Source organism: Saccopteryx leptura, chromosome 7, assembly GCF_036850995.1.
Source record: "Saccopteryx leptura isolate mSacLep1 chromosome 7, mSacLep1_pri_phased_curated, whole genome shotgun sequence".
Taxonomy (NCBI): Eukaryota; Metazoa; Chordata; class Mammalia; order Chiroptera; family Emballonuridae; genus Saccopteryx; species Saccopteryx leptura.
The window spans coordinates 46,137,188-46,209,276 of record NC_089509.1 but is presented as its reverse complement, the minus strand read 5'-3'; positions in this window follow the sequence as shown (position 1 = coordinate 46,209,276).

The following is a 72,089-nucleotide window of genomic DNA, read 5'->3' as shown; positions in this document are numbered from 1 at the left end:
GCGCGTTCATGCCCACACAGACACAGAAGATATGCCTTTGGGCTCAGGCAAGATGGGGAAACTAAACCATAACACTCCATAAGAAAGCTGGGCATCCTTTCAGCGAAAAGGAATTAGAACCATTTTACCTAATAGCATAAGAAAACAGAAGAAAACTTTGGAATTCTAAAGGAGAAAAATAAAATTCTTCTATGAAAGATAAAAACTCCAAGCTTGTCCAAATTTTTGTTATTCATGGGTGTAGACGTGTCTAATCTGAGAAATTAACAATAAGATTGATCTCAGTTTGGTGAAATCCCTAGAGAAGCCAGCAAAACCAAACATAAAACTGTTCCAGGGAGCACTTCTGTTAAGGCAAGGACTCAGACAAGAGAACAAAACAAAATGTACAAAGAAGAAAACATTTTTCTGTTAGAATAGTGACAGCACTCCACACAAATGAATAACAAGCCATGGGGGAAAGTAAGCATACACAACATGTACAAGGATTGTGTAACCCCCTCACCCACAGTCAAACATGATTTAAGCAAAAAAACTAAAATAAGCTATAAAACAAAATAATTTAAAAGGAAGGAATAAAAATAAATCTCAAAGAATATGACACTATAAAAATACATGGTAGATTTTAAGAAGAAAAATATATCTTTAGAAAGGAAAAAAAATCCTTGAAATTAAAAATTCAGTTGATATAAATTAATGTTAGTCAATTTGAGAAGAATTTAATTAATTGGCAAGCAGACCTAACAAAATTACCCCAACTGCAACACAGAGGGATGAAGAAAAAGTACAAAGCAGAGGTTAAAAATACGGAAAAAAGAAGATGTAATTTCTATAGAAATAGAGTTCCAGGAGAGAAAATAGAGAATGAGGAAGAAATCACATTCAAAAATATGGTCTTTGGTAATTTCTCAGAGCTGATGAAAGATATGAATGCACAGATTTCAGAACCTCAAAGGCAATGAGAAATTCTTAGAAGCAATAAGAGAGAAAAGACATTATCTACAAAGGAAGAGTTAACCTGTTGACATACAGAAAGGAGGACAGAATTGGAATCAACAGTTGTATCTGCAAGATTTTGTTTCTTTAAAAAATGATCTGGAGCAAATATAAAAATATTAACTATCATTAAATCTGAGTGGTGAGTAAAATGGTGTCTATTATATTATTTTCTTACTTCTCTGCCTGTTTAACATATCTCAGCATTAAAATATGAAAAATTGGAAAGGAGTTCATAATATTTATTGATAAAATATCAGTTGTTTATCACAATAACCTCTTCCCCTCTATTTCCATGTGCCAACTCCCTACCCAAAGCAGTAGTTATAGGTAGAGATGAGAGAGCTTACACAACTTGAAAGAGGCATAGCAATTACCCTCATTGCTACTTCATTTAGATGAGGATAGGCAAACTACAACCCTGGGACAACTACTTGTTTTTTACAAATAAAGTTTCCTTAGAACACAGCCATGTCTACTTTTTATTTTCTTTTTTGATGGCTTTTTACCACAGTGAAGCTAAGTAGCTGCAAGTTTAAAATATTTATTATCTAACCCTTTAAGAAAAAGTTTGTTTAAATAATAATGTTTCCTGTTATTTTCTTTAGCAAATTAGCAATATATTTTTTAAATGATTCACAAATCTTACATAGATATAAAGATAATAATTAACTAAGTTTAATGGTCTTAGATTTGTACAGAGGAAAAGTGAGGTAAAAATATATATTAGAAATTCTAAAATATTTTTGAGTGTTTATTTAGTTAAATTTTCTACCCTCAAGATTCTCCATAATCAGCAGAGCTGATTTGGATAACATGAATGTTGAAATCAGTCACCTGATTCTGCAGTACAACCTAATTAACCTTTTGTGTATAGCACATTTCCTATGGTTCGCCAAAGCTGTATTCATTTTATATTAGCTTAGAAAGCAGTGGAAGAAAGCATGTGTCTGGGCTTGTTTTCTAAAAAAAAAAAAAAAAAAAAAAAATCTTTTTCCATACATCTTTCACTTTCCTATAAAAAAGGCTGGAAATACTGGCTCTTTATGTATTTAGATGCCTAAAAATTATGTCATTCTATTTAATACACATATTGATGTTTGAAGAGTCTAACTCATCACTTAGTCATGGCTGTAAAAAGTGACTGGATTTCTCACCTTGGTGTTGACCTAAACCTCGTGAAAAAAATTTTTTTTTCATTTGGAGAAAGTCAATTTTTATTAAAGACTAGAAATTGTACTGAATCACTTATATCAATAAAAACTGTAACCGTTTCTTTAAAGACACAATTATTACTTGCTGCTGATGCAGTAAGGAAAATTACCAGGTGGTCACTATCTCAAAGTCCCTTTGTCACCAGGCTCCACCTTCCTGCTCCCATAATATTTCATTCTTTGGACTTTCTCTTCTCAACCACAACCTACCCTGTCCTACCGCCTCCCCCCCCAATGCACATGCATAGTGCCATTCTTACATACATTGTTTTATTTATTTTTGTTTTTTTCTGAAGTGAGAAGCAGGGAGGCAGAGAGACAGACTCCCACATGTGCCCAACTGGGATCCACCTGGCAAAGCCTACCAGGCAGCGATGCTCTGCCCATCTTGGGGCATTGCTCAGTTGTGGCCGGAGCCATTCTAGCACCTGAGACAGAGGCCATGGAATCATCCTCGGTGCCCAGGGCCAACTTTGCTCCAGTGGAGTCTTGGATGCAGAAGGGGAAGAGAGAGAGAGAAAGGAGATGAGGAAAGGTGGAGAAGCAGATGGGTGCTTCTCCTGTGTGCCCTGTGCCCTGACCAGAAATCAAACCAGGAACTTCCACATGCTGGGTGGACACTCTATTACTGAGCCACCCAGCCAGGGCCCATTCTTATGTATCTTGATGAAGCCCAAATCCAATCCCACTATCCTCTATAGTTATTTTATAAATTAATATTGAGTTAATTGATTAATCTTTGACAAATTACGGTAACCTAGAGTGATCTTGTCCTTCTCTGAATTTCTGTAGTTCTTTTTTTTTAATTCCTGTAGTTCTTAATTTAAAAAATAAAGCAAACATAAAAAGCCCTGAGTTGTCTTCCATTTGTTATATAGAAATAAAATATTATATCTTCAGTATGATTATATACTCCTTCAAGGTCAGGGATAATGTTGTATGTGTCTTTCAAAATGGTATTAAAAAGAATCAAACAAGAAAGAAAGAAAGAAAACTTTTTCTGGGCATCTCATACAATGTGTTAAATAACCTAGTATCTACTTTAATACTTATTGGCTTGCCTTTATAGATATAGCTATAGAAACAGATATATAGCTATTTATATTATAAAGTATTATATATTCTATTATGTGTGTAAAGATATATATTTCATGTATTTGCTACTCAAAAATCAACACATTAAATATAGTGGTTAAAAAATCATAGTACATTAGTAAGATAGACTTTGAAGTACATTAGATAAATTTGTCAGGGTCAAATAACGCTTGTTTAAACATAAATCAAGCGTAGAAAGAGGAAAAAGCAAACAATGCAGTCCCCTCAGATTTCCAGTTCATTTTCCAAGGTGATTTATACTTGGACTTATCTTTTAAGGGCTTAGAGAAAAATTGAGCCTGTAAACAGACAAGAGTGTATAATTGTTCTTTTCAAGACAGAGACTATTTTTCTTTCTCTTTGAAGGTTAAAATCAGAATCAGTAATTTGTAACTTAGACTTAAGCCTCTTTCCTGTTTTCCTTCCTTCCTCTTCATTTTATCCATCAGACTTTCTGAGAATTCAGGAAGAATTCAGTGGGTAGTTAATGTGTACATTAGCCTTGAGCTAGATGTTGAAAGTGATAAAAATATGTCAGATGCCCAGCTATCCCCACAGGTGATTTCTGAGGTATGTCACACCCATCATTCCATAAGACCCAGTACCTCTGACCATCTAAAAAAATAAATCCACTTCCACTGAGCTCCTTACTTAGCAAGCAATGTCAAACGGGTAACTTCCCAAAGTTACATTGATATCCTCCAAGTCAGGGGTAGTCAACCATTTTATACCTACCGCCCACTTTTGTATCTCTGTTAGTAGTAAAATTTTCTAACCGCCCACCAGTTCCACAGTAATGGAGATTTATAAAGTAGGGAAGTAACTTTACTTTATAAAATTTACAAAGCAGAGTTACAGCAAGTTAAAGCATATAATAATAATTATTTACCAAGTACTTTATGTCGGATTTTCACTAATTTTGGCAGAATAAATCTTTATAAAACAACTTACTATAGTTAAATCTATCTTTTTATTTATACTTTGGTTGCTCTGCTACCGCCCACCATGAAAGCTGGAATGCCCACTAGTGGGCAGTAGGGACCTGGTTGACTACCACTGCTCCAAGTCAAAACAAATTAAATTATAAAATTACCTTTTTGTAGAGAAAGCTTATAGATTTTCCCAAGGCCTTCGCATTGTACTCTAAGACCATCTTCATCTGCTTTTGCTTTCTGTTCCACTTTCTCCCCCCCCCCCCCGCAATAGAGTTGTTGGCTCAATTTTGACCTGTGACCACTTTACATTGTAATAGCCATCCAGCACTGGCTGTGCTTTTCAAATAAAGAGAGCTGAATGTTTCTCAACTCTGTGTCACAAAACATCCAGAAATCCTGCTTTGCCTTTTGAACAGACTTGCAAGTGGGGAGGGAGATTGGAGGGAGCCTGGAGATGAGAAAGATGACAATAAATGTGCTTACTTTGTGGTACATATACCTACCTTCCCAGGATAAAGGGAAATATATTCAACAGCTTTCTTTGAAGAAAAAAAACCCAGGGATACAAGTCTGTCCTCAGCAGGGTAGGTTGAGTGAAGACACAGGTATTTCCCCAGAATGACTCACCAGTGGCCCACACTGAAGGAAGAGTTTTGGACAGAGAATAATGACCAAAATTCAGACTTTGACCTTTTTGAAGACAAGAAACCTATTTTTCCATCGTTGAGTCTCCAATAGGCTTGAAAATATTTGTTGAATGATTAAATGAGTTTTATTTTTCTGGATTTTTTTGAGCAACATCAATAGTAAACTCTGTGAGTGTCTGACTATATTAGAAAAGCTGTGCTAGTGTGTGTGTGTGTGTGTGTGTGTGTGTGTGTGTGTGTGTGTGTGTCCTGACTTAGGGTGGAATAGATGAATAAATAAATGAATGTGAATAGGTGTGCTTTGAAGCAGAAGCAATTTCAACCAGAGTACAGAAAATGATTATTATTGATTACTAATCTATGTGACTATCAAAAGATAGAGGGGTATATTTATTTATGCAGTCATTGGATAAAAATTCAGTGGGTAGTTAATGTGTGCCTTAGCCCTGATCTAGATGTTGTAAATGATGCAAATATAAATCAGATGTCCAGCTGTCCCCGCAGGTGATTTCTGTGATATGTCACACCCATGGTTATTTAAGACGCAGAACCTCTGATCATACACAAATAGTATCCATTCTCATTAATTTCCATAAAGGAGCAATGTCCTCAGGGAGGCAGAGAAAGAGTTAATAGTGCACCCAGCTTTATATAAACCCCATTTGTCTGCTTCTTTTCACCCCCATGCCCCCCAGGTCTTCCTTTCCATTGTTCCACAAACTCTTTGTGCCACTCACTCTCCCCTCCCCCACCTTCCCTAGAGCAAACCTTTTTTTGTGTGTGTGTCCCATGAAAGAGCAGCTCCAACTATTTTTCTAAGTCCTTGGTGCTATTAACCCACTGGCTTGGAAAACACGATTCTTATATAGCTTTTTCCATAAGTGGTTTTAGTCTGGGTCCACCGACAAGCAGGTCTTGAATTTGAAGGGTTCAGTGCTTGTCCTTTACCTGGAAAGTAAACTTAGGAAACACTGGTAAGAACGACAAGGAAAGGCAGGCAGCTGGTACAGTCTGGAGGTTTGAGTCTCCTGCCCCAAAGTCGTATGTTGAAATTCTAACCCTCAAAGACGATGGTGTGAAGAGGTAAGATCTTTGAGAGGGGCTTAGGTCATGAATGGATTTAGTGTTCTTATAAAATAGACCTCACAAAGATCATTCACCTCTTCAGACAGGAGAGGGCACAGTGAGAGGCCTCGACTATGAAAGAGAGAGAGGCCCTTGCCAGAACCTGACCGTGCTGGGCACCTTGATCTTGGGCACAGCCTTCAGAACTGAGAGATAAAGTTCTCTTTTATAAGCTGCTCAATCTGCAGTATTTTGTTATAGCAGCCTCACTGGACTAAAAGAGCAGTGAATGAGGTGTGCCACATCACGTTACCCCCAGTCATTGGAGCTTAATTGTGTTTGGATTCTGAGAACTCATAGGACATCCACCTCTAGTATCTCACCAAGGGGTAATGTACTTCCACACCAGTTCTCTGTTCCTGGTTGAGGGCTGCTCTGGGTGGTGAGTAGTATTCTCTGACACTTCTGGCTTGCCATGGGCACAGACACAGTGGGATCATGCAGAGTACACCCACCATCTAAGAAAGCCCTTAGGCAAAGAGATGAGATGTGGGGGTCTGTGTGCACACAGTGGTGCCATCTGGAGAAGCCGGAGTAGGGAGCTGGGGGTGCAGGGACAATGTCATTAGACTAAGCTGAATAAATATATTTTCCTTCTCTTAAAGAATTTCCATTCTGGTTAGGGAGACACAGCACATATATAAAGAGTTAAATTACAATGCTGGACTGTCCAAGGCAAAGTCTTAAAAGTATGCTACATGGGCACTATGTTACACCAACTGCTGTTGAGAACCAATCATGTGCTGGAAACGGGTGGATGCTGTGGATGGAGGTACAGTCTCTCCCTGTAAGGGGCCTGAGGAGAGAGGAGGAAAGTTAAGAATGACAAGAAGAGCCAACTAATTAGAATGAGGGAGAGGGAAAGAGACAGCTTTCAAAAGCATTCTAATGGAAGAGAGTAGGATTTAGTCAGAGCAGTGGTGGAGTCAGAGAAAGAAAAGAGAAGATGACCCTTCCAGGCGGGCTGCCAGCGAAGACTGGCAGGCACCAGAGAGCAGGATTCCTTTGAGACACTAACCTGACCTAGCAGAGAGATGGGTGGGGCCCAAGTTGTCTTCAAGATGGGCTCAGTATAAATGTGCTTAATAGCTCTTAAGACAGAGGATGTGCTATTCTCTACTATTCTTATCCTCCTTTGGTCTTAACCACCAGGACCCATGGGATTGTAGTAGAATTGACATCTTCCCCTACTTGACTTCCTCTTAACTGAATTCATGATGGGAGCAGATATCTCGTCTCTGTTAGCATTATTAATAATGATAATAGCAGCAAATGATATGTATTGAGCATTTACTAATTGCAAGGCACTGATAGGTGCCTTATATGCATTCACTCATTTAATCCTTTCCTAAACCCAGAGAGATAGCTATAATAATCCTTGTGGATAAGGATGCTGAGGCAATAACTTCCTTCAGCTTGTACAGGCATGGGTGTTGGGGTTGGGGTCTAAACACAGCCCCCAACATGAGCCTGGCACTAGAGACTATACTCATTCAGTGATCAGACCCATTGGCCCAGGCCTCCTGATTTTCTCAGGCGGTTTAAAGGTGGTGGGGATCAGACATGTTTGAATAGGGATGTGTTGGAAGGGGTGCTGCCCAGTGCTCCCACTGCCTTCCGAGAGTGATGCAGGGCTCAGGTTGATCCCAAGGGCATTCAGGACCTGATGTTCCTCACTCTGTACTCATGACCTGCTTGGATTTTCCCACCATAATAAAAGGAAAAAAGAAATCCTAGATAGTTACTTTGAGGAGATGGACTAGAAAAGCAGTTCTACCATTTTGCCTTGTGTTAGTAACTTTTAAGAACCTCTCTCTCCTGACACAGAGCCCAAAACACTGGGGTAAGGCTGCAATAAACTTGAAATCCCTGTATGAAATCTTAACTCCCTATGTGATGGTATTAGGAGGCGGGGCCTCTAGGGGGTAATTAAGTCATAAGAGAGTAGCCCCCATGAGTTCCATCACCCTCTTTTTCTGCCATACGAGAGTACAACGAGCAGTCAGCAGTCTACAGTTGGGTCTGCAACCCAGGGAGGGGCCCTCACCAGACCTGACCAGGCTGTCACCATGATCTGGGACTTTCAGCCTCCATAGCTATAAGTCATAAATTTCTGTTGTAACAGAGCCGCACAGTCTCTGTTACTTTATTATAACATCTTAAAATGATCAAGACAAGGGCCTTGAATGTAATCACACCTGAGAGAACTTCTTGCCCACTCTCCTCCCTGGGCATGCTTAAGACAGGGAAGAGTGTGACACCACACATTGCAAGTCTGTGAAATGTCCCCTCTCTACTCAAGAGCCGTGACTTTGAAGGAATGCCATTCTAGCCTTCCCCCACCTTCTTGCAGTATTGTTCTTCTCTTTATGCAGTAACTTCGAGAACATGCTATTCCCTGTCACTTATTTGATTGTCTCTCATTATGCCCTTCTAAAAGATAGATGAGAATGTTATTTCCACTCAAACTGATGCCTTCACCCTATCCTGGGAAACATATGATCTCCTCCTGCCTCACATGACCCTGGAACTTGACCTGCACTGATTAAAAAAAAAAAATACAAGTGAGTAAAGGCTCTTCTTTGTACTGTAAATCAAGCAAGTTATAAATTCTGCCTTAACACAGTTTTGGGGATGTAGGAAGGTTATTACAAAGAGAGGGGATAAAGAGTTCTTCAGCAGCTTTCTGATTATACATAGTAGGAATTATTTTCTCTGGATTGAGACACCTCCCTTGGACACTTCCTGTGCTTGCATGTGGACACTGATTTATTTTCCTCCGAGCAAATCTAGATAATGAGAGAGGTGCCCACTTGGCATCTCCAGGGAATAAATCCTTCTAATTATCCACTAGAGAAGAGAGACAGAAGGGCAGTCACAAAGCAAATACCTCATAAAATATTTTAGAAAAACATCTCAAGCTTGAACTATGCAGAAAACTCCTAAAAATTAGGAAATTACTCAGGCTGAGTGAGTAACTTAGGAAAATCTTGGCTATTCTACTAGTTGGTAGTAAATATGTCAGTAACTATCACAAATGATGGTGGCTGGATGGGGGCAGTTTTAAAAAGAAAGTAAATACCCACCACTTCATGTCGCTTAAGTCTCCAAAGAGACATCAGATAATTATACCAGATAGATTACATCACATCCCCCCTACTCAAGAGTTTCTCTTCCTCAATACTATTAGCAGTCAAATAAATCTTGTGTGTGTGCGTGTGTGAGCTATCCTGTGCATTGAACGATGCTTAGCAGCGTTCCTGGTCTCTACCCACTAGACGCCAGCAGTGCCTCCTCTCTTCCTCCGAGTTGTGAAAATTCAAAATGTCTTCAGCTATTGCAAGTATCTTCTGGAAGACAAAATCACCCAAATGCAAACCATGACCAGAAGAAACTTTGGATTCAAGACATGAGGCCCTGACTGTGCACACTCTGTGTTGCTGGCTGCGTCTTTAATGAAATCCGTCCATTTCTATTATTTTTAGGGTTATTTATTGCTTTCTGAATTTCTCAGCTGTATGATATACAACAACCTCTAGACGTATTTTTTTTTCAGCTTAGTATATTCAGGTTTTATTCTTTCTAAAGCCTTCAGAGTAGTCTACTATATGAATATACAGTGATACCTTCAGATATGAATTTAATTTGTTCTGTAACCGAGCTTGCAAGTCAGTCAACTTGTATATCAAACTGCTGATACTGTACCCGATGCACCAACATGCCAACTAGCAGCAGCTTCCTGAATCACGACTTGTATCTTGGAATTTTGCTTGGATCTCGAACAAAAATACAGACCAAGTCGCAGCTCATATCTTAAAAAAAAATTTGTATGTTGGTCTGTTTGTATCTCAAGGTACCACTGTACCAGATTACTTAACCAGTACCTTATTATTTCCAATATTTCAAAATTATAAATAATGGTGTAATTTATGTATTCCTAAATACAATAAAAACTTTTTTATTGTCTACCATTTCTAGCAACTGTATTAGGTATTGGTGAATAAGACAAACCAATGTGAGCCTCGACCTCATTCGGCTTGCATTTCAGTAAGGAATAAAATATGGAAATAAGTAACTAAATTGATTACAGATTGTAAGTAGATACATTTTTAAAATGATTCAGCTAATGATAAATGCCATGAAGGAAACAAAGGGGTGATGTGAGGAATACCTGAGTGGCCAGTTTAGATAGGCAGGTCTGGAAGGTTCTTCTGGGTAGAAACATTTGGGGAGAGTAAAGGCTGAGAATGAGCCAGCTATCTGTAGGGCAAGGCCATTCTGAGCAAAGAGATAAGCAATACAAAGACCCAGGAGAGAAAGAAGGATTGGGGTGCTTGAGGAACAGAAGAGAGGACAGTGAAATTGGAGTGCAGAGAACAAGGGGGAAAGTGGGTAATAAGAGCTGTATCATATAAGGAAGGAACGGGAAAAGATAGGGTTATAAGCCATTGTGGGGAAGAGTCTAGATTTCCATTTAAAAGCAATGAGAAACCGTTTAAAGTCTCAAGGAAGGAAGTGGTTTGATCTGTTTTATGATTTAAAAGAATACTCTGGCAAGAAAACAAACTACCAATAAGGAAGAATTGAATTAGAGAAACCATCTATGAGCCTCTTTAAATCACCTAATTGGTATTTAATGACTCTAATGATAGCAGTGGAGATGAAGAGAAGTGAACAGATTCAAATACAACAATCATTTTGGTGAAGGATTGAATGCACAATAAAGAAAAGGGCGTGTGTAATGGATTACTCCTAGATCTGGGTCTTAAACCACTGCAAAGATAATGGTGCCAGTTACTGAGATGGGGAAGACTGAGCAAAAAATGAGTTTGGCCATGCTAGGTATGAAGAATTTGGTTTTAAATATATTAAATCTACTATGCCTATTAGATAACCAAGTAGAAAGGGGAAGTTGGAAGTTGGATATATGAACTTAGAGCTTAGGGAAGAGATAGGGACTAGAAAAATAAAATTGGGAACATCTCGCTGGCATTTAAAGCCACTGGACAAAAAAAGGTCATTTGGGTAGAGCTTGGAAGGACATGGTGAGGGCACAGGGCAAGGCTGTGGGGCCACCAGAGGTGGAAAAGGAGGCAGCACCAGTGAAGAAGACCAAGAAGAAATGCTAGAGAGGTGGGGGAAGCTAGAGAAACACGGTGCCGTAAGAGCTGGGAAATAGCAATGGGCAGATGGAAGGGAATTCCAATGGGGCAGTGCACATATCTCTGTAACTTCGTTCAAGAATTTTAGTAGGGTAATTTCCTAAATGTGAAATTGCTGGATTGAGGGCTATACACGTGTGATATTGATTCTGATGTGGTTCTGTTGCAGGGTCAAGACAAAGGAATTTCAACTGCCCAGGCAGTTGCGGTATGATTTATTCAGGGTTGAAATAGGAGGTTGCCCACAGGTATTCAATGTCCATCTCCATCTGCCTCACCAAGGAAAGAGGCCGGTCTCGTCTTCATTAAGCCAGTATAAAAGTCAAAGTCCAGATATTCTGTGCCATGGGTTAGCCCATATCCAGGCTTAGTCTAGTCCAGAAGCTGCTTCAAAGCCTCCGCTTGGGAGACTGCCTGGCTGCCAGCCCGTGCAGGATGGGAGCAGCGTGACTAGCGCGTTCCCAGCAGGGAGGCACAGAGAAGAGAAAAGGACGAAAAGGCCTGGTTCTCTGTTAAGGCCATGTTTATAGTATATTTTTGGGTTGGGAAGACTAACTTTTCTTTAAGCCAAACAATCAGTTTCTTTAAAATTTTGGGGGTTTGTGTTGGTTCTTCCCACTAACCAATCATATCCTTCTTCTAAGCTACACCACAGGCCTGATGGTCACCATTCTGGCTTCCACTGCACGTCTTCAAGGGGAAGCAGAGTAACAATTTTCCCCCTAGTTTGGGTATGAATTGGTTTTATCCTGGGGGGCTAAAAATTGGTTCTCCCTTCCTACACAGAGAAGGGTGGTGGTGGTATTAATCTCTTTCTCCTGGGGTGTCCAAAGTTGTAAATACTATTGTTTCCTAAGAAGTGGAATGCTGTTAACTTCATACTGAAGCAGGCTTTCCAGTTTCTCATAAACATAAGGTCTAACCCCCTTTGTTCTCTTTTCCCATCAATGTTTAGGTATCTGCCTTCATTAACTAATGTATTAAAATTTTAATAAATATTGCCAAGCTTTCTTCCATAAAGCTTGAATTAAATGCAGGTAAAATAATGGCTTTTTAAATGAACTTTTTATTAAAGTATGGAATAATACAGAAATGTAAATAACACATAAATGTACAATATTGGATTTTCACAAAGTGGACATATTCATGTATCTGGCACCCAGATAAAGTAATTATTAATTCTACCGAAGTCTTTCTCATGAGCTCTCTGTCACCACCCCCATCAAACTAACCACTATCTTGATTTCTAACACTATAATTAGCTTTGCACTTTTTGAGTTTTATGTAATTGAAATAATACAGTATGTAACTCTTTTGGGGGCTGTTTTTGTTAAACATTATGTTTGTGATAAGTCTCCATATGTCACACATATTGATAATTTATTCTATGTCTGTTTATGACTCCATTTATTTTCAGATTTACACTATTACAAAAATGCTGCTAAAAATATCCTTACACCTATTTTGGTGAACATATATCCAAATTTCTTTTTGGCATATATATGCAGGGATAAAAATTGCAGCTAATAGGGTATGTTTATGTCCAAAGGTATTAGATACACCAACACTTTATGAGAGTTTCAGTTATTCGTATCTTTGTTAACACTTTCTATTATCAGTTTTTAAAATTTTAGCCATTCTAGTAGCTGTGAAGCTGTTTCTCATTGTGGTTGGGGTTTTTTTGGTTTGTTTTTGTTGTTGTTTTGCATTTTCCTCATGACTAAAGAGGTTAAATATCCTCAATATACTTATTGACTATTTGTAATTATCTTTTGAGAAGTGCCTGTGTAGATTCCTTGCTCATTTTTTATTGGGTCAGTTTGTTGTTGTTTTTTCTTATTGATTTATTGGGGTTATCTAATAAATGAGCGCTTTGTAAGTTATATACAGGAGGTCCTTGGGTTATGACCCAGTTCCATTTCTACGACAGTGACCTAACCCGAATTTTGGTGTTAGTCAAACATGTCTTAGCCTAAGTCACTTACCTATTCTAACACAATTATAAAATCATAATCTAGAACATAAAAACAGAACTAAGCCACAGAAAAAAGAAAAGACATAAATATACTGTACTGTACACTACACTGTACTATAGTAACAAAAAAATAAGTGGAAAAAAAATCCCTTACCTTTATTCCTGTGGTTGGCTTGCACACTGGAAGGGGCATTGCAAAGTGGGAGAGAGTGACCTATTGGGAGGAGGAAGCTGGAGAGGCAGGAGAACCTGCAGAAGGTGCTGGAGACACTAAGTCAGGTGAACCAGGATTGCCTAAGGAACATGTAGGAGATGCTACTTGTACTACAGTTGTTTTATGTCAAGAAGCAGCTGATATAGAGGGTACAGGATCTGTTGCAGGTCTCTCTACCTTCTTAAAGAATTGTTCTAGGCTAGTCTGAAAGGTTGATGACTTCTCTTCCAAAATCTGCCTATAGCATTTCAAGGCATCCATAAGAGCTCTGTAGACCTTACTGAATCTGTTATCACTGTATGATAATAATGCTGTAAGCCAAAACACTCAAATCTCAATTTCTTAACATTTTTATAGGAGTAAATGTAAACTCAAAATGTCATATGTCAAGACTGTAGTAACCCGAGGACCCTTGTATTTATATATTCTTTTTCAGGTAAGAGAAGGGGAGATAGTGAGACAGATTGCCTCATGCCCCTGTCCGGGATCTACCCAGCAACCTTGTCTGGAGCCAGTACTCGAGTACCCAAATATTTTTAGCACCTGAGGCTGATGCTCAGACCAACCAAGCTATCTTCACAGCCCAGGGCCATGCTCAAAACTATCGAGCCATTGGCTATGGGAGAGGATGAGGGAAAGATTTCAGTCAAGGGCATCCTTTGTGAGAAAATGATACCTGCTGATTTTGACCTTTCTGTTTTATTTTGGTTGGGTTTTAAGAGGAAAGGAATGTTTCCCAAGGCTAAACTGATCACCAGGAATGAACTCTTGCAAATTTTTGAATCAAAGTAACATGTAAAGGGCTGGTTTTTAATAAACCAGTAAAAAGTTTTAGAATTTCACCAAAATACAAATCAGAAGAACCAATCTGTAGTTGTTTCTTTCTGGCTTTGTGTTTTTCCAGATAATACTCTTTTTAATAATTAACAATAATATTTCTTATGAATCATTTCACTCTTTTAAAAATGTCTCACTGACTAATAATGTCAGCTTCCATAAAGCAATTAACTTTACACACAGTTTTAGTGTTCCTCAGATGTTCTGGAAATATGTTTTCTGTGTATATTCAGAACTCAGTGAGTCATTTAACCACCAAAGTTCATATTGAATATGCATTCCCATTACATTCACAAGAAAAACACTAAGGGATTTATCATAAGTTCAGTTTATAATTTTTTCCCATTGAATTTTATTGTACAGTATGTCTATGTTGAAATTGACCAATGGTAAACATGATTTATAACTATGTTGTTCATTGATTAAGTATTTAAACAATTATGTATAAACCCTATCATTTATAATTGGATATCATAAAAGATTTTATATACCATTTTTAAAAGGTTTTTATAGAATTTATTGGGGGGACATTGTTTAATGAAATTATACAGTTTGCAGGAGTACTGCTCTATAATACATCATCTATAAAATGCATGTGTGTTCACCTCCCCAAGTACGGTCTCCCATGATCACACTTTCCCCATATACCCTCCTCTACTTCCTACCACCCCTTTTTCCTTTGCCTTTCTTTATATATCATTTCAAAAATCAATTTACAGTGTGCTTCTATTCTAGATCCAATCTTATCTAGATAATTTACTTCAGTTACCTCAGGATAAATTCTGAAAAAGACTAAACATTTCATGTTTCTCAATCTCAGTCTTTCCATTTTCCCCCCAGATTTTCTAGGTGTGCTCTACATTTCTACTTCTTGGCTAACACTCAATATTTCTAAGAAGATAACAACAGAAATCCAAAAATTTTTGCACAAAACTTGATGCTTCTAAGATGTCCTAGGTGGATATAAATCTTTTCTCCACAGGGTTCACAAACTCAATACAAATTTAATTATCCCTCACACCATAGCCTTAAGGGTAACAAAATCGGATGAAGGTCAGATCAAAAGAGAACAAAACAATAACTATAAAACATAACCCTCAATACAAGTACATTCTCCATGTACTCCATGGTTAAAAAAAAAAGCTTTTAATTCTTGTTGGAATTAATCATTCACATTATTGTGTAGCCTAAGTAATATTTGTAGTACATACATTACAAGGCTAAATACTACCGAAGAGTTTACAGAACCATCCATAGGAAAACACCTACATTTAGAGAAATACACATTTTTAAGACACTTTAAGTAGAGCCATATACATAAATTTTTAAAAAGAAAATATAATTAATATATTCTCACAAGTACAATTTTGAAGGCAGACATATTTAATGTCTCAAGATCTTCTAATGCTCATGGGTAGTTCTAAGTTGTGTATCCAGGGCCACTGTCAATGTCTGTGAAGGTGCCTCATGAATTTTCAGTTGTGAGTTTTGGATTATTTTTCATTTGACAATGTAAGCTGAGATACTGAATGCAGCTGTTTGATCCAAGATCATCAGGTGGTCACGTGCTGTCACACTCTGGGAATACTGGTTTCCACGGGAACCAGAACCTTGTCCAACACATCCTAGGCCACTGTATTTTGTTTGTTTGTTTTCCTCTACCATAAAGAAGGTATTTTTCTAATATGGTGTAATGTGTATTTCACATATTGTCCTTGAAATTGTCTGCTTTTTGAGAAAGGGAAATTTTTTCACTCTTCTGAAAATTTAAAAAGATTATTATTATATTCTTTGATCCCAGAAGCAGAAAGGAAATACTGTCATTATTTATTTAGTATTGACAAAACTTAGTGCTTGAAATACAACTCAAAGCATTAATCACTAATCTAATGGGCTAAAAGCAACAAGCATTAAAAAGTAGGAAAAGTAGAAAATTCTCAGTCAAAAGCAATTTGGCTCATAAAAAATTTATTGAATATAAAATATAATTTTTCTTTTTTTTTTCTTTTTGTATTTTTCTTAAGTGAGAAGAGTGGAGGCAGAGAGACAGATTCTGGCCTGCTCCTAACTAGAATCACCTGGCAAGCCCAGTAGGGGGCACTGCTTTGCCCAACTGGGGCTGTTGCTGTTTCAACCTGAGCCATTTTAGCTCCTGAGCTGAGGCCATGGTGCCATTCTCAGTGCCCAGGCCAACTTAATCCAGTGGAGCCTTGGCTGCAGGAGAGGAAGAAAAAAATAAAGAGGATAGAGAGGGGGAAGGGTGGCGCTTTTCCCATGTGCCCTGACCGGAAATTGAAGCTGAGACATCCAAGTGCGGGCCAATGCTCTACCACTGAGCCAATTGGTCAGGGCCAAAAATATAATTTTTCTTGATAACCTTCTTTAATTCCTTAATTATAAACACTTTTATTTTGTAATTTTTAAAAACTTTAGGTAACGTATTTTAATAAAGATTCAGAAAATATAAAGGCATTAAAAGAACTTATAGGTCTGACCTGTGGTGGCCCAGTGGATAAAGCGTCGACCTGGAAATGCTGAGGTCGCCAGTTCAAAACCCTGGGTTTGCCTGGTCAAGGCACATTTGGGAGTTGATGCTTCCAGCTCCTCCCCCCTTCTCTCTCTCTGTCTCTCCTCTCTCCCTCTCTCTCTCTCTCTCTCCCTCTCCTCTCTAAAATGAATAAATAAAAAATAAAAAAATAATAAAAAAGAGAAGAAAAAAAAAGAGAACTTATAGGGAAAAAAAAGCTTTCAACTTTGGGACCATTGAACCATGGATGTAGAATTTAAAAGGACCTTAAATCTTTAGTCTCATTATCCTTTTTCATTTTTTTAAAAAATGAAAATAACTGAGAAGTATTAAGTGGCTAGCTCTAAGCCATGCTGTTATTTGTTAGTTAATGACAGCAATATAGATCTGCTTTATAGGTGCTTGTAAACATGATCTCAGTGCTGCTGGGAAAAGTCCCTGCCCATGGCAGCATCAGAACTCTGTTCCCCAATACCCAGTCACAGTGCCTAGTACAACTGTTCCCCAATTGTGCAGAAATAATGCCCGGCTGTTCATTTAAATAGTGCCTTCCCTAAGTCAGAAATAATGAATTCTGCTCATTTGTGTGCATTTACGTTTCAAATGTTTGTTTTTAAGTAGCTTGTTTTTTATAAAAATAAAGAGTTTTCCTATTCTCTCTTGTCTTGAGTCATTCCCTGACCATACCCATGTAAGAACGCTGGTTTCTCTTTTTACCAAACAATGCCTCTTTCTTATTTAATGCTCTGTTTAAGACTTGTCAATGACATAAAGCCTCAATAGGTTAATTCTTCCTCACTCTTCACTTTTTCTCACTCCTCGACTTCCTTCATCTACCCTTCCCTTCTGTCTGCCTCTCTAAGTAAGTGTCCTTTCTTTAATGCAATTTAAAATGACTACCATATTTTTCACTCCATAAGATGCACCTGACCATAAGATACACCTAGGGTTTTAAGGAGGAAAAAAAAAATTCTAAACCAAACGGTGTGTTAAAATATTTAATAAAACATCCCACAATAATATTTCAACAACGAAAACTCAACAGCAGTATTAACAACCATTAGCACTGTTATTAACAAATGAGAAGAGACTTTAATGTTCAAATACTCTTCTAGTTGTTCAGGAACCCCAGAAACTCATCATCGCTAGTGTCAGAATTTAAGAAGCTCAGTTGCTCACAGTTGCGGGTATCACTTTCTTTTCTATTTTCATATATAATACCATCTTCAGTGCCATCTAAGGCATTGCTAATGCCACATTTTTTGAATAACCATACCACGGTTTTATTCTTCACTGACTGCCATGATGTTTTCACCCATTCACAAATTTGACTGATAGTGGGTCTCTTCATTCATCCAGTTGGTGCCAGATCATGATTACCAGCAGACATCCATTTGTTCCACTCTTCTTCTATAAAGACTTTAAACGGTTCATTGATGGAAATGTCAAGAAGTTACAACTGGCTGGTAAGACATCCAGGAATTACAGATAGATGAATCTTCACTTCTTTAAAGTTTTTTTTGTGGTTTCGCAAATATGGTCTCTAAACTGGTCAAGCACTAATAGGGCAGCAAGTGATGTCAGCACTTCACACAGAGCTCCAGCAGCTGCAGCCCAGCCCTCCACTGCTGCAGTGCACCTCTCATGTCTGCCCTCGATGATGCCAGGTGAACACGTCCACACAACGTCGCTGGCCTTCCCTCCTGCGCTGCATGCAACTGTGGAAATCAGAACCAGAAGATCACCAGCAGATGCTGGGGGTCTGCATGCCACTATGGTGTGTATGGTTACATTCCCACTGGTGCTCATTCTACATGTTTACCAGCACATTCCCCCACAGCAACTAAAAAGAATGAACATTCACTCCATAACATGGCATTTTCCCCTACACTTTTGGGGGGAAAAAGTGTGACTTATGGAGCAAAAAATATGGTATTTCATCTATTTGTCTAAGATTTTCCTTGCTGCAATTAAAAATCAATCTAACAGTGATTTAAACCATAAAGAACTCTACTGTTTACCTAAGCAGAAGTCTGGAGGTAGGACTGTGCCTGGAAGACAGCAAATCAAATTAAACCCAAAGCTGTTTTATGGTACCTGTGGTGGCAGAAACCAATCTGATTGCTGTCAGTCTGGGCTGAGTTAGTAATTGAAAACCCCTAGCTGAAGTGGAAGATGTGTGGGCAAAAGAAACCAGCAAGCTAATCATGTCAGTATTGGGGATGACACATACCAATCACTTAATATAAGCTATTATAAAGGACTTTGCAACAGCTAAGTCCCACAGAAATAACAGGCAACAAATTTGTTTTCTATAAAAATCGGATGGAGTATTGAGGAAAAAGGGCTGTGAATTTAATGAAAAACTTTTATTTAATTTATTCTTCACACTTTGAATTATTACCTACTGTCTTCTAACCAATCTAACCTTAAGAACTCAGGATATTGATGATTAGAGACTATCCTTGTCGTCAGGTTCATACTCTGGGTGAGAAAGAACATATATAAATAATTACAATTCCATGTGATGATTTTTCTAATGGGTATATAGAAAATGGTATAAAAACCACAACAGACAGCAAATACTTCTGCCTGAGAGTATCAGGGAAGGCACCACTAAAGGGATAACTTTTAAGCAGGAAAAAAGAGGATTTCTGAAAACCAAAAAAATGCACCAGAATCATGAATACAGTGGCATGAAAGAACATAGCATTTCCAGTGAATAATGAGAGGGTTTATGCCTGTTCTGTGGTGATACAGTAAATAAAACATTGACTTGCAATGCTGAGGTCATCAGTTTGAAACCCTAGGCTTTCCCAGTCAAGCCACATATGACAAGCAACAAGCAGGGAATGAACAACTAAAGTGAAGCAACTATGAGTTGATAATTCTCACTCTAACTCCCCCTTCTCTCTTTGTAAAATAAATTTTTAATTCTTTAAAAAAAAATGAGGTTTTTGTAACTGGAATGTATTGAGCACATGGGTAAGATTGGAGGTGGGAAGCTGACTTGAAATAAGATGGTTCAGCTCATCTATATTTGAGGATTTTCAAGTGATCATGGGTTAAGAGAAGAGATGAGGATGCACGTTAACATAATTAACTGACCAATGGTGGGTATAGATATGGAAGAAAGTAACATCAAATTAGGGGAGACTCAAGGCTGCACATATTGATAAGTTCAAAAAGTAGGTTTAAGATAGTTAAGTGGGAGAGAAGTGGTTCCATAGATTTGTTTAAGGATTGGAATTCTGAAGTTTAGAATCTCAAATTTTGAGCTGGGCCAAAGGATAAAGTCCAAAACTTTAAAGACCAAATCAACTAGACTACAAGAACTCTCACATGAGCCAAGGACATTGAGGAGTTGCCCACATGGACTTTAAAATTACTCTTTTAAATTGAATTTCCCTTGAAGTAAATTCTGAGACAAGAATTTGAGTGCAAGAAGTTTATTTAGAACTCAAATAGTGAGAGAGAATAAAAGAGTAGCAGAGGAAAAGTCAAGAAGCCAGTATTAAGGTGCATTATTGAGCATGTTACTGTAAAATAAGGCTGGGCTGCCATGCCAAGGAAATTGCCTTTTATGTCTTATGCCTCAACTTTTTGGAATGTTAAAATAAGGCAAAATAACCTTTTGACTGGGCCAAGGGCAACATTGTGTCCCAAAGAACTGTTTGCAAAGATAACAAGAAAGCAGTTGTTATGACTATTGGCCTAATAACAACTGAACTAAAATTATTAAACATTATTTAGAATTAGCATCATTATGTTAGTTTATCTGCATCAACAAAAATATCTTTCTTCTATTGATGTAATTGTTGCCCTTCATCCTTCCCCTTTTCATAAATACTCACTGCCTTTGTCTTCTAATCAGAACACTATTTGGATTTCTGCCTGAATCAGTGCATTCCCAAATAGCTGTTCTTACTGATCTCAAGTTATCTTTTTGCCTCTCACATTGAAAGACCTTTCTAATTATCGGTTATCATTACTACTATGAACAGCCGGGGCTGAATCCTACTGGTCAGGGTTATCCACCTGTCTCTAGTGGTAAGAAAGCTTGGAGAGTTCTTTCTCAAACATCCTCTTGTAGTGAAACACTCTAAAGATATCAGTTAAATCCATCTGATCCAGTGTGTCAACTAAGGCCACCATTTCCTTACTGATTTTGTGTTTGGAGGATCTACTCATCGATGTCAATGGGGTGTTGAAATCCCCTACTATTACTGTCAATCTCTCCCTTTATGTCCAGCAAGACTTGCTTTACATATTTAGACACTCCTATCTTGGGTGCATAAATGTTTACAAGGGTTATATCCTTTTATTGGATTACTCCCTTTATCATTATGTAGTGTCCTTTGTCTTTTACTATAGCTCTTGTTTTAAAGTCTATTTTGTCAGATACAAGTTGCTTACTACCTGACTTTTTTTTCTTTTCCATTTGCATGAAATATCTTTTTCCATTATTTTACTTTTAGTCTGTGTAAATCTTGTTCAGAGGTGAGTCTTTTGTAGACAGCATGTATATATGGGTCTTGTTTTCTTATCTATTCAACTACCCTGTGGCTTTTGATTGGAGCCTTTAAGCCAGTGGTTCTCAAACTTTTTGAAGTTGGGGTGCATTTAAAATCCTACAAATAATTGTAGGCACACTATATACAAATTTCTGAGAAATGTGTTATAATAATTAAGTCAAATATTAAAGAAAAAATATATATATAAAGTCTAAGCATGCTTTTATGGTAATTAAATGAAATAAATATGACAAAATTAAATGTATTCTAACATTAAAAAACATTTTATGTTACATTTTTTGAGTTATGCTTTTTAGAATTCATAAAAAAGAGGGGTTAAGAAATAAAAAAAATGACAAAAAGTTATTTTTTATATATATTGATACATTCTTAGTAAGATTTATTAAATTCGGCAGGTCCTGGTGCAAATGTGTTTTTTCATTCTTATGTTTATGAGAAACATGAGCCTGATGTGTCCTAGCGATTTCTTCAATGTTTAGGTATATATTTGAAAGGCAAACTCTCATTTCTTCATCAATACATTGAAGAATTCCTCTCTTTTTACTCTTAATTGTGTTGAAGGTAGAAAATCCTAATTCAGATAAATAGGATGTTGAAAATTGTAGTAAAATGTTCAAAGCTTTTTTAGATATTGCCACATATTCTTCTTTTATAGAAATGCAGAAGGCTTCAAGAGACAATTTTTTATGTTTAATCATCAATCCATGATGAGTGGATATAGCTGCCAGTTCTTCTTCTGTTAATGTTAAACCAAAATCACTTGAAGCTTCCTTGAATGGGTTTCTAATTCAATCATATTGTTCAGTGTTAAGTGATGGAAAATGCTATAAATTAAATTCTGCCTGTCTGCCTTCAAGACTTATTTTATTTACACTTAACTTTTGCTCACTTCCAGAATCAGATTCTTCAATGTTACACTTCTTTTTGAGAAATCTATCCATTTTATTTGGGTATATTTATCTAAAAATAATATAATGATGTATTAATAATAAATATTTATATAATAATGACGTGTTAATAAAAGAGCAGCATTTCTGTAAAGAAATGGTATAATAGAGTGACTATATTTATTTTTATATCTGGGCATATGCCGTGAACCATCACAGCTAATAATTCCAGGTCCTGAGTGGGAACTGTGTGGAATTAAGAAAATACATGGAATTAAGAAAATACGGGGTCAGGAGGACCCTGTAATTGCTGCTGGAAAGAACAAAGCGCATTTCTTAATGATTAATGACGTTGAGCATTTTTTCATATGCCTATTGGCCATCTGTATATCCTCTTTGGAGAAGTGTCTATTCATTTCTTTTGCCCATTTTTTGATTGGATTGTTTGTCTTTCTGGTGTTGAGATTTACAAGTTCTTTATAAATTTTGGTTATTAACCCCTTATCAGACATACTATCAAATATGTTCTCCCATTGTGTAGTTTGTCTTTTTATTCTGTTCTTATTGTCTTTAGCTGTGCAAAAGCTTTTTAGTTTGATATAGTCCCATTTGTTTATCCTGTCTTTTATTTCCCTTGCCCGTGGAGATAAATCAGCAAATATATCGCTGTGAGAGATATCGGAGAGCTTACTGCCTATGTTTTCTTCTAAGATGCTTATGGTTTCACACCTTACATTTAAGTCTTTTATCCGTTTTGAGTTTATTTTTGTGAATGGTATAAGTTGGTGGTCTAGTTTCATTTTTTTGCAGGTTGCTGTCCAATTTTCCCAACACCATTTGTTGAAGAGGCTGTCTTTACTCCATTGTATTTTCTTACCTCCTTTGTCAAATATTAGTTGTCCACAGAGCTGTGGGTTTATTTCTGGGTTTTCTGTTCTGTTCCATTGATCTATGTGCCTGTTCTTATGCCAGTACCAGGCTGTTTTGAGTACAATGGCCTTGTAGTATAGCTTGATATCAGGAAGTGTGATACCTTCCCCTTTATTCTTCTTTTTTAAGATTGCTGAGGCTATTTGTGTTCTCTTTTGGTTCCATATAAATTTTTGGAATATGTGATCTATATCTTTAAAATATGTTAATGGTATTTTAATTGGTATTGCATTGAATTTATAAATTACTTTGGGTAATATAGACATTTTAAACAATGAGATATCACCTCACACCGGTTAGAATGGCGCTCATCAACAAAACAACACAGAATAAGCGCTGGCGAGGATGTGGAGAAAAAGGAACCCTCCTGCATTGCTGGTGGGAATGCAGACTGGTGCAGCCTCTGTGGAAAACAGTATGGAGATTCCTCAAAAAATTGAAAATCAAACTGCCTTTTGTCCCAGCCATCCCACTTTTAGGAATATACCCCAAGGACACCATAGAACGGTTCCAGAAGGAGAAATGCACCCCCATGTTTATGGCAGCATTGTTCACAATAGCGAAGATCTGGAAACAGCCCAAGTGTCCGTCAGAGGACGAGTGGATTAAAAAGCTTTGGTACATATATACTATGGAATACTACTCAGCCATAAGAAATGATGACATCGGATCATTTACAATAACATGGATGGACCTTGATAACATTATAAGGAGTGAAATAAGTAAATCAGAAAAAAACTAAGAACTATATGAATCAATGCATAGATGGGACATAAAAATGAGACTCAGAGACATGGACAAGAATGTGATGGTAACAGGGAGTGGGGTGGAGGGGTGGGGAAGGGGCGAGGAAGGAGAGGGAAGGAGTGGGGGGAGGGTAGGGGCACAAAGAAAACCAGATAGAAGGTGACGGAGGACGATTTGACTTTGAGTGGGGGTATGCAGCATAATCAAACGTCAAAATAATCTGGAGATGTTTTCTCAGAACATATGTACCCTGATTTATCAATGTCACTGCATTAAAATTAATAAAAATAAGATAAAAAAAGAGAACAAAGCACACCCAAAAACCTCATCTTGCTTTATTTATAGGGCAAAGTGGGCCATTAACAAATCAATGAGATCTTTGATCATGTTTCAAAGGCAACACAAGTATTTTATCAAGCGCAGAAAACCCCCACCATACATATCATCTTAACTTTACACCAAACAAAGGATAGAAGAAACTTGCCTCCAGTCTTTCCTGGGAACATGAAGGGTAGTGTAAACAATCCAGCACCACAGCTTAACAGCCTTTTGCAACCTAATTAGGCAAGTGAGCTGGGGGGTTGGGCAGACTGTCGGCTTACAGCCAATTCCCCACACCTCTGCCCCCCAAAAATCTAAACTCCAAAAACCCTGTTGGTGTTTTGGTCGCCAACAGGCACATATTTCTCTGGAATACCATAGGGCACACCTGGAAATCTTCTAGGGCACACCAGTGCACCCTGGTGCACACTTTGAGAACCACCGCTTTAAGCCATTTACATTTAAAGTAATTATTGACAGATATGTGTTTATTGTCATTTTATTAATTTAACTATGTTTGTCTGTCTTCTTCCTTTTCTTCTCCTCTTCCTCCTCCTCCTCCTTCTTCTTCATCTTCTTCTTCTTCTTCTTCTTAAAGCAGGTCCTTTAACATTTCTTGTAATACTGGTTTGGTGCTAATAAACTCCTTTAGTTTTTTCCTTGTCTGGGAAGCTCTTTATATCTCCTTCAATTTCAAATGATAGTCATGCTAGATCTTGATTGTCAGTTCCTGCTTTTCATCACTTCAAATATTTCATGCCAATCCCTTTTGGCTTAAAATATTTCTGTTGGGAAATCAGCTGACAGCCTTATAGGAACTCCCTTGTAGGTAACTAACTGTCTTTCTCTTGCAACTTTTAAGATTCTCTCTTTGTTTTTAATCTTTGCCATTATGATGTGTGTTGGTATGGGTCTCTTTGAATTCATCTTGTTTGCGACTCTGTACTTTCTGAACTTGTACATCTTTTTCTTTCACCAGGTTAAGAAAGGTTTTAGTCATGATTTCTTCAAATAGGTTCTTGAGCCCTTGCTCACTCTCATCTCCTTCTGGTACCCCTATGATGTGGATGTTGTTACACTTTATGTTGCCCCAAAGTTCCCTTAAATTATACTCATTTAAAAAAAATTTTTTTTTGGCTGTTGTAGTTAAGTGTATTTTACTATTTTGTCTTCCAAGTCACTGGTTTGATCCTCTGCTTCATCCAATCTACTGAGTGTTCTTTTCAGTGTTTTCTTCATTTCAGATATTGTAGTCTTCATTTCTGAGTGGTCCTTTTTTATGGTTTTTATGTCCTTTTATATGCTTTTGAACATCCTTATAAACATTACTTTGAATTTTATATCTGACAAATTTCTTGCCTCTATTTTATTTAGCTTTTTTCCTGGAGATTTCTCCTCTTGTTAACTAAAGATAGTTCCTGGCTGTAGTAACTTCCTGGCACTTCTGGCTCTATATGAGAGTCACAGGTGCTTATAATAAGCATTACCAGTGGATAATAGAGCAGTGAGTGCCATGGGACAGAATTATGGCACTGCCAGCATCTGCTATGTTTATCCCAGATCATCTTAGCAGTTGAACTAGAGAGAAACTTTAAGAATTGGGAACCAGAACACGTAGTGAAATTGGATGAATAACACAGAGTGTAGGAGATGAAGCAAGAGGCTGGAAAGAAAGTGTTATTGCAGATCATAAATTCATACACTGCTGGCAAATATGAAAAATATTTTTTGAGAGAGCTGGAGTCCCTACTAAAAATTCCACTCAGTCAAGGTTTCTGGGTATTAGGGTAACTGAGGTAGAAACCACACTTCTGGCTGATATGCATTTGTAATAGTGTGTCATGAAGTTGTATGCTCCCATTGTTTTGCTTTCAACTAATGTTAATTGATGTTAACAAGTCAATGGAGTCACCTTACTCAGAGCTATCAATAACTAGCTAGAACAAGATGGCTTGAAGATCACCATCTTCTCTGCTGAAACATGTCACCCTAGCCTTCACTATACTTCATTCTTCCCTCTCGTATCTTGGCACTCCGAGATGTCACAGAGGGGCCCTTCATTTAACTGCATACTTCTCATATGTCTATCAGACCCTTGTTGAATTAAGAAAAGACTCCAAAGCTCCTTATCTCTGTGTATGTATTTGAAGAACTGATCTTTGCTTTGGTATAAAAATCTTCCAGATCTCTGCATTTTAGTGGCCCTTTTTAAAATGTTTGTTACTCATTCTTTCTTTCCTTATCATTTGCAGTTTTTAGCCATTAATCCTGGATCATACCTTTTAATGGTCTAGTAGCATATTTTGGCAATCCCGAAGTTACAAAGAGGTTGTGTTTTCAATTTAACATAATTCTGTTTTTGAAATACTGTGTTTTTATGTGCCTATATTCCACCAAATTTAATTACCAAAAATTCCTAAGCATTACAATTTTTCTTCATATTTTAATATCACACTGTGTATATATACTTATTATTTAAATGTGGTTTATTTAATCACAATGTAAAGTACAAAACCACATACTTCATCTTTTGCTGTATTGATAAGTGTTAATGGGTATAACTTTATCATTTATTTCCAAACCCTCTGTCAACAGTAAAAGCCAATAGTTAAAAAAATTATGTCTTTATTTTTGAAATTTTATTAAATATTTCTCTATGTTAAGGACACAAAAATAAGAAACATGCTTTTAAAATACAAAGCTTAATAAATTAAAAAAAAAGACTTATTCTACATTTTTTTAAATTTTATTTTTCAGTGACAATTGACATTTGACATTTAATATTATTTATATCAGTTTCAGGTGTATAGCACAGTGGTAAGACAATTATATAATTTGCAAAGCGATCCCCCTGATAATTCTATACCCATTGGTACCATGCATAGTTATTACAATATTACTTACTATATTCCTTATGCTGTACTTTACATCCTTGTGACTATTTTGTAACTACTAATTTGTACTTCTTAAACCCTTCACCTTTTTCACCCTGTCCCCTAACTCCACTCCTATCCGACAACCCTCAGTTTCTTCTCTGTATGTTTCTGTTTTGTTTTGTTCTTTAAATTCCACATATAAACAAAATTGTATGGTATTTGTCTTTCTCAGTCGGACTTATTTCACTTAGTATAATACCATCTATGTCCAACTACACTATTGCAAATGATAAGATTTCCTTTGTTTTTTTATGGCTGAATAATATTCCTGTGTGTGTATGTGTGTGTGTGTGTGTGTGTGTGTGTGTATGTCACATTCTTCTGTGTGTTTGAATATATATATATATATATATATATATATATATATATATATATATAATCTTTTTATCTACTTTTTTTTTTAGTGAGCAAGAGAGAGACAGAGAGATAGAGAGAAACAGACAGGGAAAGACAAACAGGAAGGGAGAGAGATGATAACCATCAACTCATAGTTTCAACACTTTATTTGTTCATTGATTACTTTCTCATATGTGCCTTGCCTGGGGCGCTCCAGCTGAGCCAGTGACGCCTTGCTCAAGTCAGCAACCTTGGGCTCAAGCCAGTGACCTTTGGGCTCAAGCCAGCAACCATGGGATCATGTCTATGATCCTACCCTCAAGCTGACGACCTCTGGGTTTTGAACCTGGGTCCTCAGCATCCCAGGCTGACGCTATATCCACTGCGCCACTGTCTGATCAGTCCTGATTCTTGTCATGTCTTAAAGATACCTACCTACCTAACTATACATTTATAGATCAAATATTACATAATAATACATAACTATATAGATTTGTAGTTTGAAAATTACATTCTAATTACTAAATTATTTAATTTATTGTTCTATATCAAGTATTTAACTACATAACAACAATACTTTTTTCACTTTCTAATCCCATGAATCAAGTGAAATAATGAAATTAATCTTTTTTTCTGAAAACTGTCCAGGATACAACTCTAACAGATTAAGTAGCTAAAATGGTTACTGACCTTGCTGAGTAGTTTTTATCTACAGATCAATTAAGACAGAATTTGTTACTAAAAAACAAAAATAAAAATAAAACAAAGTCTAACTATTAGAATGTTTTCTTTAGGAAGTGAAATAAAGGAGATAATACTTAAGTTAGAAAACTGAAATCTAAACTAGTTGAAAGCCCGATCACTACTTCTAAAATACAAATCAATTTTTTTTTCTTAAGTGAGAAGTGGTTAGGCCGAACGAGACTCCCGCATGTGCCCCGACCAGAATCCACCTGGCAAGCCTACTAGGGGATGACACTCTGCCCATCTAGGGCCATTGCTCCATTGCTTGGCAACAGAACTACTTTAGCACCTGAGGTGAACTCATGGAGCCATCATCAATGCCTGGGGCCACTTGCTACAACCAAGCCATGGCTGCAGGAAAGGAAGAGAAAGAGAGAGAGAGAAGGGAGAGGGCAAAGGTTGAAGAAACAGATGGTCACTTCTGTGTGCCCTGACTCAGGACATCCACACACTGGGCCGATGCTTTACCACTGAGCCAACTGGCCAAGGCACCAATCAAATTCTTAATCAGATTTTATGACAAGCACTCTTAAATACCAACTAGCATATTTTTTACTATCAATGCTATCTTTTGACTACCTGTTGTTCTTTTTTGTGGTTCTATTTCAGTACTAAAGCTGTCCCTTTAATTACTATGTAGCACATTTTGAACTACATCTTTAAGGAAAACTTTAAAATAGCTGGTGAGAATAAATGAGAGTGCAACCATGAACAGGTGGGCATCTAGATTGTATCCTTCAGAGATACAGAGTCCAGCCTTGTTCTGAAGTCATGTTTAGCTTCCTTGACGCCATCATATCAAAGTGCAGAAAAACTTTGTCAGTAGCCTGATAGCTCTCTTAAGACCATTGCTTATCTGAGCAGCCCTTCAGAAAAATATACTCTTTCTATCTCCTAGTTTCATCTTTGGCCTAGATTCATATTTGATTTCTTGGGACTGAAGCTTACTTCACTTATTTATTCATTGATGTTAATCCTTAATAGTCAAATTGCAGCCATACCACATACCTAAAATGATAGCATAAAGTTAATCAATTAGTCATATACATTAGGGTGCCCCATTTTCCCTATCTTCAGATCTTAGAAGTGGAGAACAAAGGCTTATAGAAACTTAAAGCAGGATCTTAAACAAGTCAGCCTCATTTCCATTTTTGCATTCAACAAAGACCATATTTGGATTAATGTAATTTATCAACCTCACCACCATGGGCATTTGTGGTTAGAGAATTCTTTGCAGTGGGGGCTGTGCTGTGCATTAGAGGATGTTTGGCAAATCCCTAGTCTCAACCCTCTAGAGACCATTAGTTCCCCCAAATTTTAACATTCAAAACTGTCTCCAGACATTGCCAAATGTCCCCAAAGTGGGTGCAAAATTGCCCCTAGTTGAGAATCCCTAAGTTCATGGGAAGGTGAAGGACGCTACTCTTTTCATATATGTAATACTCACATAGAACTACTGTAGGAAATAAACTCACGCAGCACAAAACACATGGGCCTTCTTATTAGTTGTCCTCAACACCTCAGGCCATGTTCTATATTGTTTCTTGATGCTGACTGTGAAGTCCATCTTCTCAGTGAAAGAAACTAAAGGGGAAAAAAAGCCACTGAAATGATAAATGATATGGGGCCACCTGAATATCAAGTGCAAGAATATTATAAATACTACTACATCAGTTAATAATCTACAAGATGTTCAGAACAAATTTTTGTATAGGATCCAGTCAATATGCTTTGTGTTTAAAATTTTCTAAATAAATGTCTTGGTTTAAAACCTCTACTTGTTTAAAATTAAAATGATTCTTTAGTTTTGTTTTCCTAAATAAAGATGGAATAGTCCTGATCTAATGAAGTAATTCATTTTTTTTTAAGGCAGGAAATAGGCAGTGGGGTTTTCATTTCACTGAACAGTTGCTGCAGACTCAAAGGACGTGGTATCTATTATCTCTGCCTGCAACTGGGCTTGCCACTTAAGGCCACTTCAATGTGAATAGAAATGGAGGAATTCTGCTGCAGGCATTAAAAACTGTGTAATTCTGCCATGAACATTTAAAACTGTTTTCTTTCTTTTTTTACAGTCATTTCCCACCTATTTTTTCCTACCCCTCCCCACCCTACCCCCTGTATTCAAACATATGCTTAGTACTTTCAGGAAGGAAGGAAAGCTACCCAGGAGGTATAAAATGAGCATAATTCAAATGTTTTGTCAGCTGGAGTCCTAGCCAGCAACCAATTTTCACAAACTCTTGTATGTTATTCAAATTATCATAATATTATTCAAATAATCATAACACAGCATTGGGTCTCTGACCTATTAATTATCCTTTCATCCACTCCCTCCCTGCTGCCGAGTTAATTAGTCAGATGGTGGGGTCTCTGCTTTATGTGCATTATCTCAACCATAGAAAGCCACAAAGTTGTGTCAAGAACAGCAGTTAGAGTCATCTTTTTCCATCCTAATAATCATGTATGCAAATTATTTTTTAATCTTTTTTTCTTGTTAATAGCCTTACTGCTCAGAGGAGCGCAGGCTTCCTTTCATCTCTTTTCCAATGCGTTTCTGTATTATTTTTTTTTAGAAGAAAAGAGTGGTAGCCAACCACCCACTAGACCAAACTGCATTCTTGCTCACTTTCCCCCCTCTCCTTCAACAGAGGAAACCACTTTTTAGACTTGTGGAAATCTCTTTATCTTGTACTTTGTGCCTCAAAGCCATGCTTGGGTGTCTTTGATTGGCACAGGCCGTGGGACATAGTCTCGCCCTCTGCTACACCAACACCACCCGGCACATCACTCAGAAATCTAATCCCCAGCAGTTCAGAGGAGCTTCTGGAAATTTCTTTCGGGATTTCCTTTCAGGCACCAGCAGAACTCACCCTATGACATCAGTCTCAGTAAGTAAACATTAAACCACATATTTTTTGTCAGAAATACTATGAGAATGTTGAGTTTCTTAAATATACCTCTAAACAAATGGAATGGACTTTCTGTCAAACTTTTTATATTTTTAATTTTTTTTAATTTATTTTATTTATTTATTTTTTAATTTTTACAGGGACAGAGAGAGAGTCAGAGAGAAGGATAGATAGGGACAGACAGACAGGAACAGAGAGAGATGAGAAGCACCAATTATCAGTTTTTCGTTGCGACACCTTAGTTGTTCATTGATTGCTTTCTCATATGTGCCTTGACCGCAGGCCTTCAGCAGACCCAGTAACCCCTTGCTCCAGCCAGCAACCTTGGGTCCAAGCTGGTGAGCTTTTTGCTCAAGCCAGATGAGCCTGCGCTCAAGCTGGCGATCTCAGGGTCTCGAACCTGGGTCCTTCCGCATCCCAGTCCAATGCTCTATCCACTGTGCCATCACCTGGTCAGGCAAACTTTTTATTTTTTAAGCAAAAGAGATTGATAAGGAAGGTTATATTTATGAATATGAGATTGAATTTAGCTTAGCTTTATTTTCCAATCTATTGGTGAAAATTGGGTCTGGAAAACAAAACCTATTGTAGATATTTCAAATACAGAAAATTTAATATAGAGAATGGATTACACAATGATAAAAAAAAAACAACTAAGAAATCTTAATAGGCAATGGGGGCAACCCAGAGATTAGCAATAGCAGGAAGTCACAAGCAACCCTAGAGAGGAGGTGGTCATACTAGAATCCAGAAACCAGGCCTCCAGCTGAAGCTAGAACCATGGTGAAGACTGCCCAGGGTTGCTGGGACGATAGACTTCAGAAAACCACCCCATGAGGCAAAAATAGAAAGGGAGAACTACTATTGCTGCTTCTTTCTTCCTGCTGTCTGGCCACTCACCAGATCTCTACTGATGGAATCTAACTACAAGCCAGATGCAAGGAAACCAGGACCATTATTTACAGGAGAAGAGTGGAGTATAAATCTGGGACTGGTATCTGTCTTCTCTTCCACTGACAGCTGAGTGAATGCACAGCTGATTAACACCAGTTAAATGAGAGGTCCATAAGACCCACGTACAGATGCTCATAGAATTAAGCCGCACTCCTCTGGATTCATGAGAACTCACAAGAAGTTTACCCTGGTCTACATAATTATAGTGTGAGCTAAAGAAGTTAAAGGAATAAACAAAATCAGCCTTAAAAAAACCTATTTCAAGTATTTTGGTACTAGGATGTTTTGGTTGGTAGAAAAAAATGACCCTAGAGAGATGTCCAAATTCTAATCTTAAGAGCCTCTGTATATGTTATTTTACGGGACAAAAAGCACTTTGCATATGTGATCAAGGTTAGGTACCTTGAATTATGAGAGTCTCCTAAATTATCTGGTGGCTCCAATCAAGTCATATGAATCCTTAAAATTGGAGAATCTTTCCCGGTTGCAGTAAGAGAGAGAAGATGATGCGAAGAGGTGTCAGAGAGATGTGAAGGATGCTCACCTATTACTGGTTTTAAAATTGGAAGAGCCAGGAGCCATGGCACGTACATAGCCTCTAGAAGCTAGAAATGTCAAAGAAATTCTACCCATCTCACCTGCTGCCATTTAAGAATTTTTCCACTCCCTACTCAATCCATCAGTTTCATCAGCATACAAACAGGCTAGTATTTCTTCCACTTATTAAAAATAACAAAAACATAAACTTCCTTGTGACCTCAATTCTCCAGAAGTTACTATCCCATTCCTCAGCTCTTTTTTGCAGTAGGCTCTTTACAATAATGTGTCTACACTTGTTCTATTTAATTCCACATTACTCAGTAATGGCCAATTGCCAGTACTCACCTTATTCAACTTAGCAGCAGCATTCAACCTCTTAATCACCTCTCTCCTTCTTGATACATTTTTTTTTTCACTTGTCTTCTGAACACATGTTCATCCACTTTCAGTCTACCTCAGGGGTCACTCCAGAGCCTCCTTTGTTGTTTGTTGCTCTTTTTATTGACCTCTTATGCTGCTGTGCCCCGAGAAGCAGACCTTGTTATTTCCATTCATTCCTTTAATAATTTTAAGTACCTTTTCATGATTTTAAGTACCTTCTATATGCTGATGATTCCCAAATTTTATCCCTAGTCCAGAATTTTCTCCAGAACTCCAGACCCAGATATCTGTCTATCTGCCATCTCCACAAGAATGTCTAATGGGCATCTCAGCTTAACACGGCCAAATTGAGTTCTGGATCATCTCTCTAAACCTACTTTACCTCAGTCTTCCCCATCTCAGTTTATGGTAACTCCATCCTCCCATTAGCTCAGGTCAGAATCCCTAGACTCATCCTTGCTTCCCTTTTTGTACTCATAACTTCACACTCTACCTTCAAAACACACATGGGTCTCAAAATCAATGAGCATACCTTACAACTACTTACCAACTTTTCACCAAAAGGAACCAAGAATTCTAGAAGACATGGCTGCTTGGCTGAAGCCAGGAAAGTACAAGATGGGCCTGGAGCATTTCATTGTTGCAGAAGTATTAAAATGCTCATATTATGGTAGGGACATGTCATAAGGACATAAGACTTGGCTTGAAAACATTCCCACCAACCAAATCTGACATGATATGAGCATCTAAATAGATGTGAATATATTTTTTACTGTGGCAAAGAGAATTAAGGTTGCAGATGGAATTAGGGTTGCTAATTAACTGACCTTAAAATGAAGAGATTGTCCTGGATATTCTGGACAATCTAATCATATAAACGCTTAAAACAAGAAAACCTTTCTTGGCTGTGGTCAGAAAGAGATGTGACGACAAATGAAAGGTCACAGATATGTAATGTTGTTGGCTTTGAAGATGGACAAAGAAACCATAAGCCAAAAGAAACCATAAACCAAGGAATATAAAATGCTCTGAAATTTGGAAAAAGCAAGGAAATTATTCTCTCCTAGTGCCTGTGACACCTTGATTTTAAGAGTAGAAGACTTCTAACCTATAGAACTGCAATAGAAAATTTATACATTCCTAAAATGACCATGACTCCTAATTCTCTATTCTCTTCCTGCACTGTATATTTCTTCATAGCCCTGAACATTACTGACCATTTACTTGTTATTATTTGATGCCTGTCCCCAGTAAGTTACAAAAGACAGAGTTTATCTGCTTTATTCTCTGCTATATCCACTGTACCTAAAGATGCACCTGAACAGAAAAGACACTCAATAAATGTTGGTGGAAGAAATATTGAATTTGTGAATTTATATTAATAAGAGAAGCCATTTCTGCATCTGCTTTTATGCTACCAACCTGAAATAACAGATTTAAAATTTGTCATAACACTTTCAGGTTATTCTTCAGAATCTACCCTTAAACAATTTTACCTGGGTGACTTTCATTTTCCTGTGATAAAACTCACAAAACAGCAATAAATAAATGCATTCAGGGTTGACTTCTTTTTCTTTCTTTCTTTCTTTCTTTCTTTCTTTCTTTCTTTCTTTCTTTCTTTCTTTCTTTCTTTCTTTCTTTCTTTCTTCCTTTCTTTTTAAGAAAACTCCCACTGATCAGCAGGAGGAACTCCCAAACTCTCTTTAATAAATGCATAACATTTCACCAATTTCATCTACTGTTTAGAGAACCTCCTCCAGCCATAAATCAGCTCTGTGACCTAAGAACAGAGCAGGGAATTGTCAGGTCCTTCTGCTGAGTAATTCCAGAAATGCCTAAAGCTCAACAAAGGAGGGGTCTGACATTAGAAAGCTGGAATTTACAACCTAAAGAAAAGCCCCCACTGGGCAAAATAAAACATCAAGCTGAAAGCCCCAGGAGACCCACTCTTTCTTTGCTTGCAACAGTCTTCATATCTTTATAAAATACTCTTTTCAATGAAGCAAATTAATCCATTAACATCCAACCTAAGTTGTGACTATGACTGTAAATCTCTACCTTTGTCATGATTCTTTCTAAAGTTCCAGGAGATAATCATATAAACAAACTGCTGTAGGTCTGTCTGGTTGAAATGGCATTCTCCTGAGGACTTGACAGAAACCTTTGTCCGCCATTGGTAAAGAGCTCAGGTCACTTTCTGTGACCTATGAAGTGGCATGAACTGCCAGGGTAAACACCAGAGAGGTGAACACATTTTTAAACATGGCAATGTGTTTTGGGGCACAACTTTACTCAAAAAGCTATGTTGGAGTCATAAGAAGGATGTATTTTTCCAAGATAAAAACCAAGAATGATTTCCTTTCATCTACAAACACATTACTTAGATTTTTACTTTAATCAAGTGAAATAATTAAAGATTTTCATCTGTTTGTTCATTTTTTCTTTAGAGTAACATACCTTAGCATCAGAGTTCTACCTAATTAAAATCAAGGCTCTGTCAAATAATGCTGAAAATTTATATAAACTGTTTTTACCCAGCCTAATAGAGTTGCTTGTCCATATTGCACTTAAATTAGGATATATTTTTAATTGCCAGTTTGCCAAATATTTATTTATACCAATATATAGGACACTCTGTGTCTACAGGCTAAGCTCAGATGGAGGCCAGGCTCAGGTAGACTTAAACAAATAAAAGAATTTCATGGAGCTAACTCTTGATTTAATAAACCAAAATGTTGGGATATAGGTCAATGAGCAATTAAACAAGGATTTATTGATCCATTTGTTCTCACAGTCAAAATTGTTTTTTATATTAAAATACTTTCTACTGAAAAATTGTGCTCTCAGTAAACTTGGTTCTTCACATATCTACTCATAGTCTTATGGCATTGGAGAATAACATCTTATACTTGTAAAGCAGGGAGACACTGTATGTTTTAACTTTCATTAATTACATATTTGAAGAAATAGGAAACTCATTGATTTAGGTAACACAGTCACCTGGAGAAAAAGTGTAGTCCTTAATAGATGGGATTGGAATTCAAACTGACCTTGTTAAACTGTAGAAGCAGAGAGACCTAGGCAGAAAGATACTCACAATTATAAGCACAATAATTACTTTAGAGTAGAAATAGGGCAAAAAAAAGTATATCAGAAGAAATAGGCAAACCTGCTAAACAAAGGTGGGCCTTAAAGAGTCTGAAAGTTGCTGAGCTGGAGCTGATCAAATAACAAACCAAATAATAAAATAAATGAATAATTAAAGCAAGCACAATATGTTCTACAATGTTATGTCCCTATGTGGAAGAAAAGTTAAAGATTTAGAAATCTCTACAAGATTCAGAGAATAAAACTTAGCAGAATGAAAGTTTTATAAGGAGTCTGTTTTAGAAAGAGAAATATAATTTATTGAGCACTACTATACACGGGTGGGGGAAAAGAAAGTTTATAGTTGTGAGTACACAAGTTTATTCTTATATTAGTATTATTATTGCATTATTTGTCCTCTCATCATTATTATTATCATTGTAATTATTTAATATCCTTACTTATGATTTATTCTGAGATAATGATGGCTGGTGATTTAACCAACAACCAATGAAAGTGGATACTTAAACCTTCTTTTGCCTACCCCTGTATGTTAAGTAATGAAAATGAAAAATATTTCCCATTTGGTCTCAAGGACTAGTGAGTATAATAAGAGAAATATAAGTAAGCAAACAATATAATAAATGGGTGTTTTGGTAGAGGACTGATTTCAAATCTAGCAATAATTTTTATGTGTGAATGATAACAGTGAGAAAACTGAGGAATAGAGAGATAAGAATGTTGCCCAAACTGGTAAGTAGTAGGGACAGAAGTTAAGCCCAAGTAATCTAATGTAAAAGCCATGCTTTTAACCTCTCTATACACTGCCCCCATCTAAGGTCCCAAAAATTAGATTGTAGGACAGTGAGTTAGTGATGACAGGTGTCTGACATCTAAACCTCAAGCTTGGAAAGCCAATTTCTACTGGCCTCTTTATAAAAAGTTTAACCAAGCTACAACCTGGAATTAAGTAAGCCAATTCTATAGGCAACATGAGACTCCACACTTTCCCTTGGTCTCAGACACATTCTTTTTCTTGGTATGTTATTAACTTAGGAGAAGTGAGGAACAGGGAGTTACTTAAGAGAACCCAAGTAAAATAGGAGTTTATCCTAACAGTGGAAGTAGATAGAAGTGGGTACAACAAGAGTCTCCACCATTAGGTCTACTTGGAAACTCATAGAAAGATAAAAGTCCTAGCCTCACGGGAAGAACAGGAATGGTGGAGGATCAGCCTCGGGAAGATGAACAAGTGAGGAGCCCATATCTACAGAGGCTCTCTGCACCCCTCAGCAGCAGGAGCTGATGGAGCCTCTGCTGTCAGGCTGACTTCCCTAATTCCCTCACTGTCTCACAGTTTGTGCCAGCTCCTAGATTCTGCTTCCTCATGATGCCAGATATTTGTGAGCCTGCCCACCTCAAACCTTGGCTTTTTAGCATCTGCTCATTCCCTCTGTAGATCTCATTTCAATTTTTTTACCGAAACAGGAGCTGATTGGCCAAGGCGAACTCATCCTCTCTATTTGAGGAGAGCTTTTCATATCAATTGACTGTATAAACTTAGGTCAACCTATTAAATGTCTGATATCTATCTGAGTTGGCTGTGTATTTATAGTGATTTGTGAGACGTTAGGGGGTGAGGAGGGAAGTGAGGGGCAGGGTAGGCCTATGATGGTCAGAAGTTTGGACTCTTGTTCAAGGAATGGTTTAAGACTATTCACACAGATGAGAACAAGTACTTGTTGAACTTCAGAATGTGGTAAGTACATACAACCTATTTAACCTCACAACAACCATTTCCAAGTGATGAAAGTGGTTAATCCACTGTGTGTGGCAGTAGGATTTAGGTTTGAACCAGGCTAGCCAGACTTCGAGGGCCTGTTCTCCCACCACATCATGCTGCTTCTGTCATTCCCCCTCACAGGCAAGAACTAAAAGGAACACTGGAGGCACTGTAAATAATTTTGACCTTGCTCTGGAAAGAAAAATCTTGATTAAGTAAATATTCCCATATATTTAATTTCTTTGTTACACAGAGGATTTTAATAAAACAATGAGCAACTAAATCCTCTTTTTTGCCAAAATTAAATGTTGCTCAAATGCAAACACCAAACCACATATTAAAACAGGCATTTATGTAATGCTTTCTCTGGGCAAAACCCCTTATGTAATGTACATGAACTACTTTAATTCTCACAACAACTCCATGAAATAGATACTTTATTATCTCCATTTTATAGATGGGAAAAACGAGGCATTATGAGAAGTACTTGCCCAAGGTCACCAGCTGCAGGCAGCAGAGGCAGGACTTGAATCCAGCCCACGTGGCTCCATTGTCTGTGTAGTCTACGTTCATATATTATTCTATGGTCTTCTTGGGCATGTGTGGAAATACTTAGCTAGATGAATATAAAGTGGTCCCTTGTCTATCGTGGGGGTTAGGTTCCAGAACCCTCCCCCCCCCACGATTGGCGAAAATCCACGAAGTAGTGAACTTATACTTATTTTATTATTATTATTATTTTTTTACAGAGACAGAGAGAGAATCAGAGAGAAATAGACAGGGACAGACAGACAGGAATGGAGAGAGATGAGAAGCATCAATCATCAGTTTTTCATTGCGACACCTTAGTTGTTCATTGATTGCTCTCTCATATGTGCCTTGACTGTGGGCCTTCAGCAGACCCAGTAACCCCTTACTTGAGCCAGCGACCTTGGGTCCAAGCTGGTGAGCTTTGCTCAAACCAGATGAGCCCATGCTCAAGCTGGTGACCTCAGAGTCTCGAACCTGGGTCTTCCACATCCCAGTCTGACACTCTATCCACTGTGCCACCACTGGTCAGGCTTCTTTTATTATTTATATATATTTTAAGGCTTTATAAACCCTTCCCACACTCTTATAAAACTTTCCCACACTGTTATTAACCTTTCCCACACTTATTTTGCTTATTTACCGCAAAAATAATTACCATATTTTTCGCCCCATAAGACACACCTGACCATAAGACATACCTATGGTTTTAAGGAGGAAAATAAGAAGAAGAAAAAAAAATCTAAACCAAATGGTATGTTAAAATATTTAATAAAATACCATATTTTTCACGCATGGGCATTTTCCACTCCACTTTTGGAGGGAAAAAAAGTGCAACTTATGGAGCAAAAAGTATGGTAAAATAATAAATATATAAAATTACCTATACACCACAACTTAAAAATCTGCGATACAGTGAGGCCGCAAAAAGTGAATAACACAGTATGGTGAGGGGCCGCTGTATTTTAGCTGTCCTCTGAAACGATGAAAGAAATTTTACTTTTCTGGATGCAATTTTTGAAGTTTTGTTACAATAAAAAAGATGTGTAAATCTATCATGTGTAATAGCCTGTCAAGATTTTTAAAAGCAGCTCCATCTATCAATATTTGAATTATTTTTTAAGCCTCATAGAAGCACCCTTCTATCTGTTTGGGGTTGATAGGGGAAAAGCTACCAGTCACAAGGAAGTCTGTAAACAATACAGTATCAAGCATCAGTGTAATCATTTATTCTTGAAAAAACATGGTTCTTGAATATCCAAGTATTCTCATTGTTGCTACAACAACTTTAGCTTATTATTGTGATTTTCTCCATTCAAAATGAACACTTATGTTTACAGAACTAAGTTTTAGGAAGTTTAGAAATGTTACGTATCTGTAATGCATGTCACTTAGCCAATACATTTATAAAGAAAAATAATGAGATACTGACCAGGCGATGGCGCAGTGGATAGAGCCTCTGACTGGGAAGCAAAGGACCCAGGTTTGAGACCTCGAGGTTGCCAGCTTGAGCCCAAGGTCCCTGGCTTGAGCAAGGGGTTACTCGGTCTGCTGTAGCCCACCCCCGGTCAGGGCACATATGAGAAAGCAATCAATGAACAACTGAGGTGCCACAACAGGAATTGACACTTCTCATCTCTCTCCCTTCCTGTCTGTCTGTCCCTGTCTGCCCCTCTCTCTGTCTCTGTTATACACCCACATAAAAGAAGCAATTGATAGAAAGTAATGAGTGAAATTCCTCCAGAAATGAGCTCAGGAAAGTTCGGAGATAAGCACGCTCTGAATAAAGCACTGTCTTGACTGTTGCCATGAACTTTCCCAGCACCAGGACATAGGCAGCATTTGAACCAAGACTCAGTTTCTTTACACCAGTTGTAAACCCACCACTCAGAATGGCACAGCCATTCACTGAGTAAATGATAAACGAATGATGGAACCCTGCCATTCAAGGCTGCATTCGCTCTTTGGTCTCTTAGTTGAGCTCCCGTTGATATCAAGTAAAACACATGACACTTGTCTTATCTAGGAAGTCAGGTTTTTGAATTCTTGCTTTAGTCTTGATTTTCCTGCATTGAAGTAATTAAACTCTGTTTATTTACAAATAACTAAACACTACTGAACTGTTAATATTCAAGGAAACAGAGACCCGAGTTCAGGAAAAGTGGTAAATTGTTTAAATTTCAGTCATGATTGCTCCCTTCAAATATAGATGAGTCTGATCAGAAAGAATGCTAGAAGCATGTCAAAGGCACCTATAAACCACGTATATCACAACTTAGAGACATTCTTCTTGCAAAAGAGAAAAGGTGCTGTTGAAAATATTCAAAACAGCCCATACCTTCCCACACTTAGTCTGACAGTTGCTATGTCAGCAGATACATGGGTAGGGAGCAGACAACCACAAATTTCAGAGGAGGTCCTGTTCTGGATCCTTCACTAAATAGAGAGATAGAGGAGAAAGCAGGACCCCAAAGTGCAGGCAGCAAGGCCTGCCAGACCCTGTGGATATGGACGGGAAGAGCCAACCAGCATCGTTACGTCATTGTAAATCCTCCTGCCTCACACGTGCTGTGTTTGCGCGCAGGTGGTCAGGGCCATACTGTGGGGAAAGCAGGGCACCCTGTCAGCATTTCTTGTTCTTCTTCCTCTTACATCTTTTCCTCCTCTATCAGTTCCCTTACCCACCCCACTTCCTATCCAGTAAAGTAGGTAAAACTAGAGCAAATGGTTGAAAAAATAGTGTGTGTATGTGTGTATGTGTATTGCATCACATAGGGGATCTTAGTCAAATATAAAATCAGAACAGTTCAAGATGTTTGGAGGTCCTGAGAACAATACTGGAAAACAGGGGTGGACCAAAGAAATGCACTAGTCAAATGTCTTTGTGAATGTCTTAGAAGAAAAATATGGTACCTAGAAAGTTATTTTTGGAATATTTTGAACATGATTCTGAGATGCCATTAGTGTATGATGCTTCACAGATTTAATAGTAGCTTTCAGGACAAAAAAAGTCACACAAATTAATTGGGTAAGTATGCACTTTTAATAACTAACAAAAGCATTCTGTATCCATACAATTATACACTACCTTTTTTCTTCAGTGTAACAAGCAAAGTTTGAGTCAAAGGTTTGTTTGTATGTGTTGTTTAAAGAATCTTTGGATTCACTTTCTTCACTGACAGATATGGTTGACATCATGGTGACAAGCTGTTTCTTACAACCAGTGTTCATCATTCTGGTTTCTTTAATTCTGGAAGATTGACAATATAATTATAAAAAATATTAACGTTTCTTCTTCATTTTCTATTTGGCTAAACTAATAGTTTCATATTTTTTCTTCATTAAAATACATATCACTGGAAGTTAAACAGCTTTTCTTGAAAGTCAGCCTGAAGCATTTGACAGATGTGTTACTCATAAAAGTTGAGCTTCGTCACAACCCATCTTGTCAAGGTGTCACCTTCAAGGGAAAAACCAATCTTAATGTCCAGGAATAATGAAAAAACAATTTAAATCTTTAATGCAATCTTTTTTACATGCCAGAAAAGAAGTTAATTTATATCACATACACACACACACACACACACAAAAAAACATATTCAAATATTTTTCCTACATCTCTCTCAGTCACTCTACCCACTCTGCTCCCCACCAAACAGAAAAAAACAAACAGCTCCTAAAACTCTGTCCAGAGCCCATCCTTTATGAGCTGTTCTCTTCTCTTTTTTCTTCCCTCTTGCTTTCTCGATCTCTCTGTTTTTCACAAGAAACGCTTTGTCTTTCTCAGTGTTAATTAGCCAAGCTGGCTATTTGCCTCTCATCTGTGACCCAATTGTCCCCACAAAAAGCCGAGAGACCAGGGAGTTCAGAGACTTCTCCATGTCAGGAAGAAATAGTCAAAGGCTTAGACTGTCTTGTCAAATGTAGATATTCAGTGCTTGAGTAATGATTCTTCAAATACTTAAGTTGATTATTCCCAAAATCTCCTAAGTTTTAAGATATCTTGTTTATTCAGGATTTGGCAATTTCTTTTGCCTTAAATTGAATTGCCTGCCAGGTATCAGTCAATCTTCTGTGTACAAAATAACATGAGAGCATTTGAAGCAACAATCAAGAAGTCTAAGTGTAAGTATGTTTAATAGTAATTACTCAATGGTTAAATTTGTATGTTTTACACATTTTCAGATAATAACTACATCAAAATTTATTAATCTGCATGCAACTGGAAATTTTCTCATTGCTGGTTATAAGAAACATCTTAATTTCAGAATGATTACTTAGTTAAGGAAAAATGCTATCTGGGGTCCCTAGAGGCCTCTGTGGGTTATATATAATATTAAAAGTAAGTTGATGATTTAGGAACTTGAGTTCACTTTTTTTACATCTTCCCTAAAAATCACAAGTTAGTAAATTTCCAATTAGGTTAATAAAGCACTTAATTCTAAACAACTTTTGTGTTTCCAACCCCATTAAAAATTTTTTTCTGGGCCCTGGCCGGTTGGCTCAGCGGTAGAGCGTCGGCCTGGCATGTGGGGGACCTGGGTTCGATTCCCGGCCAGGGCACATAAGAGAAGCGCCCATCTGCTTCTCCACCCCTCCCCCTCTCCTTCCTCTCTGTCTCTCTCTTCCCCTCCCGCAGCCAAGGCTCCATTGGAGCAAAGATGGCCCGAGCGCTGGGGATGGCTCCTTGGCCTCTGCCCCAGGCGCTAGAGTGGCTCTGGTCGCGGCAGAGCGACGCCCCGGAGGGGCAGAGCATCGCCCCCTGGTGGGCAGAGCGTCGCCCCTGGTGGGCGTGCCGGGTGGATCCCGGTCGGGCGCATGCGGGAGTCTGTCTGACTGTCTCTCCCCGCTTCCAGCTTCAGAAAAAATACAAAAAAAAAAAAATTTTCTGGCCAAATATTTCGATTGGTGGGATCACTGTCCCAATTCAAAAACGTTGTAGGTTTTATCCCTAATCAGGGCACACACACAAAAAAATTAAGGTATAGAGGACAGTTTGATTTTGAGTGATGGGTATACAACATAATCAAATGTCAAAATGATCTGGAGATGTTTTCTTTGAATTTATGTACTCTAATTGATCAGTTGCACCCCATTACAATTGTCTAAATAAAATTTTTTTAAAAAATAAAAAATTAAGGTAAAATTTACATGCATATTATTCACTTATTTAGTGTATAATCCTGCAATCTTCGATAAGCACATACAGCATATAACCACACCCTCAGTCAAAATATGAAACAGTCCTTATAATTTGCCTTTTCAACAGTGTCATATAAATGGAATCACACACTATGATTTTTAAGTATGGCTCTCTTCACTTACCATTGGGCATCTGCATTGCATCCACGCTGTTAAGTATATCAGCAATGCCGTTTATTACTGAGTAGTAAGATCCCATTGCAATGAACCACCATTTGTTTCTCAGATCCCCAAATGAAAGACATTTGGGTTGAGCAACATTGTGTTGTGTGTTCTGAGATAATTGAAGTCTATGTTACCTAGATCATAACTTTCAGACCCTAGTTCTGAGTCCAAATGTCCCCATATAGATCTTAACTGGTCTAATATAATTATTTTATTAGTAGCTTTTTTAAAGAGACAGAGAGAGGAAGAGAGAGAGAAAGAAAGAAACATTCATTTGTTGCTCCACTGAGTAGTGCATTCGTTGATTGGTTCCCATATGGGTCCAGACCAGAAATCAAACCCACAACCTTAGAGTTTCAGGAAAACCTTCTAACCAACTGAGCTAACCAGACAGGGCTTGGGCTAATATAATTTTAAATAATTACTTTCCATATTTCTCATTTGTTCACTAGCTTTCAATGACTATTATTTTTGAGAAGTGAAGTGGAACAAAGTAAATAAAGAAAAGTATGGAATGTAGAAATTAAACAAGCTGACTTTAAATTTAATATTGAGCAGGTTATTTAATCTCTCTCCCTCAGTTTCCTGGTTGTAAAAATGAGATAAGAACATTCATTCACAGTCTTGTGGTGATGAAATGAGATGATGCATCAGGAGGAATCAAGCAATTTGCCCAGAACCTAAAAAATACTCGATAACATTAGCTTCCATTCACACCTATGCTCCCCACCTGATTGTGTTGTATTTTGAGATATTTGCTTGTGTATATTTCATTTTGTTTTTTGTTTGTTTGGGGTTTTTCTCTCCTTCTTTGTCAGTTTCTCTTCTCCTTTCTCTCTTGCAAGCATGAAGTTGTCTGTAAAGTAGGAAGTGTCAGAGCAGAACATTAACACTACCCTGTCAATTTTTCTCACATTTGTTTTACTAAAAGGTACAAACTGAGTTTCTTGGGCAGAAATTATGTAAAGAAGGATCTTCCCTCTGCTAGATAGACATCTCTTTGGCAGTGGGAGAGTAAAAGGAGGAGTGAAAGATAGTGTAGAAGAGGCTGGGATGAAGAGAGAAATGCATCCCAACAAGGTCACCACAGTGATGGCAAAATCCCACAGAAGATCCTAGACAGGAGAGGGAGCAGAATGCACATCTCAAAAAACGGGACTCTAAACAACCTTACCCAAAAATACCTGTGCTTCAAGCATAAACTAGGTGCCATCTGGACCTGATGAGGCCATAGTAATACATGAGCTGCATGTCAGCAGCATCCTGAGAGTATGAATGACAAGAATAAGGTAAGTTGTACCCTTGTCATCAAATTTGAATACTGTGTAAGTTCCCAGAAACTCAGCAAAACCCCAGGAACCGAGTGTTGGTGGGAGGGATTCCAGCAAAGATCTGGAGTCGTCTTTTCCTTTTCAGCCAATCTAATAGAAAAGAATCTCAGAGCCAGAAATTGAGTATGAGACTATAAAGAAAACTTTATATTAGGTAAACCTGAGCTTGTAAACTTAGTATAGTTTGTAATTATGAGGACAGAGCACAAACATGATTTCCTCTTTGTATTGTTTCACAAGTTTGTCAAAACTATATAAATGAGGGAACAAAATGGTTATGAGGTGCATCGGTACTATCATCAAGCAAGATGGTCATAACCCAAGCCAATATTTATAAAAAATGATGAAATCCTTATAATCCTAAATTAGCATCTCTAATAGTAATTCTTTAATGAAATGCATTACTTAGTCTATTGAAAAAGGAGCACATCGGAGAAACATAGTATTTTTTATAACATTCTCTGTTTAGCCCAGGCAAATGCATTGTAAGTAAGACATTTTACCATGCATATAATTAATTGCTACCCTGAATATCTGCTGTCATTTTTTATTCACTATTTATTCATTCACTCATTTGTTTGTTCACTCACTCACCAAGTGTCTAGCATGTTCCAGACACTATGGTCAACACATTAACATCATCTGGACATGTGCAAAGTCTTTAAGTACTCTAATCTGACCCTTCCTTTATTCTTGACATGTATCTGACCTCCATTTTCTGAGGATAAAAATCAGACCCCAAGAACATGCCTAAGTCCCTGACAGAGTTCAAGGGTTCACCCTCCTTTCATTAGGAGAAAAGAATTCTAAATGGTGGGAGCCCCACTGTTAACCTACATTGAATTCCCAGAATCCTACTAAAGCCAATTTAAAAAATAGAGTTTCTGCAAAAATGGACAGACATACTAATACTGTCATTCAACTTATATTGTGAGGAGCCCCTGTAATAGCACAGGCTGACAAATCTGTTTAGATAAATTAAAAACTACCTTGAAATAAAAGTGGCAATTAACCACTTGAAAAGAAAAATGCTGCAAATTTGGTGATTGTTTTCTCTAAATTAAAGACATTATTTATTTAGAGACATCATGGATGATTAGAATAAGAAATTTAAAATACCTAAAGAAGAATTCTTATTTTGTACCTTAAATTATACAGTATTTAGAAGGACAGTTGAGCTTTGCACAATTCCAATCTTCATTTGTTTTAATTTCAAAAAATTTTAAGCAAATTAAACTAACTCTGAAGTTCTTAGGCTTTTGTCAATAACTCTGTCTAAAAGAGGCAGGTCTGAAATGTCTGTTGTTCATTGTCAGTTTTTAGTCATTTATATAATAAATCTCTTAGCCATAAGATAATGTACCCAGAAATGTACTAAGAAAGAGAATACTAATTTTACAAAAAATAAACTACCTAAGTATTGGCAAATATAATTTGGAGATTTTAATTCAAGAGTAAAAGTTGTAAGATCTGAAAATTAACACAAGAATGTTGAGAAGTAGCTGGAAAAGAGCTTAGACACATGAAGCACACCAAGGTTGAGACACCTTATTTATTATAGTATCCCCTGCCCCAAACCCCTAGCACAAAAAGCAATTTTTCTCTCTGCTCATGCCACTCACAGGCATTAATCTAAGTAGCTGCTGGGATGGAGCTTAGTGGTAAAACAATCACAGAAACCATATAATGATGTAATTTACTTCATTATGCCGAAAGGACAAGAAAAATGGGATCTGGTGAATGGAAATTGACTCATGTAGCTCTTAGTCTCAGGTTCCTCATCTGTGAATTGAGAGTGTTGAACTTGATCTCATCTAAACTCTATACTTATACTTAATCTTACCATTGTTATATTAGGGCATAATTACTGATAATGTAATGATCCTGTCTAAATTTTTTTAAAAGTTTTCTGAAATGCAAGATTCTTCTCTTCAATAGTTTTATTCTTCTGGACTCTTCTGACCCTTCAGCCCATAATGTTCAATACTTTATAGGTGTTCCTAGAGTAAATGACTTTAGGAAATGACTATTGTGACTGAGAAAATCCAAAGAAACTTGGTTTATAAAAATTTTCTCTTATGTTACATATAGTTTGATGATTACATGTATTTCAGGAAGAAAAGAAAAGAACCCTAGCTTCACTGGGGAGAAATGCCAGGAAAACAAATTAGCTGTACTAAGTTACACAGATAGAAAGTTATAAATGTATTAATAATACAGATAGTCATATCAATACATTGAAAATATATAGTGTATATACTCTCATAATAAACCCACTTTAAATGTAAAGACATACATTAAAAGTAAAAAGATAGAACCAGATATACATGTTTAACACTAATCTTAAAACCAGAAACACTAATCTAAAAAAAAAAAACTAGAATAGGTACATTTATTTCTGTCAAAGTAGATTTCAGAACAAGGAAGACTATCAGGAATGAATATGTATATTCCAAAATGATAAAGGAAATAAGTGTTCAAAAAGACATGAAAATCTGAAATGTATATTGACCTAACAACAAACTTTTATGATACATGAAGCAAAGGCTTAATATATCTTAAAGAAGAAATAGACAAATTTACAATTATAGTCGGAGATTAATATTCCTTTCCTTTCTTTGGAATTAGACAGAACAATTAGGCAGATGCAGATAATCAGTAAGAATATACATAACATGAGCAGCACAGTCAACAAACTTGATATAAGTGATATTTGTAGAGCATTCTACCTGACAGTAGCAGCATACTTATCCTTCTCAAGTATACATAGAATATTCACTAAGGTGTACTCTATTCTGGACTATAGCTAAACCTTAATACATTTAAAATAATTGAAATTATACAAACTATGTTCTTAGACCCTAAAAAAATTTAACAAGAAAGTTAAACTAGAAAACAGCACTAGAAGGTACCAGGAAATATTTGGAAATTAAAGAACATACTTTTAAATAACATTTGGATCAAAGAGAAACCTCAAGGGAAATTTAAAAACATTTGAAATAAGTGAAAAGACAAATATCAAAATTTGTGGGATGCAACTAAGCAGTTGTTAGAGGCAAATTTGTAGCATTAAATACCTATATTATAAAGCAAAAAAGAAAATCTAAAATAGCTAACCTGAGTTTCCAACTTAAGAAAGTACAAAGAAGAGCAAATTAAACCTAAAGCAAACAGAAAGAAGACTATAATAAATATCACAGTATAAATCAATGACTTCTCCTGAAGATCAGGAATAAGTCCAGGGCGTTTACTCTCACTACTTCTACTTAACTCATATTGAGGTGATGATAGGACAAGTAAGCAAGGAAACAAAACAAAGACATCTAGATTGAAAGGAAAAAATACAATTATATCTATTAGCAGATGACATGATATTGAATAAAAGAAATGTTAAGTAATCCACTAAAAGAAAACACTAGAACTAATAAACATGTTCATCAAAGTTGCAGGATACAAAACCAATATATAAAAATCAATTGCATTTCTATGCACTGGAAAAGACAAATCCAAAAATGAAATTAAGTAAACAATTGCATATTTTATAGTGGCATCAAATAGGATGAAACACTTAGGAAAAATTTAACAAAGAAGTGTAAACTTTATACTGTACTCTAAAAACTACAAAATATTGTTAAGAGATATCAAAGATCTAAGTTAATAGAAAAAAATCTCAAGTTTATGGATTTGAAGAATAAATATTGTTAAGATGGCAATACTTTCCAAATAGACCTATAGATTCAGTGCAATTTATATCAAAATTCCAGATGGGTTTTTCCAGATATGGAAAAGCCAATCTTAAAATCCTCATGGAAACTTGAGGACCTGAAATAGCCAAAACAACTTAGAAATGAATGAAAAAGTTGGATAGTACAGATTTCAAAATTTCAATTTTTTTTTTTTTCTGAAGCTGGAAACGGGGAGAGACAGTCAGACAGACTCCCCGCATGCACCTGACCAGGATCCACCCGGCACGCCCACCAGGGGGCGATGCTCTGCCCCTCCGGGGCGTCGCTCTGTTATGACCAGAGCCACTCTAGCGCCTGGGGCAGAGGCCAAGGAGCCATCCCCAGCGCCCGGGCCATCTTTGCTCCAATGGAGCCTCTCTGTGGGAGGGGAAGAGAGAGACAGAGAGGAAGGAGAGGGGGAGAGGTGGAGAGGCAGATGGGCACCTCTCCTGTGTGCCCTGGCTGGGAATCAAACCCAAGACTTCTGCACGCCAGGTCGACGCTCTACCACTGAGCCAACCGGCCAGGGCTTAAAATTTGAAATTTTAATGCCAGTCTACCATAACCAAGATTACAGCTCTATCAGAGTGACAGCCAATCATTATTCAATAGTGGCACCAACACAATTCAATGATGGAAGAATAGCCTTTTCAACAAATGATCCTGAGACAACTGGGTAGTCATATACAATAGAATAAAGTTAAACCCCTTTTTTACATCATGTATATAAACTTAAAATTGATCATATACCTAAATGTAAGACCTAAAACCAAAGAAAAATATGGGAGTAAATTTTCATGACTGTTAAGACAAGTCACCTTAGATGTGACACTAAACACATACACAAACACAAAAGAAAAACACCAAAAACAAATTACACTTTATCAAAATTTAAATTTTTTCTTTAAAATTTTTTTTTAATTATTTTAATTTATTGTGTTTACATGGATTCAAGTGTCCCTCTAAATATAATTCCTTTACCCCCCACCCCTGTGTCCCTTTTTATACCCCCTTGTCCCCCTCCCCCTAAATTCCTCCTCCTTTCCCTCTAGGATTTGCTGTTCTCTTATCTATATCTCTGTGTTATATACACTGTATATAGTTTCATAATCCCCATAATACTTTCTCTGATCCCATCCCCTCATCCCCCTTCCCTCTGACTATTATCCCTCTGAAAACTTTTGTGCTTTTGTGCATTAAAGGACATTATCAATAAACTGAAATAATCCATAGAATACAAAAAATAATAGCAAATCATATATCTGATCAGTAGTCTAGTATCCAGCATATGTAAAGAAAACTTACAACTCAATAATAAAATGACAAATACCCAATTAAAAACTGAGTAAGGGCCTGACCAGGCAGTGGCACAGTGGATAGAGCATCAGACAGGGATGTGGATGACCCAGGTTCAAAACACTGAAGTCACCAGCTTGAGGGAAGGCTCATCCAGCTTGAGCACAAGTTCATCAGCTTGAGCACGGGGTCACTAACTTGAGCCCAAAGGTCACTGGGTTAAAGCCCAAGGCCACTGACTTGAGCCCAAGGTCACTGGTTTGAAAAAGGGGTCTCTCTGACTCTTTCTCTTTGTCAAAAAAAAAAGCAAAGGACTTGAATCAACATTTTTCCAAAGGAGATATACCAATGACCCAATAAACACAGGAAAAAAATGTTCAACATCATTGGTTATTAAGGAAACACAAATTAAAACAAGAATGCAATACTGTTCACATGCACTATGATGGCTTTAATCAAAAGTGAATGAAGTACTGAAACATGCTACAACTTGAATGAACTTTAAAAACTTCAATAAACACCTCTTTGTATGACATTCTATACAATTCCTTTATTGTGATATATTCAAAATAGACAAATTCATAGAGGCAAAAGTAGGTTCAAGTTAACCGAGGGTTAGAAGGAAGAAGAAATTAGGAGTGAAACCTAATGAGTATGGGCGTTATATGGGGTGATAAAAAATGTTTTGAGCCTGACCGGGTGGTGGCGCAGTGGATAGAGCATCAGACTGGGATGAAGAGGACCCAGGTTCAAGACCCCAAGGTTGCCAGCTTGAGCTTGGGCTCATCTGGTTTGAGCAAAGCTCACCAGCTTGGACCCAAGGTTGCTGGCTCGAGCAAGGGATTACTCAGTCTGCTGAAGGCCTGCGGTCAAGGCATGTATGAGAAGGCAATCAATGAACAACTATGGTGTAGCAATGCGCAACAAAAAAGAAAAAAATGTTTTGAAACTACAGAAACTGGTTGTTGCACAACATTGTTAAAACACTAACTACCACTGAATTGTTCTATTAGAACTGTTAGTTGGGTCCTGGATGGTCAGCTCAGTTGGTTAAGAGCATCATCCAGAAACAACAAGGTTGCAGGTTCAATCCTCAGTCAGGGCACACAAGGGAAGCAACCAAAAAATGCACAACTGAGTGGGACTACAAATGTCTCCTTTCTCCCCCACTCTCTCCTTCCTCTCTCCGTCTTACTAAAAATCAGTGTCAAGCCCTGGCCGGATAGGCTGGTTGTCCTGGAGCGTGAGGTTGCTGGTTCGATTCCCCCGTCAGGGCACATACAGGAGCAGCTCAATGTTCCTGTCTCTCCCTCTCCCTGACTCTCTCAAAATATTAATTTAAAAAATAAAAACTGTTCATTGTATGTTATGTGAATTTTACCTTAATTAAAAAAAAAATTAAGAGAAGTGCAGTGAGACACATATAGAATGAAACCACCGAACACTCAAACTAAATAGAAATTGCTTAGGGATACATAAATGTTTGGTAAAAACATAAATATACAAAAAAGAAAAACTACAAAATGAAGGTAGGGTTACCCGAATATGGGAAGAGGGAATGCACTCAGGTAATGATGCACAGGGTCTTTGTGACATTTTATTTCTTAAACTGGGTAGTGGATATATAGTTATTTGTATTTGTTGCATTATTTTTAATATCTTATTGTAAGTCTAAAATATTTCAAAATGAATATAGTTTAAGTAAATCAACTTTTTAATTTAAGTATTATACAGGCCAAAAATAATTTGTATAAGGTTTGATAACTTTTCCCAAACTCAATACAACCAGCAACTTGATCAAGAAACATAATACCACCAGTAGCCCCTTGCAAGGGTTAAGCACTGTACTGACTTCCAGCATTACCAAAATGAAGGTATTTTAAATAATGAACACCTTTATAGTGTCAGACAAGAGTGAGGATTTGGTATCAAATTTTTTTGACTTTTCATTTTACACCTTTTTTATATTGTTTAAATTTTTGCCTTATCTATTTTTTCATAACTCTGTATGGATAAACCTTAATACCTTGATTTGAAAATTTTCTATTTGTTGATTTTTTTATTTTTACGTCTATTCCACTCTTGCTTCCCGTTGTCCGGACTACACCCTAGAATTTGTCATCACAAAACACTATACTATTTGAAATCTGAGGTGTTTTATTTAGGATCGCATCATGACCAATACTTACTCTGTTGTAACCTGCATCTTCCGAGCCTCTAATCCCTTCTTTTCCAGTCCATCAGTCTCTCCTGACCCCATGCACACCAAGAAATGATGTTAGTTATTATTTTTCTGATGACAAATAGACCAAGAAAGAGACAAATATAACAAATATTCTAACAAAGGTGTGTCAGTCAGTGACCAGGGTAGGCTTCCTGGAGTAAATTTCTCCCCTGGGGCAGGGAATGTGCTTCACCCTCTCTCCAAAATCAACAGAACCAGATCATAGAAAAAACACAGATTATACTTCCAGGTTCCTTTCAGCAACAGATGGCCTTGCCCAATCCCTCAAATAAAATCATGATGCCATGTTCAGAGATCTAAAGCATTTTATTTCTGCTAACTGTGTCTCCTTTGCTCCCTCACCCGTCCTGGTTAACCCCTTGTTTCATGGACTCCACCCCTCCCCTCCAGTTTCTTCTTCATCCTGGTTGGCAATGCATGCTGGCTTTTCTGGGTAAAATATTCTTTTAGTAGTTCTTATTTCTCCGTGTTTTCTTCTCTTCATAGAAACTGCTCAGATGATTTTCCCATGCCTGCTTTCTGGACCACTGATACTTATCAGCAATGAAAACCTGCCCTGATGTGATAAATACCACTCTCATCTGCTTGGCAGTGGGTTACACACAGGCAAGTGCTGGGAGAGCTGCTAAAAGGCACATATTGCACCAGCTTACTAGGTTAACAAGCGATGATGGGAGAACAAAAGATAATGCAAATTGGATAAATGTATCCAGGAAAAGAAAGAAAAGGCTTAATGTGGATAAACTGTAAAAGATGTAGGTTTTGAAAATACAGATTTATTTAAATGAAGAACATAACAAATTGCTTAAACTTAGTAACCAGCATCTCTTAAAAAAAAACACAAAAAAACAAAAACATTTCTTGAACTTCCTTAAAAAGCTTAAATTATAACAGTATTACTTCATTGATCTCTACCTTAAAAACTGGCATAAAATGTTTTACCTTGAAAGACCCCATTCAAATAAGTCAAAAAAGATAGATGAATATTGTATAATCTCACTTAGTTGTGAAATTTGAAAAAACTGAACTCACCGAAACATAGTATATTGGTGGGGAAAGGGCTAGGAATGGGTAAAGGTTATCAAAGGGTACAAAACAAACTTCCAGTCATAAGATGAATGAGATCTGGACATTAAGGTATAGCATGATGACTTTAGTTAACAAAACTGTACTGTATACTTGAAATTTGCTATGATAGTAGGTTTTAAAAAGTTTTTAATACACACACACACACATAATAGATGTGTTCACTAACCTTGCAGTAATTATTTTTCTCTTTATATGTATATCAAATCCTCATATTGTACAGTAGGCCCTCTTCTTCATAGTTTCCCTTTCTGTGGTTTCAGTTACCTGCAGTCAATTGCAGTCCAAAAATATTAAATAGAAACTTCCAGCAATAAACAGTTTATAAATTTTAAACTGTGCGTGGCTCCTCCCTGTCCCACCTGGAACGTGAGTCATCCCTTTGTCCAGCATATCCGTGCTATGTACACTCTTGGCCGGTGAGTCAATTTGTAGCCTTCTCAGTTATCAGATTGACTGTCACAGTATCACAGTGCTTGTGTTGAAGTAACCTGTATTTTGCTTAATAACGGCCCCAGAACTCAAAAGTAGTGAGGCTGGCAATTTGGATATGTCAGAAAGAAGCCATAATGTGCTTTTTTTAAAGTTAAAGGTGAAAGTTCCTAACTTCATAAGAAAAGAAAAAAATCATATGCTGATGTTGCTAAGATCTATGGTAAGAACAAATCTATCTGTAAAATCGTGAAAAAGAAAAAAAGAGAAGTTTATGCTAGTTTTGCTGTCACATCTCAAACTGGAAAAGTTACAGCCACACTGCATGATACATTAGATGGAAGAGGTATTTACTTTCTGGGTGAAAGACATGAACAGAAAATATGTTCCTGTTGACAGCAATGTGTTGTGCCAGAAAGCATCAAGCCTACAGGAAGAACTTCACAACAAGGGAGCCCCTCAAACGAGTGACACCAAGTGGTTTACTGCAAGTTAGGGATGGTTACACAGCTTCAGGAATAGGTTCAGACTGAAAACTATAAAACTACAGGAAAGAGAGAGAAAGCAAGCAAGAGAGAGACCACATTCACGTAACTTTTATTTCAATATTGTTATACTTGTTCTATTTTATTACTGGTCATTGTTGTTAATCTCTTACTGTGCCTAATTTATAAATTAAACTTTATCATAATTATGTACATATTGGAAAAAAACATAACATATGTAGGATTCGGTACTACCTATGGTTCCAAGCATCCACTGGGGGTCTTAGAATGTATCTCTCGTAGATAAGGTAAGACCATTGTATACCTTAAATTTTCACAATGTTATATATTAACTATATCTCAGTAAAAGTGGGGTGTGGAGAACATGTTCTTAGAATCATTTTTTTGTCACTTATGCCTGTACCGGTTGGTGCCCCCTTTCTGTAAGAACTTGGGTCTATTCTGAGCCACACCACCATGTAGATGTCCTGAAGTGGGAGGTGGAAATGGTATTCTAATCTAGCTCATTCTACAGTTGCCTGTTTACATGCCTACACTGACTGTAAAAATGTCTGGGTCAAATGATACCCAACTTCTGGATGCCAATTTGGATACACTAAAGGCAGGATTGGAAGCTAGAGCCAGGGACGTAGAGCGAGAGCCAGGGTAGGAGCACTGAGTAGTCTCAGCTCTCCTCTTGGTGGGAAGACCTCAGACCCTGTCAGACCACCCAGCACTGCAAAGCCCGCCACACCTCGCCCCTAACCTAGGTCTGAACTACCACACAGGGCAAGGGTCACGGCTTCCCTGTCACACCCGCATTCTCTGATTTGCAGTGCTACCCACAGCCCCTGTGTTGTCATTCAATTCAGAGAAAGCCTTTCAACAAGGCCACAAAGGTCACAGAGACGACCTGAAGCTCTGGGGAAGGCGGAGTTTCCATTTCCTGACTTAACATCTGCCACTCAGTTTGAGGTTCCCTTTCTTCCCCTTCACTTGAAAGAAGAAAAATTATTGAATAGCCTGGGGCTAAGTGTACTGAAAATTCTCATTACATCTTCTCTGCTATCTTCTCTCAGAATGCATTTCTCGTCAATATTCTTGCAACAAATCATTTTTAATTTGAAAGTCACACTCTACCATAAAGTGTACATATATATTAGGAGACTAGCAAGGGGATTGCTATGCTAAGCATATTGTAAATACAAGAACTGTTTCCCTAATGCAAGAGGAATAAATTATCAATTTATCTTCCATGACTGTCTCATCTAGTTATAAATGATAGCAGAGCTTTAACTAAATATAAATATTGAAGTTCATTAAAGAACTAAGATTTCATCCAAAAACAAGAGTGAAAAGCTGGGACGTCGTCTATCACATCTCGGTAAATATAAATAGGTTACAAATTAGTTTAAATTAAACAAAACACTATTTAAATGCTGCTGAAAAGTTGATTTAAAAATATAAAATAAATCTAACAACTTGAATAAAGTTGAAAATGACCTTTAACTTTTTTCTATTTATTGTAATTAGGGATGTAAAAAGTTGTTTTCTTGTAAATAATTGCCAAAATTCTTTGGAGTTTAATTCTGCGAATCATTAACATTCAAACACCACTTATCATAGCCTAAATTAGGAAGAATGAAAGTTATCAGAGTGTGTGTATGTGTATGTGTGTGTGTGTATTTAGAGAAAGAATCTGAAAGCTATCCCACAAGTAAGTTCGGATAAAATAGTTCAGTGTCTTACATTTCTCAATAAGTGTGAGTGTGAGGGTGTTTAAGTATAAGCATCAATGTGAGGGGTAGGTGTATATAAATAACAAAACACTTCGTTTTTATTTAATATACATCTGTATAGTTTTAACACTTTAAATTAAACACACATCACTACATAACTGAAAAAAAATTAATGTCTGCAAATCATTTTAGAATTTAGAAGGTGGAAGAGACTTTAGTGATTTTCTCTTCTCCTCCTTATTAGCCAACTGAGATCCAGAGGTCACTGGTTCTCATGCGTGTACAGTGTAGAACACCAGTAGCCACTTCATGATTCAATGTTCATGGTTCAGGTTTCTTGTGACCTCCTTTAAAAAAAATTCTACTTAACATTTAACATTTTTAGTAAAAAGAAAAGTATAAAATCAAAACCAAGTAGAATCCATATGAAAGAATATCTAATGCATGCTTGCTGCAATAAGTTATACAGGTAGATCCTTTGCCTTCAAATGGACATGTCAGTGACCAACCTTTTATGGAAGCAATAAAACTCAATTCAGAAAGACCCACATTTTTTCAAATGAGAGGAGGGGCGTTAGTGAGAAGACAGACTCCCGCATGCACCCTGACCAGGATCCACCAGGCAACCTCCATCTGGGGCCAAAGCTCGAATCAACCCAGCTATTTTTAGAGTCTGAGACCAAGGCTTGGACCAATCAAGGAACTGGTTGCATGAGAGGAAGAGAAACAGAAGGGGGAGAAAAGAAAAGCAGATGGTTGCTTCTTGTGTGTGCCCTGATCGGGGGTTAAACCCAGGACATCCATACACCAGACAGATGTTCTATTCACTGAGCCAACAGGCCAGGACCCAGAGAGACACACATTTTAATTTATTCCCAACATTTTAAAAGATGTTCCATGTGAATGAAAAGTAGGAGAGTGGGAAGAACCCTGGAGGAAGAACCTTAATGATAGCTGGAGGATCTCAGGTGAGCTGTGACCAACCCAGGTCTCAGATTTCTTGTCAATGAAGGAATTGGACTAGAAAATGCCAGGTGTGTTATTTACCTTAGGCCTCTATGGAAGGTTGCAAAATCAACCAGCAAGTATCAATTACAGTTGAGGAAGAAAAACTGAAGGATCAGAGAGAGAAAAGCAGTCGTGGGTGTCAAGTATGAGGGATGAGGCAAAGCTATAAACAGGCAGGCAAGTCAAAGGGTCATGAAATGGATGGAAGGAACAGCTTTGAGAGAGGGAGAACTGGAGTCTCCCTTTTTATGTGGCCCTGGCTTCATAGCACAGAAGGCTCGTAATAGTCTTACCTATTTCCATGTCCTCCTTGAAATCTCTGGCCAATGTCAACCATAACAGTTTCCTAGTAAAAGTAGGGAACACTGACCTTAGGCTCCACTGATTCATACACAACATATGCTGCCCTGGTCTTGGATCATTTTATGTGTTGGTTATATAACCTTTCCTATATAATATTTCCTTATATAACATTCTTTGTCCTTCCCAACTGGGTTATAAGCAAATTACTAATAAAAGTTATATTTTACACTGTGCAACTATCAAGGTACCTAATAAAGTTATTTCATAATAGGAACTTAGTTATTTCTTTATAAATTACCAAATAAATGAATAAAAATCAAGACTACTGCAAGATACTTAATCACTCATTCATCCAAAATCCAATCATACATTTCTTGAGCACCTACTTTGTGTCAGCTGTTGGCTTAGATGCAGAGGATAAAGAAATAAACCAGAAAAAAAAAAAAAACTTCTCCCAAGGATCTCACATTATATTAAGGACATAGTCAAGCAGGCACGTCACTGTGATATCACATGACCAATGTTATACCTGGGAGCAGTGGGAATAAAATCAATGAGTGTCAGTCTCTTCGCAGGGTGACCAGATGGACTCGTCAGGAAGGCTTCACAGAGGAGGTAAAAAATTTTCCCCCTGAGTGTTGTAGGATAATTAGAAGTTTTCCGGGAGGACAAGGAATGAAGGAAATTGCATGGTCTATAAGTATGTGATACAACTCATTAAGCATGTCTCCATTCCAAAATTCCTGTGGTTAAAGTGGCGAAGAATGAAGTTGGAAAATAAATAGCCAGCTTCAGAAGGGTCTTAAATGCCACAATAAGAAGTTAATCTTCATCTCACAGGGCAGTGCTTCCTAGACTTTTGGATTTTACGGACCGGTAAATTTCAAAGACATCTTTAAATGGCCAAGTTTTTTTTATTTTATTTAATTGAATCATTTTCTCCTTAAACTTATATTTGTAAACATTTAGTAAAGGAAAGAACTTATTGAATGCCAAAAAAGTAGAAAGAACATAATCTCAGAAAAAGTTCTCTAAATGAATATGTTTATTTCTTTAAAATTCCAATAATTTTCTTTGTTGTCCTCTAAGTTTGATACATTAAAAACTTTTGCCACAGAGTAGTGCTTATTTCATGAGTCTTTGATCTGTAGATGTGGCCAATGAGAAACTAATGAAAAATCTCAAATAAAAATTTATACATATTTCTTTTTTCTAAATAAAAACAACTTTGGCATTCCGGTTAGATCATTTGCCATGTGTTCCATATACATTTTCCTATTTCATTAATTGCCTATTTCATTGTTTTAGCAATAGGAGAGCCAAGATGTCAAAGGGACATTAAACATGTGGTGATCGCTACGTCAGGGGCAGTGAACCCTAGGGCTTAAGTTCCACATTTGTTGCTAAATTTCCACGTTGAGGCAGAGTAAGGCAGTTCAGGAAGTCACATTAGCCCCTCACACTTAAGCCATTCTGAAAATTACTTGAAAATAGAAAATTTTAAATAACTTTAGCCTTAAATATGAATCATGATACACATAGGTCAACGTGACTTGTTCATGGGTTTGTTCATCTATACTCTGTTAATGACACTGAGGGGCCCAAGTGGCTGTGCTTCAAGGGATCTTGTATTTTTATGATTAATGGTGACATATAACCTCCAAATCAAAGAAATGTTAAATGATGGATGAAATTCTAAAGCTTTACAAGTTCAGTCCACTTGGAATTTGTGTCAAAATGTACAGAGGCATATCCCAGGCTCATGCTGAAACTGCTAAATTGGGCAGTAAATCTCATGAGAGTTCAGCACATGAAATCTCTGGTATTTCCTGCTTTTAATTTGTCTAAAAATACTTCAAGGATAGCTTTTCTTATCATATTTCAGAACATGCTCTTGTAAAATAAAGACACATAGAAGAGATTTGGTTTGTGTTAATAAGGTTGTTTCAAATTTGGCTCGAATTAGTTGTTATATTATGAAGACCAATTTATGTATCCTTTAACCAAAGGGGAAATGGAGAACGCTTCACAAATGGCAAGAAGTTATTTGGTAAGGCAATAGAAGATAGTCTTTACTTAAAAAGAAATGAAAACCACTTAAAAATTCAAAGTTATAGCATATAACAGAAATTTATAGAAATAGAAACACTAGTTTCAGTTGGAAGAACTGATAAATTATCCCCCAATGTCATTTAGCTCTTTATATTTAGCTTAAATGTTCTTTTTAAAAATCCTGGGGAAAGGAGTAAAGAAGGACAAGTTTATGGTGATTTGACTTTGGGTGATGCACACACAGCACAATCAACAGTTCAAATGTTATAGAGATGTTTACCTGAAACCTATACATTCTTATTAATCTATGTCATCCCATTAAATTTAATTTCTAAATTAAAAAAAAAAGTTTTCCCTGTTCCCATTTGATTTTTTCCTTAATTTAGGGAAGTTTTCAGCTATAATTTCTTCATCCAGATTCTCTATCCTTTGATCTTTCTCTTCTCCTTCAGGAATTCCTATGATGTAGATGTTGTTTATCCTCATGCTGTCACAAAGCTCTCTTAGAGTTTTCTCAGACTCTTTAAGTCTCTTTTCTTTTTGCTGTTCTGCTTCCTTGATTTTGTTTATTTTGTCCTCTAAATCTCTGATTCAATCCTCAGCTTCATCCATCCTGCTTTTAATTCCTTCTAGTGTGGTCTTCATTTCTGATATTATATTTGTCATTTCTGACTGGTTCTTTTTTATTATTTCAATGTCCTTTTTGATACTTGCCATCTCTTTATTTAGGTGCTCATTATGTTCATCCATTGTTGCTCTAAGATCTTTTAGCATCCTAACAATCACTATTTTAAACTCTGCATCTGGTCATTTGGTTATTTCCATCTCATTCTGATCTTTTTCTGGGGATTTCTCTTGTTGATTCATTTGGGTTGCATTTCTCTGCCTTAATATTTTGTCTGTGTATAAGAAGGGTGTGGCCACAGGTGTCCAATTGGTGTGGCCTCTGTGTTCCCTAGGTATGGTCTGTCTGCAGTCCCACCACCCCCACTGCCACGCTTCGGGCATTTGGGCACCTGCGTTGCTGGTGCCAGTCTGCCACTTCAGATGCTGCTGCTTTCACTTTGCCTCTACAGGCAGGACTGCGTTTGCATGATGGGGCTGCAAACCTCCACACCACCCCCATAGGCAAGACTGTGCCCACACGCTTGGGCTGCAAGCCCTGGCTGACTTCCAACCTTCGCCCCACCCCTGCGGGTCAGACTGTATTCACGCATTTGTGCTGCAAGCCTCGGCCAGCCCTCCCCCACCTCTGCCCCACCCCCACGTGTGGGACAGCGCTTGCACGCAGGGACCTCAAGCCTCAGCCCCTCAGGTTGGGCTGCGCTTGCGCACCCAGCCGGAATCCTCGGCCAGTTCCCTGGCTTTCACCTTGCCCCCGCAGGCAGTATTGCAGGTGGGACCGCTCTTGCATGCCTGGTCCACAGCCGCAAGTCAAACCCCTTTTGCAAGCCCCATCCACAGCCAGGGCCAGCCCCAGCTTCTGCCCCTGCTGACAGGATCACACTCCCTTGTCCCACCACCGTCTGCCTTCCAGGGAGCACTCAGCAGTGTAGGGGTGGCGATGTATGTCAGACCTTAGCACTCAATACTGTATCCCTGATGGCTCCCTGCTTCTAAGCAATTCTTTGCTCTGACTGCAGCAGGAGAGCTTCCATTTGGTAACCTGCTTCCCTTTGCTGGTTTTGCTGATTCCAGGAAAATATTCACTTTAGATTTGAGGAATGACTCATCCCAGGGGTTAGAGTGGCTGTCCCTCAAAGTGTTTCTCCCTGTGTCTCTTAGTTTATACTCTCTTCCTGCTATTCCAGTCCTCTCACCTCTCCCTGTCCCCCAGAGCCCCAGGTGAATGGTTGTGAAAGAGGTTTTCTATGCAATCCTTTTAAGATAAATCTTGGGTCTGAGAAATCTGTCTCTTTCTCGCAAACAGTATCCTGACTTGTTTCACAGCTAAATACTGTCTGTATGCCTCTGCTAGGCTCTGAGGCTGCAGGCGGGGGCTTCGATCCTGGGGCTCAGGATCCTCCCCTCTCCATGAAACTCCCCTCCCACCACGTGAGTCCCTCAGGGCTGCCACTCGCTCCTGGGAGCTGGGCAGCCCTCTCCGCATTTCCACTTTTCCTACCAGTCTCAGTGTGGCTTCTTCAGTGATCTTTGGTTATACTTTCCTCTTGGTTTAGCCCCCTGGTCAGCAAACTGTGGCTCGTGAGCCACATGTGGCTCTTTGGCCCCTTAAGTGTGGCTCTCCCACAAAATACCATGTGTGGGCACTACCTCAATAAGGAATATACCTACCTATATAGTTTAAGTTTAAAAATTTGGCTCTCAAAAGAAATTTTAATTGTTGTACTGTCAATATTTGGCTCTGTTGACTAATGAGTTTGCTGACCACTGGTTTAGCCCAAAGCTGGTTTTTCCAGATGATTGTTCTTAAAATTAAGCTGTAATCCATTTTGGTTCTGGGAGGTGGAAGTTGGAACGTCTGCCTACTCTATCACCATATTGCCGCCCCCCCTTCTATGCAAATATTATCACAAAGAACCTCATGATTCTAAAACTTAAAATCACTGTTCTACAAGCAAAGTTATATATATATATATATATATATATATATATATATATATATATATATATATATATATATATATATATAATATATTATAATTATCCCCAACTTGTAACTTGCTTATGGCTACTTATTTCTATGTTGCAAATCTCTCTGTTTAGTTTCTGTGGAATATGTTTTACAAAAGATTGTACCAAGAAGCAACAACTGTATTTCTGGGAACATAAAAAAAACAGTCATAATGAGTATTGGAGACAAGTTATTGTAGTTTAATAAAAAAAAAGAGTTTCACTTTTAGAAACATGTTTGTCCAGTTGTACATTGGGGTTGATTCAAAATTGAATTTGATAAAGTCTTTTGGTTCTGCTTGTGAGAGTCCTTTGGTATCACAGGTGACTATGAATTCAAGTGTGTATCCTTGTGAAACCCTTATTTTCATAGAAAAGTCAACTCACCTCTACAGCACATGCATACACACACACATAGAGAAACTTGGCTGACTGTTAAGGCATATGGTTCTGTGCTTAATGTATAGAGACACACAGTATCCTGGTTTGTCTGGGACTGCCATGGGTTTAGCACTGAACATCCTGCACCTCAGAAAAAAAACCTTCATCCTTGACAAAGGAGGACAGTTGGTCACATTACTTATATAACAACACAGATGGTATAAAATAAGACCTCACTGCTGCTAGATATAACAAAAAATACAGATTGGACTGGGTTCTTAGACTTAAAACTTCCAAACCCTTAAAAATCTGTAACTTCCTGAAATTATAGTTATAATTTGCTGCTTATGTGCATTTTTCTGTTGGAAGGCCCATGGTTTTCATCAGATTTTTAATGTGGTTCACCTAAAAAATTAAGGAAAGCCTATCTGTGGAGGATTGCCTGAATGATGCATGGCCCATTACTTGTCTAAACACTCTAATTGTTTTTGCTTCAATGCACTGCAGATGAGACCATTTGTTATAAGAACAATCCAGAGATGTTTCCTGCTGTAAGGATGCTGACAAGGACATTGTTGATTATGTCATGCTATCCTTTTTATAAGGAAGGAAGCTTCAAAGAAATACCTTCTTTGTCTTGCTATCAGATTTCATTTTGCCTGACCTATGGTGGTGCAGTGAGTGGATAAAGCATCAACCTGGAATGCTAAGGTCTCCAGTTTGAAACCCTGGGCTTGCTCATAGTGTTTATGGGAATTGATGCTTCTTGCTCCTTCCCCCTTCTCTCTCTCTTTCTCTTTCTCTCTCTCCAAAATGAATAAATAAATGTTAATAAAAGCACTTCATTTTCTTTTTCTGAGTAAGTTTGCTTTTTCCTTTACAAACAGATAACATTTTTCTCTTCATCTTAGAAACAAATATATGACCTGCCTATAGAATGTATATAACACTTTATAGTATGTACTTTTGTGTTAAGTATATTCCTGGTTCTGTTTTATGTTCCTAGCCTTATTTTTGTTTTGTTTTATATTTTCACCTACTTTGAACACTTATTATTCTATCAATTAGGAATTAAGTTGGACAGTGAGCTTGAAAACTCCTCAAATAGGTATTTAAACAAGTAGACTCTTATTTTGTTCACATAACAATTGGAGATTCAAGATGGCAGAGGAGAAGGTAGATGTTACACTCACCTCCACTCAGGACCAAACTGGAATTACAACTATATTATAGCACATTCTGAAAAACCAACTGAAAATTAGCTAAAGAGAAATCTTATAACTAATGATTTACAGAAGGAGCCACATTGAGACTAAAACTCCTATAAAATGTATATAAAATTTAAGAACCTTGAGATGTCTTTACCTAAGAACAGCTATATTAAAAATGAAGTTTAAAATTATTCATGATATTATTCACAATAGCAGAGATAAATTGTCCATGATGTTGAAACAAACAAAATTGGTTGGGTAATTTAAAAGATATTGCTAAGGATGTTTCTAATATATATATTATCTGCTAATGCTAAAGGTAGAACATGGACAAGTGTCAAAACCTCAAGGTCCCTGTGAGTACCTCCAAGTAGATTTTACACAAATACCCCAGCAATGACCATAAATAACATTCTGGTTATTGTTTATAGTTCTTAGAGAAGGTATATTCTCTTAGATGGAAAAGTATGGCTATAATGATTTTTTAAATTTTATTTGCAATTCCAAAATTAAAGAATCCCAACTTATCTCTACAGTAATAGGAATATATATTTTACTGGTACTATTTTTCAACCCAATAATTTCAAAGCCTTCTACTCGGAACTGCACTGTCTTTATCATCCATAAACTCCAGGACAAGTAAATAGAGCTAATGGAATTCTCAACCTCTAATTATCAAAGCTCTCAGAAACATTCAACTTTTAAGAACCAAACTATTCTCATTGGACTTGATAACAATAAGATTATTCTTCTCTAGGATCCACAAGTTGCTTCCTTCTAAGTTAATAAGAGAATGCCTCATGCATTTGAAAATTGCTTCCAATCCTAGATTCTTGCACACTAAAAAAAGCAAAACAAACAAAATTTATAGATACAGATAACAGTATGGTGATTCTCAGAGGAAAAGGGGGCATGGGAAAGTAGAAGAGGGTAAAGGGGTGACAAATGGTGATGGAAGGAGACTTGACTTGGGCTCATAAATACATAGTACTATATACAGATGATATATTATAGAATTTTACACCTGAAACCTATGAACCTATATCACCTCAATAAATTCAATAAAAATTAAAAAACAGTGCATCTTTCCTTCAGGAGAAAAGGAGGAGACTTCTTCCCACAATTGTTACTTTGTGCTTTCAAGATAGTGATTCTACTCCAGCACTAAGTCCTTACCAGAAATGAATAAACAGAAATTTCAAAAGGCATGTACCATTTCTGCTTATTTTCATTAGCTAGAACTTGATCATATGACCAACTCTCACTGGAAGAGATGCAGGAAAATGTTGTTGTTTTTCCTAGACTCATTGTCATGTGTATAAAATCAGGGTTTGATTGATAGAAAGAGAAGGAGAATTACAACCAGAAGGAGAATTACAACCAGCAGTGACAACACAAATATCTTCTAGAATTTATGTTATCTTTATAAGCCACTTAAAGTTTCTTGGCCTGGGGAGTTGTAATAGCAAATTAAATACATCACACCACAATAGGCTACTGCGAAAGGTTCTCAGATAATTTCTGATATGATGCAATTACTATTCAGGTGTATGGCGTATGTGTAAATCCTGACTAATCTGACTTCTAATTCAAAAATCTCCGAGCTGTTTCATTGCTAGAATATGGGGAACTCCAGAAAAATGTTATATATAGTTTCTATTTTTAGATAACTGCCAAAGAAATAGATCTAATTCATCATTCATGTTGAGTATCTGCCTTATGCCAGGGACTCTGCTGAGTTCAGAGAATTTAAAACTTAATGAGGTTCGGTCAGTTCCAAGTCCCCAGATGCACAGTTAAGTAGAAGCAACAGGTAGGAAACCCACAATTGTGATAGTATTTCACAATTGAAATACTGGTGTGATATGGTCAGTGCACACACATGGCACTATAAGAGCGCAGAGGAGGGACCATGATCTGCCCAGGTGGGAAGGGCACGGAGACATTCTGGAGGAAGTAACACTTGACCTTGAGGATGCTTTGGTTAGCACACAGATGTAATAAAGAGGAGATTACTAGGTTGGTGTGCATAAGTGGAGAGGTTGCAAGTAGGTCTGAAAATGAAATAGTAAAGAAAGGCATGATATTAAAGCATTCCAGGCCTCAAAAGATATGTGTGCAAAACTAAAGTGTTTGGATTTAAAGTGTTTAATGCTACATACAATGGGAAAAGTAACAAGGGTTTTTTTCTTTTATGGAAAGAAGTCATATCCATATATTTGAATATTAAAAATGTTACTTTGGAAAAATTGAGAGGTTAAACTAGGGTAGTGTCTGGGGATGGAGAAGAGGGGGTGTATTTGAAAGCTATGATGATTGTAGACTTGTCAGACCTTAGAGACTACTCACATGAGGCAGGTGAGAGTTACTAAGAGTCTAAAGTAAACCCATCTCCAGGTTTACGACTTTCTAAACTAAGCATTCTGATCAACAGTTGATATCATTTACTAGGAAAGAAAATACAAGGTAAAAAGCTAGGGGTGTCTCATAAGAGGGGTATCCTGAAAGGAAGAAATCCATTTTTATATGTTAGAAGCAGCTCTGGAAAACCTATGTGGAGTTGCCTAAGAGTAGTCACAATTCTATTTCCTTTTGATTTCTTCTAGAACTTCCTATGGCAATTATTCCCTCCCCTTCTTTGTTTCCGGCCTCATCTTTCTTGTGAGCTCTTTCCCTGGAGCCAGTTGCCTGGATGGTTCCCATCTCCATCTCCAACCTCACCCACTTCCCACTTTCTCTGTGTTCCTGCCACATTGCACTGCTGATTTGTTCCAGGTATGTGTCATGCTTTCTCTTACCTCAGGGCTTTTGCATAGGCTTTACATTATGCTTGAATGTTCTTCTCACTGCACTACGTTCCTTTTGCCTAGCCAACTCTTCAAACCCACAGGCAATCCTGTTTTATATTCTCAGAGCACCTGATACTTCACATCTATTTTCTTAGTTGTTTAGAACTGTTTAATGTCTATTGTTCCTGATGGATTTTCACCCCATGAGGGCAAGGGCCCTACTTTGCACAGAGTTTAGCTAAAGTACTCAGTGACATGTACTGATTAACTGATGATGCACAAATCTTTCCCTTCTTAAAATATGCAAATAACTTCTGTCTGAGCCTACATTCATCTTTATCCTCTTTCATATGTTTCTTCTTTGTTTACCATCAGACATCTTGAAAGGTGTTATAGCGTTTGCCCCGTGGGCATTAATAAATCATTCCGATTGGGAGTTAGACAGAGAAGCCAAGCATCAACCAGGCAAGGGAAGCATTGATAGAGGCCTGAACATTCTCCGAAACACAAAGTGGTCTACAGTCACAATTCTTATAACATCTACCATTGGTCCTTCAATCCTCAGCAATCTGTCACTCCATGGAATCTTCCTGGGCAAATGTACATGATGAACTTACCATGAAATTTAACAGTTGAATTCCAATCATTGAGTTCTCTGCAGTGTTAAACACTGGGGACCTTCTGTTACTTTGCTGGCTTCTCTAACACCACCTCTTCCTGGATCCCTCTTTCTCTGACATCCTTATCTCTGCTCTTTCACTGTCTTTGTTTCTTTGACCATCAAATAAATGTCAGCTTTTTTCCTCAGTCCCCTTAACTCATTGCTGTACACTGAAGCAATTTCACACATGCCCAAGATTTTGGCTGCTATCCATAACATTTCCCATGGGATATCCCACTTCTTCTCATGAAATATGGGTCCTCACAAAGGTGAGGTAAGGAATTAGATGGAAAAGGTCCAGCTTGAATAGAGGTGAGTTTGAAGGATGTTAATTTGCATTTCTCTGATGATTAGTGCTGAGCATCTTTTCATATGCCTATTGGCCATCTGTCTATCTTTTCTGGAGAAATGTCTATTCAGGTCTTTACCCATTTCTTAATTGAATTTTGTTTGTTTGTTTGTTTTGGAGTTGTATAAGTTCCTTGTAAATTTTGGATATTTAGCCCTTATCAGATACATAGACGAATATGTTCTCCCATTCAGTGGGTTGTCTTTTCTGTTTGTTGATGGTCTCCTTTTGTGTGCAAAAACTTTTTAGTTTGTTGCCTCATTCCTGTCTATGAGTATGGCTATCATCAATAAATCAACAAACAACAAGTGCTGGTGAGGATGTGGAGTAAGGGAACCCTCATACTCTGTTGGTGGGAATGCAAATTGGTACAGCCACTGTGGAAAATAGTATGCAGTTACCCCTCCCCAAAATTAAAAATGGAACTTCCTTGTGACCCAGCCATTCCACTTCTGGAAATAAAACCAAAGAAATTCAAAACATCAATTCAAAAGAAAATATCCATCTCTATGTTCATTGCAGTGTTATTTATAATAGCCAAGAATTGCAAGCAGGCCAAGTGCCCAATATTAGGTGAGTGGATAAAATAGTTGTGGAATACTACTTGGCTCTAAAAAGGAAGGAAATCTTACCTTTTGCGACAGCATGGATAGAGATGGAGACCATTATGCTAAGTAAAATAAGCCAGTCAGAGAAAGACAAGTACCATATGATTTCACTTATATGTGGAATCTAATGAACAAAATAAACAACAAACAAAACAGAAACAGACTCATAGATATGAAGAGCAGACTGACAGCTGTCAGAAGGAATGGGAGTTGGAGGTGTTAGGTGAAGGGGTTAAGCAGAGAAAAAAACTTATATAGACAACAATGTGGGGGTTGCAGGGAGGAAAATGGTGTGAGAAGGGGAGAAAGGGAATAGATGATGATGAAAGGAAGCCTGTGTGATGAGCACACAATGCAATATACAGATGATGTATTATAGAATCATGCACCTGAAACCTGCATAATTTTATTAAACAGTGTGACCACAATTAACTCAATTTTTAAAAAGTTTGAAGGGAAGAGGTTTAGGAGTTTGGCTGGTGGCTCTGTTCCTTAATGAGGAAGATAGGAGGTTTTCTCTCGGGACTGAATGTGGCAGATGTGGAGTAAAGAGGGGACATGAACAAGTGTGGAGTTGAGGTCGAGGATAATTGGAGAAACAGCTGCCCAGGACTGTGTACTAGTCTGTTGACGAACTACTCAATCACTGAGCAGCGGGGCCACTACTTGGCTGGGAGAGTTTTCTCTAGTGCTTCCCTGGAGTCAACTTGGCTTAGTTCAGAAAGCAAAAAGGGCCAGATCTGTTCAAAGCTGGAGGTTTGTGTGCCAGTTTTATGGTAAAATAATAGGAAAAGGGAAATGAGAGGAGGGGTGTGGCTACAGAATATAGAACATTCACTTCTAAGTAGAAAGGAGAGCTAGCAAGGCACCAGTAAACTGGGAGAAATTGGTGACTGAGGAACATCTAATTGCTATCAACCCAAACACTGCTCTTAAAGGATTTATCTCCAAAACAGAAAAAAAGGAAAAAGCAGCCAACTGTTTTTCTTTTATGACGTTAGCTTGCTGTCTCTTTCTCTTTGCATGTTCTCCTTGTACACCAGGATCATAAGAACAAGTGGGCCATGAGCACTGGCTTAGAGTGATACAGATCTGGCTATTTTACTTACCATGTGACCTTGGACAAGTTCTTTAACCTTTTTAAGCCTAAATCTTCTTGACTAGAAATAATGATAATAATAGTCTTTCATTTATAAGATTGAGGTGAGAATACAGTGAGTCTACATGCAAAGTTCATTAAGGTATGTGGTACATAGTAAATGCTAAATAAAAGTTAGCTGTTATTATTACTAGCATCTGTAAAAATTAATATTTGCTAAAGATTCTCTTTTGGACATGAAAAGGTCTTGACAAATGGTAGACTCTAATAGAGATTCTCTACCCTGGAAGTATATCCTTTGCTGAATATTTAAATTGGTGGTGACTCATTTCTTCAATCTAGGTCTGATTCTGTAATGTCCAACTAGATTTTTATTTCAACCTAAAAATACAGAAAGCTTGAGATTTACAAACTCATAGAGAGACAGGCAACTTTATTCTGAAATCATGCTTCCTTGCCCAGGGGAGACAATGTACACTCTCCATTTGTCAAATTAATGTCCCTGACCTCCTTGCATCACTTCACTGTGACTTAAATGGGAGTTTTGGATGGATAAGAATTTTCTTGAGTGAACTGTTTTTGTCAATCCCTGGAACCAAGCAATTTCTGAATTTGCCACATCAGCATGACATAGTATTTAGTCGTCATCTTTCATAACCCTATGAGCAAAAAAGCAGTTACCAGGCTGGGTTTAGGAGTCTAATTCTGGGTATGCCACTTATTGGCTTGTGATTTCAAGCAATTCATTTAATCTCTGTAAGGCTCGGGGTACTCATCTGTAAAATGGGATGATAATAAGAGTGCCGAATTCATAGGCTTCTAGCGACTGTTAATACACACAGTACCCAACACATAGACAGTACTCCAAAAATGTTGGCTCTTACTAAAGATTATTTTTTTAACAATCTCATTCATGTTGTTTTATCTACCCAAGTGAAAGAGATATTGAAAAAAACAAATACTAGTGATGTTACATGATTAGTTTTACCAAAACAACCCCACAAAAAAACATGTGGTTATCAATATTAGTCCTTGAGCTAAAGACTTCAGTAATTTCTAGTAAATCATCAAACAGAACATTTATTTTACAACAATGTAAATTATAAAAGTGTCACTCTAGATGGTTGTCACAAATCAGGCGGTGACATTTCCATAAGTGGGTTCAGCAGTTTTTGTAGTGGTTGTAGCTGCTGTGGTGTTGGTCTTGTTGATGACACTTTGTGTCCACACCACCATTTTTAGGAAGACAAAACAAGAATTGTGAGGCTGGGTGGGAATCCAGAGAACAAACTAATTCTGTCTCTTCACTGGGGGACAATGCCTCTTTTTTATTTACTTGTCATTTCAGTCTGGCTAAGATTTCCTGGTCTCTGCTGACCAAGAGTCGGGAGGACAACAATGACTGATAAGTCCTCCAACACTGTGCGGTCCTTTTTGGAGTAGAGTGACAGGTTTGCAGTCCATCTTCCTAGTCTGGACCTGGGAACTGATCCGGTTGGCTCAGTGGTAGAGCGTCGGCCTGGTGTGCAGGAGTCCCGGGTCCGATTCCCGGCCAGGGCACACAGGAGATGCGCCCATCTGCTTCTCCACCCCTCCCCCTCTCCTTCCTCTCTGTCTCTCTCTTCCCCTCCCGCAGCCGAGGCTCCATTGGAGCAGAGATGGCCCTGGCGCTGAGGATGGCTCTGTGGCCTCTGCCTCAGGTGCTAGAGTGGCTCTGGTCGCGACAGAGCGACGCCCCAGAGGGGCAGAGCATGGCCCCCTGGTGGGCATGCCGGGTGGATCCCGGTCGGGTGCATGCGGGAGTCTGTCTGACTGCCTCCCCGTTTCCAGCTTCGAAAAAATGAAAAAAATAAATAAATAAATAAATAAATAAAATATGAAAAGGATATTCACAGGATATTCACTTGCCGCTTAGTAGCTCTCAAGGATAGGCTCTTCTGCCTTGTAATTAACTCTAATCTCTCTTCTTGGGGATTAAACTGCTTTCCCTGTTCTTTCTTCAAGTGGAGATGGAGGGCAGAAGTATGGGTGAGCACGAAGGACAGTGAGGCAGAAACCATATCATAATAACAAGTCATCTTCTATATTTTATAATCTGAGAAATTGTTGAATCATAGTACCTTTTCCAAAATATAATTCTCTTGGTTTCTTAAGAATTTTTTTAACTCAATAACATTATATGTATGAACTCTAAAGGTCCTTTTTATGAAAAATTACTTGCAAAATATATTTAGTGTAACTGGGAAAATGGTCACTGCCAATAAAAGAGAGCTATGGATCCCACGTGACTAGATTCTATGTACTGTTCTGAGAGTAAAATTAATTTTTGATGTGTCTAACTGCTTAATGTCACTGCAGGTAAATTTATAGTTAAGAGGTTGTGGATCAAATCATATTTGATTGCAAAAGTAAAAAGAGTTATTCTAAGAATCTGTTATTATCTCAGCTAAGTAAAATATTTATGTAGGCTGGTTTCTGCAGAGCACAAAGTTTTCATTGATGGCTGCCCCCTATTTCTTCCAACTCGGTAATACTCTAAGTGAGCTACTCAACACAGACCAAAGTTCTATTCATCATGCACATTTAGTCTTATGGATTTAATTTCACATTTACATTGGCTCACTATAACTAAGCAGAATCTACCAAAAAATTACCAAGACTTGGAAAAAAAACTTCAGCTCATAAACTAATATTTGGGCCAAATCTAGGCAATGTTTATCTAAAAATAGGCAATCGGAAAGCTTTTACCAACACCACAAAACTCAACCATCCTTATAACAAGATTCAAGAAAATACTTATACTCAAAGCATAGAGGAAAACAACTTACCTCTGAGTTTAGAACACTTCCCTTCCACTTCCCTTCTCTGGAATAGTAAATGTAGTCCAACAGCACTCACTAGGAGTGAGGCCTCACAACATTAAGGCGAAACATTTGCATG